This window comes from Dendropsophus ebraccatus, chromosome 8, assembly GCF_027789765.1.
Source record: "Dendropsophus ebraccatus isolate aDenEbr1 chromosome 8, aDenEbr1.pat, whole genome shotgun sequence".
Classification (NCBI taxonomy): domain Eukaryota; kingdom Metazoa; phylum Chordata; class Amphibia; order Anura; family Hylidae; genus Dendropsophus; species Dendropsophus ebraccatus.
In genome coordinates this window covers 106,379,712-106,451,800 of record NC_091461.1, presented here as the reverse complement: position 1 = coordinate 106,451,800, position 72,089 = coordinate 106,379,712, and the positions used below count along the sequence as shown (strand labels likewise).

The 72,089-nt window shown below is 40.8% G+C and overlaps 1 long non-coding RNA gene across 1 annotated transcript; it reads left to right on the top strand.

Moving 5' to 3' along the window:
* Positions 1-31,126: 31,126 nt before the first annotated feature.
* Positions 31,127-46,022, top strand: LOC138798804 (uncharacterized). The gene is made up of 4 exons (XR_011364170.1): positions 31,127-31,204; positions 31,906-32,105; positions 44,028-44,101; positions 45,354-46,022. It is a non-coding gene; the product is annotated as an uncharacterized lncRNA (long non-coding RNA).
* The last annotated feature ends 26,067 nt before the right edge of the window (positions 46,023-72,089 follow it).

The following is a 72,089-nucleotide window of genomic DNA, read 5'->3' as shown; positions in this document are numbered from 1 at the left end:
TAGATAGATAGATAGATAGATAGGAGATAGGTAGATAGATAGATAGATAGATAGGAGATAGGTAGATAGATAGATAGATAGGAGATAGATAGGTAGATAGATAGATAAGAGATAGATATATAGATAATAGATAGGAGATAGATAGATAGGAGATAGATAGATAGATAGATAGATAGATAGATAGATAGATAGGAGATAGATAGGTAGATAAATAGATAGGAGATAGATATATAGATAATAGATAGATAGATAGATAGATAGATAGATAGATAGATAGATAGATAGAAGATAGATAGATAGATAGATAGATAGATAGATAGATAGGAGATAGGTAGATAGGTAGATAGATAGATAGGAGATAGATAGATAGATAGATAGATAGATAGGAGATAGATAGGTAGATAGATAGGAGATAGATAGATAGATAGATAGATAGATAGATAGATAGATAGGTAGATATATAGATAGATAGGAGATAGTTAGGAGATAGATAGATAGATGATAGATAGATGATAGCTAGCCCCTGATCTATAATCCTGATCTATACCATTATTACATTACTACAAGATGATACTACGTGACTGCAGAGTGCTTACATACAGAGAGCACAAGCCGATAGAGAGCTAGATAGATAGATGGATGGATGGATGGATGGGTAGATAGATAGATAGATAGATAGATAGATAGGAGATAGATTGATAGATAGATAGATAGATAGGAGATAGATAGATAGTGATAGATAGATAGATAGATAGATAGATAGATAGGAGATAGATTGATTGATAGATAGATAGATAGATAGATAGATAGATAGGAGATAGATAGTGATAGATAGATAGATAGATAGATAGATAGATAGATAGATAGTAGATAGATAGATAGATAGATAGATAGATAGGAGATAGATAGATAGATAGGAGATAGATAGATAGATAGATAGATAGATAGATAGATAGATAGGAGATAGATAGATAGATAGATAGATAGATAGATAGGAGATAGGTAGATAGATAGATAGATAGATAGGAGATAGGTAGATAGATAGATAGATAGATAGGTAGATAGATAGATAGGAGATAGATATATAGATAATAGATAGATAGATAGAAGATAGATAGATAGATAGATAGGAGATAGATAGGTAGATAGATAGATAGGAGATAGATATATAGATAATAGATAGATAGATAGATAGATAGATAGATAGATAGATAGATAGATAGATAGAAGATAGATAGATAGATAGATAGATAGATAGGAGATAGGTAGATAGGAGATAGATAGATAGATAGATAGGTAGATAGGAGATAGATAGATAGATAATAGATAGGAGATAGATAATAGGTAGATAGATAGGAGATAGATAGATAGATAGATAGATAGGTAGATAGATAGATAGATAGATAGATAGATAGGAGATAGTTAGGAGATAGATAGATAGATGATAGATAGATGATAGCTAGCCCCTTATGTGCCTATCTATATGTGACTGTGCCAAAGCTTGAATCCTTTTCTTTCAAATCAACTGGTTTCAGAAAGTGATATAGATTTATAATTTACTTCTATTTAAAAATATCAAGTCTTTCAGCAGTGCTCTCTGCTGCCACCTGTCTACAGCAGGAAAGGTTTTCTCTGGGGATTTACTACAGCTCTGGACAGTTCATGACATGGATAGAGGTGGCAGAAGAGAGCGCTGTGTCAGACTGAAAAGGAAACAACATTTCCTACAGGACATCCAGCAGCTGATAAGTATGGGAAGACTTGAGATTTTTAAATAGAAGTAAATTTCAGATCCATATAACTTTCTGAAACCAGTTGATTTGAAAGAAAAAGATTTTGGCTGGATAACCCCTTTAACGTCTGAAACACTAGTGGGAAGTGTTGTCATAGTGACACTGTAGCATGGAACTGATGGCTTACTTGTAGGTAGTGTTGTCATAGGGGCAATGAAGCAGGGGTCTGATGGAGTACCAGTAAGAAGTATTGTCATGGAGGCACTGAAGTATGGTACTGCTGGAGCACTATTAGGAAGTGTTGTCATAGGGCAATGAAGCAGGGATCTGACGAAAACTAAACAGGAGGTGTTGTCATAGGGACACTGAAGCAGGGTTACTGCAGACATTGGCTCACACTGTTATATAGCTGTAATGTTCTCAGTAATGGGGTTCCCGCTGTTCACACGTTTGCATCCCATGTATCCCCCCCCCTTGCTATGTTGGCCCCTTGGACGCCACGTCTCTTGTGAGATTCCACGCTTGGCTTTCATTAGTGACATCATCACTTTACATGTTTGGCTCTTAGATCCTCAGTTGCTGATGTCCTGATCTGTACATAACATTCGATTCCATCCTCCGCTTTTCCCGCTTCGGTGGAGATGTCAAATCCTCAATAACACGCTGTGAAAATATTTTGACGAACCTCCATTGCTGACCTCAACACAATCCACGAGGAGCCGCATCTCCTGGGGCGGGAAAGCTGTCTAAGACTTGGCTCAGCTAAAAACCAGGACTGAGAAACATACACGGGGTGGAGAGAGTCCCTGAGGTTATAGGAACAAGGGGGGAGATTTATCAAACATGGTGGAAAGTGAAACTGGCCCAGTTGCCCCTAGCAACCAATCAGATTCCACCTTTCATTTTCCAAAGAGTCTGTGTGGAATGAAAGGTGGAATCTGTTTGGTTGCTAGGGGCAACTGAGCCAGTGTCACTTTACACCATAGGGGAAATTTATTAAACATGGTGTAAAGTGAAACTGGCTCAGTCGCCCCTAGCAACCAATCAGATTCCACCTTTCATTTTCCAAAGAGTCTGTGAGGAATGAAAGGGGGAATCTGATTGGTTGCTAGGGGCAACTGAGCCAGTTTCACTTTACACCATGTTTGATAAATCTCCCCCAAGAATCCTATCTAGATGATGATGTCTACTATGGATTACATAAGTAACATCCAAAAATATATCCCCCATTGTGATAAGTATATGATCGTGGAGGTCTCTAGTCTCCTATCAGGATGGAGTGGTGGTCAGCGGGTGGCGGCAGGCTGCTGGATGCGGCAGGGGATGGGGGGATGCGCCGGGGATGGGCTGATGCGGCTGGGGGATGCGACGGGCGGTGCTGCGGAGAGCGTGGGGGTTGAAGCACATATTCACAGCGGGATGTCAATCGCGCTGCAAGTATGTGCTATCATAGGGGTTAATGGTACCGGATCCGCAGCGGTTTTGCTACGAATCCGCAGAAGTGAGACCCGCTGCGGATCCGGTAGGTGTGAAGGCACCCGATTAGTAAGAAAAAGATTTTGTTTGCAGTGTTGCAGAATGTAAGTAAACATTGGGTCACTTACACACTGCAGTACATAAGGGGTTAAGCAGAAGGACACACACTCTTACCTTCTCCCCTAGGCCCCCCTCCTGTATGGGCCCCATAGCAACTGCTTACCCTGCCTCTATGTTAGCTATGCCACTGGATGTGGTCATCAGATTAGATCAGATCCTCTTTCCGCACCCTAGATTTTCAGCTCCTGCATAAATTGTTTGTGCTGCAAATTGTTCCTCCACATGGCGGTATGATAGATGGTGGTAACCTTATTCCATATGCAGCCATGGAAACCTGATTTAATAAGTAAATATACCAAATCAAAAATTCCCCAATAGCCAAGAGCGGCCGTGATGCAGAGCTCACATCCAGTTCCCTTCCTTTGTTTAAAGCGCTGATGACTCATAAATTCTTCCTAAAAAAAAGACGGCGCAAAAAACGATTCCCCGATTCCTAAAAGAAGAAGACGTAGAAGCCTTGGCTCAGCGAGACGTGACCTGATCCGAATATTTGACGTTCATTCAACCAATTTTGTCTATTTGTTTAGCTAAGAGTGTTTGCCACCATACAAACAGATGCCAGTTATAAGACGGCTAAAGGTACGAAACGCCGGGTACACGGGCTGAGCCTTTCATCCACGAACAAACATTGAATTTGAGTCAACATCAGTTATTGGCGTTTTGGATGACGAACTGAACAATCATCCCCTTTGGCGCTCTCCTTTTTTTTCTTCCCCAGGATCTCAAGAACTTTTAAACTCTTGAGCGCTGACACAAGTTCTGAGACTTGTCTCTATTTGTTCCGCAGCTGGGCTGTTACTTGTCCAAGAGCAAGGGCCAACTCCAGCTTCATACTGACACAGGAATCCAGAAATAAGATGACACAATCTATCTTATTGTAGCTCCTCACAGACGAGTCTTGCTAGTCAAGCAGCGCCAGAGCTCCATACTTCCATGCCAATGGTTTATCTTCCAATTTCCCATGACACTTTGCCCACTTTTAACTTTGCGAGAAAAGTGAATTGCTGCAAAACTCAAAATAGAAGGCTCCAAAGCAAGATGGCGTGCATGCCTCCAGACAATGAAACCGGAATAGGTGGAAGCCAAGACCCAAGTTACTTTTGTGCAAATAGTTTAACTTATAAATACCCATGATGCTTTGCCCTCTTAATGCTTATTGTTGTAATGGTATTGTATTGCTGCAAAGCTAAAGAAGGAAAAATGGGGTCGGAGGTATATGCCACATATTCCAAGAACTAAGATACATTCTAGTTCAAATAGTTTCCCATGATGCTTTAGTCTCCTAATTTATAACTTTGCAACTGTGATATATTGCTGTAATCCTTATCGGTCTGAGACAAGATGGTGTCTGTAACCATTGTAAGACCAAGGCAATGCAGGTGGAAATTAAGGCCCAATTTATACTCCATAGACTCCCATGATGCTAATTGCATAACTTTGCAATGATAGGCTATGTTCATATGACGTATGTGTTGTAGAAATCACGGCAAATTGCAACAGCGGCCGTGATCTATACAGCACACGCGTTGTATGTGAAAGCATAGGATCCCGGCTGGAGTGTATACACATAGTCAGTTCTCAGTGAATAGCGGCCGCAGAAAACCCTGTCAGTTCACACAATAGAGCGTGCGGCACCAGATCTTCTCTGACACTGGCCGTTCTGTGACCCAGCCGGGTCATGCAACGGCTGGTCTCTTACTACGTGTGAACATAGCCATAGCATGATGTGAAAACCTCAAAATAGCAAGCTGTCATCTGTGATTGTGATGTTGTATATGTTCCACACAATGACACTAGTCCTACCAATAGATCCACTTCTAAGTTTCTATGACACATTGTAAAAGTATTTGACTAGTTTAGAAACTGGAGGTTCACCCGCTTATGATCCTCACACAAAGAGTGTCTCTTGCTCTGGAGGTTCTGTGCTGTCCTGCATTACCCAGACAACCCATTGATATATACTAAAGCACCATGTAATACTCAATTTTTCCTGTGGTGGTGCTGTAGGTAAACCTAAAACTTGCTAGCAAGTTTCTCTACCAATTAGAGCTGTGGATCCTAGCCGAAGGACCTAAAGGCCCCTCTAACAAGTACAGATTGCCCAAAGCAAAGATCCCCTTTAATACTTAGTGGCTGACCCCCACTTCATCCAATGAAATGTCACATTTCATTAGTATTGTGCACTTTGCAGTAACCCATCTATACAGCTGCCATCATGTCTCCTATCAGGCCTCTATACAGATATACATGGCCAGTGTGGCGCACCCGCTGAGATTATTCACTAAGTGAAATATGTTTTCTTAAATCTGAAATAATAACATTGATATTAATGAATTTTATTGCAGTGTGAATTATACATTGTATTCCCTCCTCGGCAGACATTATATTTTTAATTATGTAGAATCACTTAATACAGGAATTGGCAGGAAAGGCAAACCATCTATCTTACAAATCTGTCCGCTATTCTAATAAAAAGGCTGGAGGTTTCCATCAATGCATTTAATAAGGTAAGTAAAATTTGTTTGCTTGGCTAAAATCTATCTATCTATCTATCTATCTATCTATCTATCTATCTATCTCCTATCTATCTATCTATCTATCTATCTATCTATCTATCTATCTATCTCTCTCCTATCTATCTATCTATCTATCTATCTATCTATCTATCTATCTCCTATCTATCTATCTATCTATCTATCTATCTATCTCCTATCTATCTATCTATCTGTCTATCTATCTATCTATCTATCTATCTATCTTTCTATCTATCCATCTATCTATCCATTATCTATCTATGCCCTGGATTGAATCCAATAAACCCACACTCCAATGCCCCACTGGTGCCAGAGTCAGACCATGTATCTGATATTTTCTTTATATGCTTGTAGATCTCTTATTTACTGGCCTAACCACAGGATTGCAGCCCTTTTGGTCATTTTGTATAGGAAGCTACGTCTGCGGGGATCATGGGTAAACTGTAGTTAGTTAAAGTAAATCTCTGCTACAGCATCATCTCTTCTTAGTGACCAGAGAAAACAAAATACCCTAAAATAAACTCTTTTTGTCTTGGCCGACTGTCCATCACAGTTTTATTTATTGTTCTATATTAATCAAAGACGGGAAACGTCATCACCATAGAGACAGTAGCGCTGTATGTTATTTTGGTATCCGTCATGTGCCTGGCAGCTCAACCTCCAGATAAAAAACAAGGAAAGCAACATGGATGCAATGTATGCACTAATACATGAAGATCTATAGACCATTGGTTTCTAATCTGACAGACATGATGGACGTTGTAGTTTTGGAACAGTGCAAGCACTCCATTGTCTCCATGGACGTCAACTACCTCTCTCTATATACCCTATTTATATCCTCTCCTGGCTGACCTCTATCCACCAAGAGCTGTATACCAATAGAGGCACAACAGGCATTTATGTAGAGGTGCAAAACGCCATTCACCCAAGCAACGAAGATACGGTCATCACTGGGCTTCTTAGGGCCCTATTACACGGGATGATTATCGTGCGAAAAATCGTTATATCGTTCAAATTTAAACAATAATCGTTCTGTGTAATTGCAGGCGACGATCGAAAAATCGTTCACGTAGTAGATCGTTGATTTAGATCTGAACCTAAAATTATCGTTAATCGTTCGCTGTAATTCCACATTTGTTCGCCCAAGTTCCGCATTTGTTCACTGATCCTTCAGTGTAATTGCACATTGATCATTGTTTTGCTGGGATCAGAAGGAATAAACGATCATAGTAACGATCGCAATAACGATCGTAGTAACTATCTAACTAACGACTATGGATCTTTGTAATTTGGTGAACGATTTCAGGTTAACAATAAACAGTTTTCAATAAACAATCTAATTTGCGATGGCTTATCGTTAGTCGTTAATCGTTAAAAATCGCTCCGTGTAATAGTACCCTTACCGTCTAGGTCCATAGCATGTAGTTGACTCTGCATCCAGTGGCCGACTGAGGTATCTGGGACCTACCAGAGGAAATGATCCTGAGGGCCCACCAATGAAGAACCAGTGAGAAAAGACATGCCAGTCAGTGTTAGTGCAGGCTCTAAAGCTGGGGGCCCACCAGAGGATTCTCTCGTCCTCCGGTGGGCCAGTGCGACACTGGTAACCTCTGCAACCTCAAGTTCTACATTGAAGTGAACACCCACATCCAAATTTCTGTGCAAAATTATTTTCTAATATATCTTTACAGCAGTCAGATCTCAGTTTTCCCAATGAAGACCCAGCTGTATATATTGCAATATCGTTGCAGTACCTAGCATAGATGGTAGATCAAATTGCCCGCATCCTCCACCGAAACTGCTGGCAGAATTTTCTCATTCCTTTTAATGTCTGCACAGCGGGACTGATATAAAGATTTGTAAAGAAGTGAATTGCTGTACAACACTGGACCTACAACAACAGTATTAAAAGGTGGAGATTCCCTTTAAGGCTTCCAGGGCTTCTCTTCACTTACAGAAATACTGCTGTGAAATATCGATTTCTCCGTTTGCAGGGAACCAGTAAAGTGCTGAACACTTTCATGGACAAAAGATGCAGAGTGATGTTTTATTTGAAATATGAATTATCCGGCACAATTTACACTTGACCTTCTTTGCCTCGATTTTTCGCATTTCTTAAGTCCCATTGGAAGATTTCAGTAATATTTCTAGGCACGAAGCTCTCAGCCATAGACGCTGCTGAACCCGGGGTCTCTGTCTCCCTGCCAGGAGTATCACTGACAAAAAGATAATATTGGATGTGAATAGCGCAGAGGTTAGACGTTCCTATGATCATTTGCTTTGTAAAGTCCTCCATCATGTTCAGGGCTGAATATTTATTGTAAGGGATCGGCTCCAGACTGCTGAGAAATCATTTCTCCTGCGTATTGGACTTTGGGGCTGAGATTTACGGGTTGATAATTGTTTGATTAAAATATTAAAAATGGGAACGGATAGGGTTTAACCTTGTGTGGAACCTGCAGTGAATGTTCTGTGCACTAATACAATGTGTCCTCGAGGCTGGAATCATGTGGTGCAGAAAATCTGCATAGTGTGAACATAGCCTTACTCTGGAAAGGGAAGAAAGCAGCTTCCAGACAGTTTTAGAGGCGGACTACCTCTTTGAGACTAAAAGGATCAGTTTAACATATGCGATCCTTCTCTCCCCTCATATCTGTTGTCGGGGTAGAACCAGGAAGTCCCATACACATTAGATGGGTGGCTGGTCCAGCCGATATTAGAGGTTTCGCCAAATCCTGTTTAAAGGGGTTATCCAGCGAAAATCTTTTTCTTTCAAAACAACTGGTTTCAGAAAGTTATATAGATTTGTAATTTAATTCTATTAACAAATGTCAAGTCTTCCCATACTTTTCAGCTGCTGTATGTCCTGCAGGAAATGTTTTCTTTCCTGTCTGTCACGGTGCTCTCTGCTGCCACCTCTGTCCATGTCAGGAACTGTCCAGAGCTGGAAAAGGTTTTCTATGGGGATCTGGTCCTGCTCTGGACAGTTCCTGTCTTGGACAGAGATGTCAGCAGAGAGCACTGTGTCAGACTTGAGAGAATACACCACTTCCTGCAGGACATACAGCAGTTGATAAGTACTGGAAGACTGTAGATTTTTAAATAGAAGTAAATTACAAATCTATATAACTTTCTGAAATCAGTTGAATTGAAAGAAAAATATTTTTTTTTCTTTAATAACCCCTTTAATTTGTATGTCCAGCTTTTCATTGAGAGAAACTTTTGCCATGTCACAGGGACAACCACAAAGAAGTGATCTGACAGCATCTGATAATGAAGATATGGTGAAATTTATTCAAGCACCATACACAGTGGCAACATTTCGACCCCCATTGAGTATTTCTCAAGCCTGTGAGAAAGACTCAAGGGGGTTGAAATGTTGTCACTGTTTATCGTGCTTGAATAAATTTCACCATATCTTTATTTTTGTATCTCCATTTAGGATTGGAGACTCTTGTGCATGTGTCCCACCTCTCCGACAGCAAAGGCTTCTCTTGCCGTATCTGTGACCGGTGCTGTTGGACTTGATATGTCGCAGGGAGATGTCAAAAGTTTTAATGGGTTGCGGCCTCCCTGCTGAGATATTCACAGATCTAGAAGAAGCAGGTGCTAACGCTCATCACTCCACAGCTTGTAGTGATCTCCATCCTAAGGGTCCTATTCCACGGGGCAATGGGGGCCCGATCAATAATGTAAACGAGCGCGGATCTGCTAGATCCTATTCCATGGCCCGATAATCATTTGGCGAGGGCTGCAGGGACATTGTTACAGATGTCCTTGCAGCCCTTGTTTTAAAACACCATACTTTACCTAGCATGTTGCAGGGTTTCTCCTGCGCTCCTTCTTCCTCCCGGTCCCGCGCGAAGCAGCAGCTTCGGTGCCAGTGATTGGCTGAGCGGTCTGTCAGCTCAGACAGGCCGCACTGAAGCTGCTGCTGCGTGCAAGATCGGGGGGAAGAAGGAGCTCAGGAGAAGCCCTACAACATGCTAGGTAATGTATGGTGCTTCTGAAATCATTGGTCGCGCATCGCTATTTTACGCAACATTGCGTGGCCAGTGCCTGATGATTTTGGGTTGGAACCTAAATAAATGATAAGCCTCTATTCCACGGAGTGATAATCGGCCGATTTTCGCTCCGTGGAGTAGGCCCCTAAGTCTATGATCATTTCAGTGTGCGGCCTCAATCTGTGGCCTACTGTAGGCCCATTGCACCATCAGTCTATGCTCCTAATACAAGACCAGTATACTGTGGGATGGATATAAGGGTTTCAGTGGTAACTATTGGAACAGGGCCCCCAACACACAAAGGAGACCAATAGTCCAGCCCTTAAAAAATTGCCTTTGCCCCAGAACCCATAGTATCCGAACTCCATGGGGGAGATTTAGCAAACATGGTGTAAAGTAGAACTGGCCCAGTTGCCCCTAGCAACCAATCAGATTCCACCGTTCATTTTCCAAAGAGTCTGTGAGGAATGAAAAGTGGAATCTGATTGGTTGCTAGGGGCAACAGAGCCAGTTTCACTTTACACCATGTTTGATAAATTTCCCCCCATGTTTGCAGCCCGGTTTTCTATTCTCTTATAAGGGTTAAGGTTTTGCACCTCGTTCACCTAGAAGCCCAATTCTCCCCCTTTTTTTCTGTCGAAAATTCTTCTGGCAGCAAATCCCAATAGTGCAATGATCCATTTGCCATTTATCACACATGGAAAGTCCCGGCAGATTGCAGCGAGCTTATAGCATATAATATGGGACTATTTACTCAGCTGCATCTTGTAAATATTAGGTGAGCCGCCATCCTGGGAGATTAGCGCACCGAACAATATCGCTATTCAACCTTCTTTAATGTTCTATCACCGCTGCAGGCCGCGTCCCCCGTCCATCTGCCATTAATATACGACGACTATCAGAGGCCACTGACCGGCAACCGGTAGCCGATAGTTATAGCGTGTTCTATTCCTCCAGAAGGTGAATAGACTGTAAATATATTCTGTAATGCAGGATTAAGCAGCACAGGGCTCGTGAATAGAATACTAAACTACAGTAAGGACTGACACACAGATCGGCATATGCATGTACCTTTCACGGCCACTGGAAAAGCCAAGTTACAACTATACAGGGATGGGCATATGTTGGAGTCAAAATGTATTAGATAGTTAACGGTTACACCATGCAATTGAAAAACATAGCTGCCTCTTTTTTAAACAGCGCCACCCCTGGTTATGTGTTGTACTGCAGCTCAGTTCCATTGAATGGAAAGAAGCTACACTGCAATACCATACACAACCGGTGGACAGGAGTGGCGCTGTTATGGAAGAAAACAGCTATGTTTTTCTCACCCTGGACAGCCCCATTAATAAAGGAGATCTATTAACTGTTTGCTGCTCACACCCAAGCTTATCCTCGGTGGCAGTGATGAAATGTTTGGTTTTGGCTCTTGGATGGGTCCTGCGTCATCTCACTTTCTAATGACTAACATAACATCAGTAATAAATGTCACTGAGAGCAAGGGCTGAAAATATCCAGATATATCACCTAAAGGGAACTGAACGCAGCAAAGGGACAGAGCGCAACAAAAATCCAGCGCAACCTCTCTACAGAATGATAGATAGAAAGGGAGAGTAGGTCATGTAACTACATATTATTCCAATGGTTCCAATGTACAAGGAGTAAAGACAAAGCAAATCTGCAAATAGTCTTCATCTCTTATGTATCATCTTCCAATCTCCTATCTACTCATCTACTATCTACTATCTTTCTCATATCTAATCTATCTATCTATCTATCTATCTATCTATCTATCTATCTATCTATCTATGTAATGGTGCGTTTACACAGGCAGATTTATCTGACAGATTTTGGAAGCCAAAACCAGGAATGGATTTGAAAAAAGGAGAAATCTCAGTCTTTCCTTTATGACCCGTTTCCCGTTTATGGTCTGTTCCTGGCTTTGGCTTCAAAAATCTGTAAGATAAATCTGCCTGTGTAAACGCACCATAATATCTATCTATCTATCTATCTATCTATCTATCTATCTATCTATCTATCATCTATCTATTATCTATCTCCTATCTATCTATCTATCTATCTATCTATCTATCTATCTATCTATCTCCTATCTATTGCTCTATCAAGAATAGACTTCAGCAGTTCAATGCCAGTGAAGAAAGGGTGTTTATTCACCCCTAAACATATGGTTGCACAAGTGGACATACCCTTCTTGCTGGCATGCATGTACACATACCCACCGCGTCTGTGTTATGCACAGGGAAAAGCCTGGCCCTATACTTGCTGGGGCCACAACACAGGTGGCCTATACAACACAGGTGGCCTCAGGTGACTCTGGCCTGGTGACTGATCACACACTGTGGTTTCACGCTGTAGGATCGCATAGATCTTACAGCTTGTCTGATATACCTCTTGCTGTGTACACATCCGGCTCCTCAGCTTGGATGAGGCTGAAGTTCTTTCTACTTTAATATAGTTTAGGATTGGAGAGGAGTGGAAGCTCCCATGTTGTCAGCCATATGTCTGCCCCCAGGGCTCTGAGGATATAAGTGAAGAGCAGCGGAATGTCAGCTCCTAAATAACTATATGGCTGGAATGTGACCTGGTGAGAACTCAGGGCCAAGCGCAATTTCCATAAGATCTATCTATTTATCTATCTATCTATCTATCTATCTATCTATCTATCTATCTATCTATCAATCATCTATCTATCTATCTATCTATCTATTATCTATCTATCTATCTATCTATCTATCTATCTATCATCTATCTATCTATCTATCTATCTATCTATCTATTATCTATCTATCTATCTATCTCCTATCTATCTATCTATCTATCTATCTATCTATCTATCTATCTATCTATCTATCATCTATCTATCTATCTATCTATCTATCTCCTATCTATCTATCTATCTATCTATCTATCTATCTATCTATCTATCTATCTATCTATCTCCTATATATCTATATATTATCTATCTATCTATCTATCTATCTATCTACTATCTATCACCTCAAAAAAGCACATTTAGGTGCGTTTATTATTCCACTACGTGTGAACAGACACCATTTCTCAGGCAATAAGTGGCATGTGGCAAGTTTACATACACTCCTCATTCCTCTGACATCAGTGCATAATGACAAACCATGTTTGTTATTTTTACAATTCATTAAATATAAAATTCCCATAAAGTGCATACAGAAATACATATGTGCAATGCAATAATATATTGTGACAGTGCATATATTTGTATATATTAACAACATATAAAGTGTAAAAAAAAGTGCCAGTGCTGCATAAAACATGTATTTCATTACTGAATTAAAGAAAATTCTGCAGCACACCAGCGTCATGTGAAAAGGAGTGGTATTTATTGCATGTAGCAAGAAACACAAAAGGGATGCAACGTTTCTGTCTACTCCAAAACCATTGTCAAGCATGGTCTTGGAGTAGACAGAAACGTTGCATCCCTTTTGTGTTTCTTGCTACATGCAATAAATACCACTCCTTTTCACATGACGCTGGTGTGCTGCAGAATTTTCTTTTGTATTTGTTGGGATCCCGAGCCAAGGGACATACTCCGTACAGCACCCGCCACTTGGAATCGGAAGTGCGGCTTTCTCCCTTTTCTATCTATCTATCTATCTATCTATCTATCTATCTCCTATCTATCTATCTCCTATCTATCTATCTATCTATCTATCTATCTATCTATCTCCTATCTATCTATCTATCTATCTATCTATCTATCTATCTATCTCCTACCTATCTATCTATCTATCTATCTATCTATCTATCTATCTATCTATCTATCTCCTATCTATCTATCTCCTATCTATCTATCCAAAAATTGTATAAAACACGCAGTACTTAGGTGATAGGTAATTTGCTGTCCAGAAAGCTCTCAGTGTGAGAGCGAAACGTCGCTTTTCTTCCGTGTGTTTTTGATGGAATAAACACTTTTTCACTGGAGTCTGGAGTGCCGCAACCATTTTTTTGCATTATCTATCTATCTATCTATCTATCCATCCATCCATCCATCCATCCATCTATCCATCCATCCATCCATCCATCCATCCAACTATCTATCTCCTATCTATCTATCTATCTATCTATCTATCTATCTATCTATCTATCTCTCTCCTATCTATCTATCTATCTATCTATCTATCTATCTATCTATCTATCTCCTATCTATCTATCTATCTATCTATCTATCTATCTATCTATCTCCTATCTATCTCCTATCTATCTATCTATCTATCTATCTCCTATCTATCTATCTATCTATCTATCTATGCTTGATAATGATCTCGTGAGGAGGTCGAAACGTCGCATCTTTTGTACTTCTTTGTATTTTTTGGAATAAATCACCTTTCACACGCATGCTGGTGTGCTGCGGAACATCTTTACATACTTTTGGGGATCCCCGAGCCAGGGGACTGACTCTGTACAGCACCTGCTCCATGAACCTTTGGATGTGCGGCTTCTTCCTGTTTCTATCTATCTATCTATCTATCTATCTATCTATCTATCTATCTATCTATCTATCTATCTCCTATCTATCTATCTCCTATCTATCTATCTATCTATCTATCTATCTATCTCCTATCTATCTATCTATCTATCTATCTATCTATCTATCTATCTCCTACCTATCTATCTATCTATCTATCTATCTATCTATCTATCTATCTCCTATCTATCTATCTATCTATCTATCTATCTATCTATCTATCTCCTATCTATCTATCTATCTATCTCCTACCTATCTATCTATCTATCTATCTCCTACCTATCTATCTATCTATCTATCTATCTATCTATCTATCTATCTATCTATCTATCTATCCACCCTCTGCATCTCACTGTTTTCAGTCCCTGTCTCTATAGTTGGATAGTTGGGGGTCACTTTAGCGCATCCTGTGCTGACTCTTCCCTGACTGGTGAGCGGCTTCCAGTGGTGTCAGAACAGCGCCGGCCATAACCATTGAGTGGATAGGAAGGATGTTAAGTCAGATCATCATAAAAGGTAAACAGGCGCTCGCTTTTTAACGATGTGTAGAAAACGTTCCCTCTGCCGCGGGATTTATTACCTCCTGTACCCGACAACAAAAACTGACCCCAGTTCCGTCTTTCCCAACCTCTTTTTTAATGCTCGCAGATGATATCTTTCATTTTTATTAACTGGTTTTTATGCTTGCTTAGGTAATACCGGCATTTAAAATATTGTGTTTTTACGAGGATTGCTGCGGAACATTAAACTTTAAAATGTTTTAAGTGTTGAAAATAACGCTGCGCTCCTGGAATTGTTAATTAGCCTCGTGTGCATGAAAATGAGACAAGATCACCACCTACTGTAAGAGAGAACGATCTACAGCTCCGAGGAGCCGGCAGCCATCAGGAGGGGATGGGAGGCATCTTATGTACATTCACTCAGCAGAGAAAAGCTGTCTATTGTTCTCTGTTATCAGCCATTACACCTCGACATATGGAATTATATACAGAATATAACTTAGGTTATACCAGCATGCATACCACTATATATAGGACATGTATAACTTAGACCAGCTGTACATATATACCGAGATTCCCAGGTTGTTCCAGCTGTACATATTTAACTATATACAGGAGATACCCAGGTTATATCAGCTGTACATATATAATTATATACAGGAGATACCCAGGTTATACCAGCTGTACATATTTTATTATGTACAGGAAATACCCAGGTTATACCAGTTGTACATATATAATTAATGTACAGGAGATACCCAGGTTATACCAGCTGTACATATATAATTGTATACAGGTGATACCCAGGTTATACCAGCTGTACATATATATAATTATATATGGGAGATAACCAGGTTATACCACCTGTACATATATAATTATAAACAGGTGATACCCAGGTTATACCAGCTGTACCTATATTATTATATACAGGAGGTACCCAGGTTATACCAGCTGTACATATATAATTATAAACAGGAGATACCCAGGTTATACCAGCTGTACATATATAATTATATACAGGAGATACCCAGGTTATACCAGCTGTACATATATAATTATATACAGGAGATACCCAGGTTATACCAGTTGTACATATATAATTATATACAGTATATAACCAGGTTATACCAGCTGTACATATATAATTATATACAGAAGATACCCAGGTTATACCAGCTGTACATATATAATTATATACAGGAGATACCCAGGTTATACCAGTTGTACATATATAATTATATACGGGTGATACCCAGGTTATACCAGCTGTACATTTATAATTATATACAGGAGATACCCAGGTTATACCAGCTATACATATATAATTATATACAGGAGATACCCAGGTTATAGCAGCTGTACATATTTAATTATATACAGGAGATACCCAGGTTATACCAGCTGTACATATATAATTATATACAGGAGATACCCAGGTTATACCAGCTGTATATATATAGTTATGTACTGGAGATACCCAGGTTATACCAGCTGTACATATATAATTATATACAGTATATAACCAGGTTATACCAGCTGTACATATATAATTATATACAGGAGATACCCAGGTTATACCAGCTGTACATATATAATTATATACAGGAGATACCCAGGTTATACCAGCTGTATATATATAGTTATGTACTGGAGATACAGTGTTTCTCCTTTAATCCTGACAATGATAATAGATATGCTGACAGTATAACCCGCTCGCTGTTGTGTCTCAGTATACGGTATAATTCAGCATTGGTGACTGGATGGGACGCTCCTTGTCAGATCAATTATGTACAGGACTCGTCTTCCCTGTGAGTCCCCTGACTGTTCACCCTTCTGTTGTAGCTGAGAGGAGACTGGCGCACATCACTGAGGTCTGCAAGGTCTCCGCAAGATACTGCAGTCATTAACTCTTCCCTGTCTGCTGCCCACAGCTTACCTTCTCTCTTTGTCAGATGGATGTCTGAGCAAAGTCTATTAGGAATGCTTTAATGGGTCCACCACCATTACAGAGCACAGAAGGATCCCCGTCATGGGCAGGGTTATAGCTATAGGGATGGCAGGGGTAGCAGTGGCACCTGAGCCCTGGCCTCTGAGGGAGCCCAGATGCCCCTCTGCTTCATAGTAGACACCAGTATTATAAATTACACATAGGAAATTGAGGGCAGAGTTGAGGCCTAGGAGCCTAATCCTGTGATCATGGACTCTTAATAATAGTAATAATTATCATAGAAAAAAAAAATCTGATTTATAATGTCACATGAGATGAGGAATGTTCTGGTGTGACTCCTACTAGACTCATCTGTCTGACAGTCTGGCTGCCGGAGTACAGACAGTCTAACAACCAGTCTGTTTAATCACGTTGTCAAGCAACAAGTTCCTAGCAACCAATCTAAGATTCCAATCAAATCAGCTCTGACCTGATGTATGTAATGGAGACTGGTATCAGTGACCAAATGACGATGGACAGTCATCTATAGTCTCCAAAATGGCCGACAATGGTTCGGACGCCCTGCTCCCGCTTATAGTAGGAAGAACTGCTCTAGAGCACAAAGTGCTGCTCTGACAGGTGAAACACTGTGCAGACTTAAAGTGTACCTGTCATTTTTCCAGAAATCAATAGTACAGGCGATTTTAAGAAACTTTGTAATTGGGTTTAATAGCCGAAAAATGCTTTTTTATCATGAGAAAGCAGTTTGAAGCTCTCCCCTTTGTCTTCATTGTTCTCTATGGAGAGGGGAGGGAGACGAGGCACCAAAACAGGACAACAAAGAGTTAATTTACAGCTACATCACTCGGCTATCTCCTCTTAAGTCAGCACTGACCTCTCTGACCTCTGAATACCGGCTTTCCCACAGGTCCCACTGTGTAATCCTTTGTTTTCTGCTCTCTGCTGCTGACTAATTTCCCTCCTACCCCCTTCCCATCTCCATAGAACAGACAGGGCATGTCTGATGCAACAAGACACAATTTCCTGATAATAAGCAGTGAATGAGAGAGTGTGTGTGTGTGTGTGGGGGTGTCTTTTGAATGCAGATAATGGCATATTTGCCTATAAACCCAATTACAAAGTTTCTTAAAATCGCCTGGACTATTGATTTCTGCAAAAACAAACAAACTAAAAACGACACTTCAAGGCCCTATTACACGAGACGATTATGGGCTGTATTTGGCCGATATCGGCCGTTAAGGTCGATAATCGTCTTGTGTAATAGAAGGCAACAATCAGCCGACATGAACGGTGTCGGCTGATCGTTGTTGCCGTTTGTCTTTTAACATGTTGAAAGACAAACAACTAATATAGCAGCGATATACGGCCGTCACTCCGTGGAATCTATACCTTCAATCTGTTACGATTTTTAGTTCCAAAAGAGATTTTGGGTTGCAGGTAGAAATAATTGAATCTCCTAAAAATCGATTGCTCAAACTTTGATTAAAAAGTGCATAGATTTGCCCTAAAAAGCCATGTGTGACGTTCTAAATTCTCCTAAGACTGCTGTATCTAACTGTATCCAAGCAATTTTTTTTAACCAGGAGTGCATAAACCTAACCCACCCCTAATCTTTCTTCTGATCACTAAAATGGCAAAATAAATTCCCAAATTTTGGGTTTTCCAAAATCCAAAATTTTAAATAAATCTAATTATTTCCACATTGATTTGCTCAAGTCGTTTAAAGTGTATGTCCAAAGTGTTTAAAGTGTATGTTGCCTGTGATCGTTCTGCGCCTCCATTTATTCTCAGAATTGGTGTGGACCACCACAGATTATGGTAGATCCTAAAGTCTGTGACATTAGAATACCCCTTTAATCTACACCTCTGGAATTTCTAATTGATGCCATTTTAAGAAAATTGGGGGCGGGGGGAGGGGGGTGAGTTATGGCTCTCGGAGCAGGCACCATGCGGAATCACTTAGAGGGATGAGGCTGTTAATGGCAGATTTACCCGGTGTTAATCCTAATAGTAAATGCCACAATGTTGTAAAAGTCAGGGAAGATTTTACGTGGCGGCCGTCCAGAGTGATTTGTTTTCATTTCCTGACTCCTGCTGGGTAACAGGTTGTCACACCATCACTCCAAGAAGCGCGGCGGGGGATGCTGGAGACGAGATTTTCCCCTCCTTCTGTATAAATCACCTGTTTGCTCGGAGCCGATTTCATTGTCATTGTAATTAATTGTTGAACTTCGAGGAATCTTTCACAGCCAGATGTTACATTGTAGTCAAGCAAAAAAATAATTTAAAAAATCTGAATCAGACAACGTAGTTATTCATTGTATATGTTTGTGCTTCAATTCCTTAAGGTTTTTAAGATCTCTGTAAAATTTTAGCTTGTCACATGATGAATACAAAGATGCCATGTAAGCATCACATGACTAGAACAGATGTTCAGCCTGGAAGCAGTACAGACCAGGGGCGTTACTTCCACTGTAGCAGCCATGGCGGCTGCTATGGGGCCCGTTGCATCTGGAGGCCCTGTTGCCCCCTCCTGCAATACACTGGGCCCCCTGAGCTGTCATCATTTGCAGAGCCTACCGGTTTCTCCAAATTCTGAGCGCTTGCAGTTATGGCTAGAATTTAAGGCTTAGTAGTCAGTCTGGAAGGGCGGCCCAATCATAAGTTTGCTATGGGACCCCTCCATTTCTAGTTACACCTCTGGTACAGACTCTCATTCACTGACAGCAAGCAGAGATCTTAGTAACAAACTGAAACACATAAAAGTTTGAAAAAGTTTCTTATTCAATAAGTTAGCTCCATATAGAAAAAGGGGCCCTATAGACAGACCCAAATTGTCCCCTGCCCCAGCATAATTCAGGATTTGGCGTCCATATTTGATGAGCCATCATGAGTTAAGTCATGAACTAGCTGTTTCCATCCTGTAACAAGGTGACAAGACCAGTCCCAACTCTCTTTCCAAGTGCCCTAAAGTTTCTTCATAGTTTGCCTTTATGGCACGTACATATGGCCTAGTCTTGAAATGAAATCTTTTCCATGGTTATGGGAATTAAATGAAACAGTAACTTACGTAATGCTAATAGCAGCTTAATACATTAATAATACATCCTTATCATGGCTGAAATCCAAATACCCTGTATAGTGATAAATTGTATTATATCAATATAAATCCTTGCTGCCTGCAGCCACCTCTAGGTGGAGCTAAAGATCTGGCTGCATACAGGAATCTTCCTTCATTGCACCTATTCCTCCAAACCCACAGAGGGTGCTGGTGAGTTGCTCATACTGACTGTGCAGAGAGAAAAAGAACAGCAAGAAACCTTTTTGAACTGGGGATTGGTAACAGCAGTACTGTATGGCCATTATACCTCTATATGTATCCTTCTGTTTGTGTTTGGTATAAAGAAAACTATCAAAAATAAAAGGAATAAAAAAAAAAAGATTTTTTTGCAGCTAAAATTAACCATTTAACTCTCTGGTGCCTCGGAGTAATGGTTAGTCACTTCCTCGTTCTCGACAGTCATCGGAGGGTGAGACGCAGCCCCGTCTGACTCATTGGGTCAGCGTTCTTTATTTCCTCTCCGCTTTGTTAAATGAAAAGCATATGTGGCCACTAAATCTTCACTTCTCCTTATTAAGCCGGGACATGTTCCTTATTAAGGTTGAGAGTTAGGAGGGTGGGAATCAATAAGATGATTTGTTTTCTTAATCAACATTCTGTCCCTAACCGAGCAAGAACAACTGTGATTGGAAGATTACTCAGCGCCCCTCTTCCTTGGGAACTTTCATTCCTCCTAAGACGGCAGTATATAAAGCCAAATTCCAATTCAAGACTAAAAAATACTTTAGCCACTGATTCCTTGGGTGATACCTGCTCTTCCTTTTTTTCATTGTTGGCTGTTTTTTTTTTCTTTAATCTAGGACACGCTACTGACTAAAGCTGAGCAACTAATGGAAACTACTTCTCCCCATGCTTTACACTGAAGGTCATTTCTATAGACTAGCTGCTGTACATTAAGTCAATACAGCAATTGCAATCTAAAGGCCCTATTACATGAAACAATTATGGGCCGATATCGGCCGTTACGGTCGATAATTGTCTTGTGTAATAGAAGGCAACGATCAGCCGACATGAATGATGTCAACTACAGCAACAATCTGTTGCCAATGCTCCGTGGAATAGGAGCACTGATATCTGCTATGAGCTGCCCGGACGATCTAGCGATCACCCGGGCACCCCCCCTGCAGCTCCCCGTGGCCCCCCCTGTACTCACCTGCTCGCTGCCGCCATGTGTAATAGCGATGACAGCGAGCGGGGAACGAGGAGCAAACAAGTGGTGACAGTGTTCATTTGCTCCTCAATATCACCCTGTGTAATAGGGGCTTAAATAACTACCTGCTGCAACCAAGGGTGAAGGTGAAGCTGAAAATATACTAACCCCCCCCCTCCCCCCAAAAAAGAAAAAAACTCTCCCTACATCCCAATATATGGCAATCTGACCAAAAACAATGTCCAGTCTACAACCAGGATGCTGGACTAAAGAAAGACAGTATAATTTTGGCATCAGACTACACAGGGATTGTTTGTAGTCTGGTACCATGGAGATTACACAGCAGCTGTAGCTACAAAATGATAGGAAATTTCTAATGTAGACTATTTGGAAAGGTGCATATTCCTTCATTTCAGATGCTAAGACAATGTTCCCAAACCAGTGACTCTCTAGTTGTTGCAAAACTACAACTCTCATCATGCCATGAGAGTTTTTAATTGACATGACTTGATGAGAGTTGTAGAGTTGTAGAGTTTCAGAACAGCTGGAGAGTCACAGGCCATAGAATATTACATTATCCCAATACAAATTTTTCATTGCAAAAGTAGTCATAGGGACATAGGGGGCCATTTATCAAGGGATTTGCACCTATTTTTAGGTGAATAATTTGATTTTGTGCCCATTTTCAGTCAAATTTCTATTCTTGAACCAGTATTTAACGAGTTATTTTTTAGATGCAACTTTTTTTTTATTCGTCTGTTTTGAGTATTCACCCCAAAATTTGCGTAATCTTGCTTTTTGCCAAATTTATTATTTGCGATTTTTTTTTTTTAAAGTCGCACAAACTGGAGAAGGCCTACATCTGGTCAGTACCAGGTGAATGTGTTTGTGCACTTTTTTTGCGAATATTCAGAGAAATTTATCAAACATGGTGTAAAATGAAATTGGCTCAGTTGCCCCTAGCAACCAATCAGATTCCATATTTCATTTTCCAAAGAGTCTGTAAGGAATGAAAGGTGGAATCTGATTGGTTGCTAGGGGCAACTGAGCCAGTTTCACTTTACACCATGTTTGATAAATCTCCCCCTATTCTGTGATTATTCTGCAAATATTCTATTCACAAATTTATGAAAAGTTTGTTGAATTGGCTATTTGGCTGGGTAAAAAAACCCAGAAGAATACTCCGTAGAAAAATTGCACGTTTTAGACTGAATAGTAAATGTCCTCCTATGTGTTTTCTGACTCAACAGCTGATCTAACAGCGTCAGCACTTTGAAAGGTGCATTGCAGCTGATAGATTCCCTTTAAGACTTTGTATTCTTCCCATGAGATGAAGAGATGTTCTCAGTTTCAGGCAATCCCTTGTTGTTAAAGCAGATCACAGAATGTAAATGTGATCAGCTGCAGCCTGTGGCAAAATGTGTAAATGTGTTCACTATACCTACAGCACCCCCACAGGCCAAACAGAGTATTACACAGTTCTCAATTCAATTCAAATATTCACTGATCTTTAGGTTGGGTACATGATGGGATAAGTTTAAAAATAATCAATTCTTTTGTGCAGACCAGACCTTTCCGGAGTTATTGGCTAACCCTATACTACGCAAATTGGCAGGTAAAATCCACAGCGAATCAGCCATGTCTGAATACAGCCTTATCTATGAGCAAATAAAATCTCTTCCATCTACTGTATTCCTAGGCTTAGTTTTGCAGTGCAAGGCTATGGTCACATGTAGTATGAGACTGGCCGTTCCGATGATCTTTAGAGCTGCTGAGTTCTGATGCGGCCGGAGCTGCTCGCTCCATTGTGTCTGCGGCTGCTATTCACTGAATAGTGGCCGCAGAAAACTGACATGTCAGTTTACTATGTGTATACACTCCGGCCCGGGATTCCCCCAGCCTGCAGCACTACGCAAGTACCGCAGCCGTTGTAACAACGGCCGTGATTTCTGCGGAATTTATGTAGTGTGAACATACCCCGAATCTGTATAAAAAAAACTGCAGCATCATACTACTTGATTGACATAACGGCGATCACTAATCCAGAATTAATATCCGTTTATCTCGGGACATTACACCCTTTATTAACGCAGGCTCTTTTCTCTGCAATTTACACCTACCACGCGCAAACCGTGATTGTGTTTCCCTGAAGAACGTCAGATATAATGAGCAATAAACAAAATATAAACAGGATTTTTTTGTCTTTCGGCGCACACACACGGGCCGGGGCTGCGCGGATCTGTGGGGAGCAGCGTTTGAGGAAAGTTGTTTAGTGTTAAAACATGTTGTTATGTGTAGAATGGATAAGGTCCAAGAAAAGGCTAGCCCTGGGTACAGAGACACGTCTCCTACTTAGACAACAGAATTTTTGATTTCTATAACTGCAGCATATGCTTTCAGAAAGATGATACCTCTGATGCCCCACAAGATATAGTTGTACAGCACATGTAAAATGAGGAGATGTATATAAGGGACGCAGGGATAACAGCTGCAGGTGCCTGAGGGACCCAAAGAAGCCAATATTATGCATGGGTCATGGCATTGCATTGGGGCATAGTGGTTTTAAAGGGAAATCATCAGCAGTTTAGACAAATCCCTTAGAGGGTATGGAATGCTGAGGATGAAGGTATGTCTTTTACCCTTATCCTCGGCACCATTTCCATGGAGTAAAGTAACCCTGTGTCCAGTAAGGCCAGCCCTCAGTGCTCCAAATGGCCTTAGCGGACACAGGATTACACTACTGTGGTGACCACCCCCGGTGTGGAGATGGTATGGCCTCTCACTTGCCAGATGGTTAAGCGTGACACAAGTCCTGTGGTGGTTGGCTGAGATATAGCCTTGCCCGGTGGTATTGTGTCTTCTGTCCTGCCGGGTTGTTGCGGGGTTCCTTGGGTATTTATCACGGTGGTCCGGAGTGGAGTAGTGACCCACCTATCTATTGGTACTGCCACCCACAGAAATGGGAGATGAACCATGGAGTGTGTGTGTGCTGTGTTGGTGCTTGGTGAGAAATCACAGAGTCTCTTTGGCACAAATATAATCTTGTTTACTCTGAAGATACTTGAGGTAGGCAGTAGATAATACAACTTTGCCTTGATACAATACTTAAAGGACAAGTGCCATGAAAAACTTTTTCCCAGTAATTGAAGCACATTACAAAGTTATATAACTCTGTAATATGCTTCAATCACCTATCTGCCCCCCTTCCCTGTCTTTTCCCCCCTCCACCTCCCACCAGGAAGTGTCCTAACTCAAACAGACAGCTCCTTCTTGTGAGGATGAGTCATCAGCAGGAGGGCTGCTCTAGGTCCTGTTACACCAGCCTCCCCCTCCCCAGTCCAAGTGATGGCTTGCAGTTGTTCAGCCAATGGGAGCTGAGCAAGCTGAGTCACCTGACAAGGCAGGGGAGGGGGGAGGCTAGTGTAACAGGAGAAGGAGCTGAGAGAAGAGCTTGGTGACGGTGAGGACAGGGGGGGGGGGGTGGAGGGGGGAAAAGACAGGAAAGGGAGGCAAATAGGTGATTGAAGCACATTACAGAGTTATATAACTTTTTAATGTGCTTCAATTACTGGGAAAAAGTTTTTCATGGCACTTTTCCTTTAACACTTGATAAGATACTTAATACTTTAGGAGAGTAGAGAGTGATACAGTTGTGTTGACTGAGTTGCGTGATGAGAAGTAGAAGAGAGGAGGATGTCGAGAGAGTCCCAACCCAAGTAGTACTGTGCTCTGCCGGAACTTGGGAGGTAGAAATAGAAGAATACTTGAGAAGAGAGAGATAATACTTGAGCCTGTGTTTTGACTCTTTGGTCTTTGCACCACATATTGCCCACCAGTGTTGAGTGACCCATCCTAGAGGGTGACACAAGCCCCAGACCTTCTTACCTGGGATGAGTGGAATGCTGAGGGTTCCCTGCTGACACCCGAGCTGCGAGATAGCTTTCATAGGCTTCTAGCAACTTTGCTCTGTCCGGATCAGTTCCTTTACTTTCTATGGATACTGTCCTGCACTGTGTCCCTACTGGTGCACAGCGTGGGTTGAGATGATCCCTGACCTGTCCTCTCTAGTGGAAGCTTAACACTGCATAGTGTTAAGTGGAATTACTGGAGAAGAAACTGTGTCTAGACACATGTGCTGTCCGTCTAGACCACAACTTAGACTGGGGACCTGGCAGGGGCCAGGGCCCAACTGGACCGCTGTAGAGAGCTCTCTCGCTTGTGTCCTTCCTCTAGACAAAAGACCCTACACTTCCTCTACCCATGTGACTTCCTTCCTACAGCGCCTGTAAGTTGTGCTGTGAGTGGGTGAGGAGTGCGTATGTGAGAAGTAAAGAGAGATGATAGGTGAGAGGAAGAAAGAACTCTCATTGGCATGCAGATCCATGTGATACACAAACAAAAAATAACCCTTCGAGTACTACAGCCGTGCAATAACCGAGTATACATACTTACAATAACAACATCTTGTGGCGAAACTTTGGTACTACTACATCACCACTTAAAAATACAGGCATTTATGAAGGGTGTAACCAATAGCAACACCCATGGTGGGACCCCACACTACAAACAGGAGTACAGGAGTACAGGAGCGGAGCAGAGGATGACGGTAAGAGATATACCTTAATTCTAAGCGCCCCTTGCACAGTAGGGAGCCATCAGCTGGTTAGTTTTAGTTAACTTGCTGATAGTTCCCCTTTAATATAAGTTTCAGTTCCACAGCATTGTTATAATACCTCATTGACATCACATTTTCTGGCTCATGTTCTTCCCCAATTCTCTGAACTAGGAATGGGGACCCTGCAGCCATACAGCTGTTGCAAAACTACAAATCCCATCATGCCTGGACAGCAAGGATTGGCTTTGGCTATCCAGACATGATGAGGAAGGATTGTAGTTTTGTAACAACTGGAGGGACAAAAGTTTCCTATCCTTGCTTTAGGCCAGGAGGCACAGGGAGCCCCAAATTCTTTCTGTACCCTTTCTATTGTCAAAAAAAGAATCTTTGCAGAAAAGGGCTACTGGCACTATATTACTGCCTTGGCATCTATACTGCCCAAAGTGTGATCTCAAACCATGATGCAGGCCCAGGCAGTGAGTGTTATTTTTAATGACATAATGACAAATCAAGTGGTGTCAGAAAGTTAATAGATTTGTACTTTGCTTACACTTAAAATTCTCAAGTCTTCCAGCACTTATCAGCAGCTGTATGCCCTGCAGGAAGTAGTGTATTCTGTCCCGTTCGAGACAGTGTTCTCTGCTGCCACCTCTGTCCATGACACAAACTGTTCAGGGCAGGAGAGGTTTTTCTATGGAGATTCGCTCCTTCTCTGGACAGTTCCTGACATGGACAGAGGTGGCAGCAGAGAGCACTGTGTCAGACTGAAAAGAATACACTACTTCCTGCAGGACATACAGCAGCTGATAAGTACAGGAAGACTTAAGATTTTTTAAAAAGAAGTCATTTACAAATCTGTAGAACTTTCTGACGCCAATTAATTTAGAAGAAAAGAAATTTCACCGGAGTACCCATATAAAATGAGTAAACTGAAAATTTTCTCTGATTTTGTACTTACTGGATGTGAAAAATGTGCTTAAAAGACAGAAAGCTGGTGAGAAGCAACATCAAGATGAATGAAAGCAGTCATCACAACTATCTGTTTGGGAGCCAGAAGGGACAGTACAGAATGAAAAACCAAGGTCTGCTATCATGTCTATAAGAGGTGTCACTCCTGTCCATAGTTGTGTCTAGTATTGCATTTAATTAAATAAGGATGAGTTGCATTACCAGACACAACCATGGCCAGGGGTGGTACAGTTTACAGATTCTGTTTTTGCAATCATGGACGACCTGCTCTTTTCATCATTTATGGGTCATAAAAGTCATTGATATCTAGAAGGAAGGAGTTAAATTCTTGGGATATTTTCGGTTCTTGGCTCCGGGTACAGTGGATCAGGTTACACTCTGGTTCTTCCACTTGCTAAAACGGGATCATTTCATTATTAACATGGGAGCAGGAATGTCTCCGCCGCTGCAGGATAAAGGTGCATCTGTTCAGTTCACAAGTTAATACTTATCTTGGCGACGAACACATCCCCTGTAGTATAATAACCCATAATTGCATTTTTTTTTTATATTTCTCTAATTAATTTTTGAATTAATTTTTTTTTTTTTACAGAGGAAACTATTTTTCCACAAATAATTCAATCAGTTGTGGTCCAATAACGTTCCGCAACACAAATGTACTGAATAATAAGCCTAAAGGGGTAGTCCCATCTCACAATGTTATATGATATATCACCAGGATATCCTGTACATTATGATTAGTGGGAGCTGGCATCCCAAAAAATTAGGGACTGGGACCCATTCAATTTTTTCCCTGCACATCAAAACTTAAATCCGTCAATGAATAATAATGCATTCATGATTAACAATGATCTGTGATCACAGAGGATCCTGTCATCAAGTCTTCATTCTCCCTGCAGTGCCTCCGCAGGTGAAATAAGGAATTACACAGGTCTGATTAAAGTCAATGGACTGCCCATGTAATGCATGTTAGTTTTTTTTTTCTTCTCTTCACATCCAAATGTTTAAACCAGCATTATGATAAAACTTTTCACAGCTGAAGGTTTGCTACAATTGTATCTAATGGCAATTCTCAATAAGCTAAACTTAAAGTGAATGTACCAGCGGTACATCGTTTTTCTGTTTTTACCATTATTAGACTGGAGCTGGCTCAGGGATGCTGGTGCTGCGGTCCTTTTTTTGAACTGCGGCCTGGTTCCCGCGCACAGTGCCGGTCTTTTGCCGAGCACCGGCCCTGGCTGAAGAACTGGAGGCGGGCCAGCCCGCCTCCAGTGGGAGGAACCCCCTCCCGTCAATGATGTGGCTCCATTGATTCTAATGGAGTCTCCCCCTGGAGGTAAAAACAGAAAATCAATGTACCGCTGGTACGTTCACTTTAAGCCAGCTGCACAAATCTATTTCCTGTCCTGGTACAATGTATCTGTGCAGATGAACGGTATCAGTCTTGCCTGTTTAGCTCACCAGGGACTGGATACAGCTGTCATAAACTCTCAGCTGTGAAAATTTATAGGGTAGGTCCACATGCAGTAAAACTTACATATGGATTTTGCAGAGGATATGCTGTAGATTTTATCCCTGTTGCACTGCAAATGCTGAAATCTCACTTCTGTAATAATAGATGAATACTATACAAGGAGGTAAGAGAATTGATTTTAGATTTTCATGAATTTGAAAGTTAAAGGTTACCAGGTTTGTGACCTAAAGAAGAGTTAGGAATAAGGTTAGGATAATGGACCATAGCCCTACTAACTCAAATCCTCATATGATTCTCAATCCCAACCCTCACTCCACTAACCCTAACCCTACGACCCTAACCAAACAAACCCCAATCATACTATGCCCAATCCTAACCCCACTAACAACAACCCTCACTCCACTAACACTACTAACCATAACCAAACAAACCCCAATCATACTATGCCCAATCCTAACCCTACTAACAACAACCCTCACTCCACTAACCCTACTAACCCTAACCAAACAAACCCCAATCATACTATGTCCAATCCTAACCCTACTATCCTCAAACCTCACCCTACTAAACCTAATCCTTCTAATCCTTAAAGGGGAACTATCAGCAGGTTAGACTGATCTAGTTCCCCACTTGATAGTTCCCCTTTACCTAATAATCCTTAAAGTGTCATTGTTGTTAAAATTTTTATTGCAGAAATCAATAGTCCAGGCGATTTTAAGAAACTGTGTAATTGGGTTTATTAGCCGAAAAATGAATTTTTATCATGAAAAAGCAGTTTGAAGCTCTCCCCCCTGTCTTCATGGTTTTCCTATGGAGAGAGAAAGTAAAGGCAGCAAAAACAGGACAACAAAGAGTTAATTTACATTCACATTGCGGGCTCTCTCCTGTGACAGTCAGCCCCCACCTCTCTGACCACTAATTAGGGCTTTGAATAGCTCCCCTGCTGTGTTATCCTTTGTTCTGGCCTCTCTGCTGCCCACTAATCTCACTCCTTCCCCCTCCCCCCTCCCCTCTTCATAGACCAGACAGATCCGACTGATGAAAAAACAGTCGAGATTTCCTGATTCTGAGCAGTGGACGGCAGAAAGCAGAGGAGGGGGGGGGGGGGGAGCTGGGAAAAGGCTTTTTACATGCAGATAATGGCAGATTTGGCTAATAAACCCAATTAGAAAGTTTCTTAAAATCGCCTGGACTATTGATTTCTGCAAAAAAAATTTTTAACGACAGTGACACTTTAAGGGTTAAGCTACCCTTATGATCGAGTTTGGATACAGTTGGATACAACCCTAGGAGACCCTAGTGCTGTGTTCCCTAATGTGCGGGTCTTCAACTCTTATGCAACAGCTAGAGAGCGATCAGACAAAAAATGTGCACTCATCCATCAGCTAATCAAATCTCTTGTCCGACCACTTAAATTTTTATTAATTTTTATAAATTTTTTAGGGCACATTCAATTTGACTCTTTACCAAACTCCATAAAATCTGCTCATCTCTACTAAGATAATAATGAATCCATGCCACCTTGTGCCAATGGTTACATCGGTTCAGCGCCATCTACAGGAAAATGACCTGTAATCCCACAGACACGAGGGGCCTACAAAAAAGCCGACCCTTTACTCTAATCCAGGGCCACCCCTTTAATTATTATATTCCTATTATATTCCTGTGAAATGTTTCCCGTCTTTCTGAAGCTTTCAGCTCTTTTAAAAAAAAAAAAAAAAAAAAAAAAAAGCACTTTCCATAAATGTTTGATGCCAGTCCTCAGCGGTGCCCAGGTCTCGAATCTTCAGCTGTGAGGGTGTTTATATTTGAGGAAATCTCCTGAACATTTGCTGTGGTGCTCAGACAGCTGCTTCTCTGTAGCTGAGGGAATACTAAGAGCATGAATATTCAGGTGTGGGCACGGCAATGAGCAGCCGCCGCACAACAAACGCCTCGACTGCGGTTCAAGGCTTATTAAATCCAATCGGGGGCGCTGATAATAAATTCCCCACTATGACACGTCGCGGCGACTGTAGTCTAAACGTATCGGGCCGCCTTTCATAACAGAGGGAAAATGTGATACCACAATGAAACACCTGGCAGGTTTGGCACCCGGAGGAGACTTGGCAGCGGCGTTTTTCATATGTTAACGCAGTGAAATTATAGCGTCGTTTATTGTGATTGTTGTCAAAGTTAGTAAAACTGCTTACAATCTGGAAGCCGGCGCCGGGGCTCCATTATGGGAAAACCTGCAAAATCCCTTATGGATACAAGGGGCTGGAAAATTGAAAAGGGACGCAGGCCAGAAAAAGGAACAATAAAAAAAACACAACAACACGTAGGTATAATGGATGACATGGATTACCATGGCGGCCCGCTTAACCCCTTCCCTGCTGGAGAGAAACCCTATCTGCAAGGCGTGGAACTTTTCCAATACTTGTTCCCTATTGAGTTGGAACCACATGTAAATATTCCCGTATGTTTTTTTACCTATAATTTTTCCCTGTTGTGCCGTTTGTGCCATGGATGACAGCGGTGGGAGAAGCCGTCAGAGCTAAAGGCTATGGATGGAAAAATGGAGGCAAATAGCGTTTTTTAAACATTTTTAAAGTTAAATATGTAGAAAAGCATTATCAAGCTATTTTCTAATAAGATTTTCTCTGTTGCCCCTAGCAACCAATCACATCCTGGCTTTTATTTCTCATATTGCTTTGGTAAAATGAAAGCTGAGCTGTGATTGGTTTAAAGAACTTCTTCCTAAGTATAGGCTTAGCTAGGCTTGGGGGAGATTTATCAGGCCGTCTTATAGTAATCTAATAAATCCCGCTGTTGCCAATAGCAACCAATAGCAGCTCAGCTTTCATTTTACCAGAGTCATGTGAGAACTGAAAGCTGAGTTATGATAGGTTGCTATGAGCAACAGAGAGACTCTTACTATAGGACTGTGCCATAAAGTAACGCACCTTTAACAGCACATTTCACAGCACAAGTGTAGCCATAGACCCTCATAGACCTGATGGAGGTCAAAAAGTGTAATTCTAACCTCTATTCAGGTGTTTTATATTGGATTTTTGTTTATTTGATGGATGGAATGGCATAGATCTTAGTATTATTTTATAGACAGGATTAAGTAAAAAACATATACAGTATAAGTTTGTAACTTGGGCATTTATAAAGGATGGATGCCATGCTATATAATGCAGGTATATGTTAGGCGCACTTAAAAAAAAAAAGTAAAAAAAATATATAAATCACTTAAATTAAAAAAATATAAAAGCACAAACATATATATTGCAAATAAAAGAAGTAAATATGTGAGAGGTAATATATATATAAATATATATATATATATATATATATATATATATATATATATATATATTAATAGGGGTGAGAAAATATATATCAAAATTAATTATATATACAATTTATATGTTTTTCTATTTATTTATATATATATTTTTTTAAATATTAAAATGGGAAGGTAGCTATTTATATTAAATGTATATGTTTATATTATCTATTTTATATGTATTTTTTGTTAACTTTTATTCTTTAAAAATCTATGTTTTATTTACATATATAATGGCAAATATTTAATGATTTATTTATAAAATTTTTTTTTAAATCTTATTCCTATATTCTTTAAAAAATACTTATATATAATAGTTATTTCATTATGTCTGTTTTCCATGTATGAACAGGACAGCTTAGAGAGTCGGTGACAGAACGTTGTACAAATTGGCTTTTGCAGGATCCAAATGGCGGGTTCCCTCCAGATGTTTCCAGCCATAAGAATCAGCATATTGCGCTCGGCCTCGGAGGCCTGGTGGATAAGGACTTGTAGCAATAATACAGATAATTAATCTTTGGCCTATCCGCAAAATCTAATCAGGTTAGACGGGACCCAAATGGCGATTATTCCATTTATTGCACCTGGAGCGGCCGTATCTGGTGAGGGAATCTCATATTTACTGTTAATCCCTTAGTGATACAATATTGTGACTGAGGATTAATTCTGCTGTAGGCAAACATCTATATTATTACATGTAATGTAAGAGATGGAACCGCCGCACTCCTCTTGCCTCCATACCTCTTTACTGGTATATAGGATACTTAGGAGGATGCTAAAATTGTCATTTTAAGGGCAATACCCAACACATTTCACATTTGTGATACAGCAAACACTCCTAGAGTATACAGTGATGGTATTATATACACTAAAGTTTGCTAAGTATTTTTTTTTTGCGTGTATATCCCACCAAACTTTAGGAAACAGCAGTTTTCTGCCATGCTTAGTGCTGCCCCCTGTTGGGTAATGCACTCACTAAATTGCCTAGTGGTATGGGGGAAGCAAAGTGACAACGGCACTGAGCATGTTTCTACTTTACAGATAACGGTTGTCACTTTAAAAATCTGTTTCGCACAATAACGGTCGAATTTGAACGATAATCGTACGTGTAAACGCAGCAAACGATCAAACGACAAGCGAGAAATCGTTCATTTTGATCTTTCAACAAGTTCTCAAATCGTCGTTGATCGTTCACAAAAAATTCGCAGATCACAGTCGTTCACCGATTTAACCAATGTGTGAGATAGGCTTTAAGCGATCGCGAAACAATCGCAAAAGAATTTCCGTACGATATATCGTACTGTCTAAACGCTGATTGTTATGAAAAAATAATCGTTACTCCGACATCTTTAATCGTACGATCGGGCGAATTATCGTTCCGTGTAAACGTAGCATTAGATACATTGATTCAGCAGAGAGGATCTGCACCTCGGCAAGCAGTATTACTAACTCTAGAAAGACTGAGATACACTAGATTGGCAGATAGTATCACATATAACAGGCACAGATACGTGGGCCCTGCAGACAGTATCATAGGAGAAGCTAAAACACATTGGTCCAGTAGACAGTATTACACATGATAGTCTCATAGGCACAAATACATGGGCTCTGCAGATGGTATCACACATTATTAGCTTAGATACACTGGCTCTGCAGACAGGATCACTTATTATAGGCTTAGATACACCAACATGGGCGATATCATAATTCAGACTAGGGCTAGAGACATTGGTTCAGCAGACAGTATCCCATATGATGGGCTTAGATACAGCAGATGAGAAGATATTTTTGCACATATTAGGCCTAGATAAACCAGCTCTGCAGATAGTATTTCACAGAAGGGATTACACATGATAAGTTTAGATACTGCAGTTTCACAGAGAGTATCTCACCTTATAAACCTAGATGCATGGCAGATAGAAATCAAACATAATGGGCTTTTAGTTATAGAAGCTCAACAGAAAGTATCAAACGTTATAAGCTTAGACACAAAGCTCTGTACAATGGGGCTTTGGATTACGAGCATAATTTTTTCCGGTACCGTGCTTGTTATCCAAATCACTCTTAAACCAAAGAAAATTTTCTTATAAGAAATCAATGAAATGCCAACAATTGGTTCCACATCCTAAAAATAATGATTTTTTATTCTGAATAACATGTAAAACAAATGAAATGAACATTTCAAAAGAGCTGAATATGTTATTTTATAAGCTACTGTACAGTATAGCAATAGTGCTATATAGCTGAGCCTGAGTGCAGGCACATTATAGCAGCTGCAGTGTGTGTAGCTGAGTGTGAGTGCAGGCATATTATAGCAGCAGTGTGTATAGCTGAGTGTGAGTGCGGGCACATTATAGCAGCAGTGTGTATAGCTGAGTGTAAGTGCAGGCACATTATAGCAGCAGTGTGTATAGCTGAGTGTGAGTGCGGGCACAATATAGCAGCAGTGTGTATAGCTGAGTGTAAGTGCAGGCACATTATAGCAGCAGTGTGTATAGCTGAGTGTGAGTGCGGGCACATTACAGCAGTAATGGAGAGGACGGGAAACACAAGAGCTGACAGATACTGCAGGGAGCATGAAGGAATGCTCTTAAACCAAAGCAATGCTCTAAAACCGAGTTATAATTTTGAAAAACTGTGAGCTCTTCTTGCAAAACGCTCTCAATCCAAGTTACTCTTAAACCAAGGTATCACTGTATTTCTAAGTCTATCATAGATATAGAATATACAGCACAGGAGGTCAGTATCACACAAATCTTAGATACTGTTAATACAAGGTTCAGCAAATAGTAATACACATAGTTGAATTATATACATCTCAGAAAACAGTATCTAACATAGTAGGATTAGATACAAAGCTCTGCACACAGTATGATTCTTAATAGGCTACGTTACAGAAGCTAAGCAGAAAGTATTACATAGATTAATCTTAGATACACCAGTTCATACTAGGTTTAAATACACCATCATGTATCACACATGATAGACAAAGATACACCACTGGGTTCAGTACCCCATATGATAGTTTTAGATACTGTAAGTACAAGGTTCAGCAAATAATCAAATGCATGGTAGGATTAGATACGACAGAGGACAGCATCTCAAATATTAATATTAGATACATAGTTTAGCACACAGTATCACAGATGGCACATTAAAGAGTATCACACATGATAGGCTTAGATATGCCAGCTGATTGACACCTTGTCAATATGTGGGTATAACATAATGACTGAAGGGGGTTAAACAGTGTAATCCTTGGCATTAGTGATTTAAGGAAGTGATTTAAGGTCAAGGTTTTTTTTTTTTAAATCTTTTTTGTGTCATGAGATAAAATTACAGCCGCAGAGTGAAGGTATGTTCTTGTTCTATTATGTCCATGTGTTCAGCACAGAATCACATATCAACACATCTGCTTAATCTGATCTGAAAAAACACGTAAAAATAAAAAAAGACTAAAGCTCCCGATTCCTCGTCCATCCCCAGTTGCAGAAATCACTTCCTGTCTGATTCAATGCAGCCTGTTGTACCCCGGCTTAGTCTGACTTCAGGTACAACAATGGGAACAATGTTTTGTCCTCCAATGCCACTTGTACCTTATCATTAACTGAATACAGAAAACTGATACTAGTTTCTGTTTTAGAGTTTCACTCACTTTTTTTCTTCTCGACTTTCTCGCTGACAGAAGTTTAGTCATTTGTTTTTTATTTGAACCAATAAAATGTGTTCCTCTCTGTAGCCGATAACTTTTTCCAATTATACAAAATCCAGCAATTGTTATTAGAACAAACTAAAGTTAAAACAAATATGCCTGTATAATCTGATCACAGATTACATAATAATGCTGCTATGTTATGCTAGTGCTACTATACAAACTACAATGTTGCCCCTATGTACAAGAATATAACTACTATAATACTGCCTCTTATATACGAGAATATAACTACTATAATACTGCCCCTATATACAAGAATATAACTACTATAATTCGAGGAGAGAAACACGTAGTAGCACTCACCCTTTTCTTCAGCTAAGCGGCTTTATTACATTCACAAGTTGCGGGGAGGGGAAGGATTCAGGTGTGTACGCGTCCTGGGACGGCCGTTTCGGGGATACGCCCCCTTTGTCACCTGGTCGACAAAGGGGGCGTATCCCCGAAACGGCCGTCCCAGGACACGCACGCACCTGAATCCTTCACCTCCCCGCAACTTGTGAATGTAATAAAGCCGCTTAGCTGAAGAAAAGGGTGAGTGCTACTACGTGTTTCTCTCCTCGAACTTTGGTATACCTTGCCTCTGTAGTTTGCACCCCCACCCAGCAGCCACATTCACATTTATTGTCCGGCTCAAGACCGATCCACAGATCCAATCCACATAGTGCACATTTGGAGCGGTGCAGGTCTCTAAATCTCACCACCCACAATAATAACTACTATAATACTGCTCCTATATACAAGAATATAACTACTATAATACTGCTCCTATATACAAGAATATAACTACTATAATACTGCTCCTATATACAGGAATATAACTACTATAATACTGCTCCTATATACAAGAATATAACTACTATAATACTGCTCCTATATACAAGAATATAACTACTATAATACTGCACCCTATATACAATAATATAACTACTATAATACTGCCCCTATATACAAGAATATAACTACTATAATACGGCCCCCTATATACAAGAATATAACTACTATAATACTACTCCCTATATACAAGAATATAACTACTATAATACTGCCTCCTATATACAAGAATATAACTACTATAATACTGCCTCCTATATACAAGAATATAACTACTATAATACGGTCTCCTATATACAAGAATATAACTACTGTAGTACGGCCCCGTATATACAAGAATATAACTACTATAATACTGCTCCTATATACAAGAATATAACTACTATAATACTGCTCCTATATACAAGAATATAACTACTATAATACTGCTCCTATATACAAGAATATAACTACTATAATACTGCTCCTATATACAAGAATATAACTACTATAATACTGCTCCTATATACAAGAATATAACTACTATAATACTGCTCCTATACAAGAATATAACTACTATAATACGGACCCCTATATACAAAAATATAACTACTATAATACTACTCCCTATATACAAGAATATAACTACTATAATACTGCCCCCTATATACAAGAATATAACTACTATAATACTGCTCCTATATACAAGAATATAACTACTATAATACTGCCCCTATGTACAAGAATATAACTACTATAATACGGCCTCCTATATACAAGAATATAACTACTATAATACTGCTCCTATGTACAAGAATATAACTACTATAATACTGCCCCCTATTTACAAGAATATAACTACTATAATACTGCTCCTATATACAGGAATATAACTACTATAATACTGCCTCCTATATACAAGAATATAACTACTATAATACTGCCCCTATATATTGTACAAGAATATAACTACTATAATGCTGCTCCCTATATACAAGAATATAACTACTATAATATTGCTCCTATATACAAGAATATAACTACTATAATACTGCCCCCTATGTACAAGAATATAACTACTATAATACTGCTCCTATATACAATAATATAACTACTATAATACTGCCCCCTATGTACAAGAATATAACTACTATAATACTGCTCCTATATACAAGAATATAACTACTATAATACTGCTCCTATGTACAAGAATATAACTACTATAATACTGCCTCCTATATACAAGAATATAACTACTATAATACTGCTCCTATGTATAAGAATATAATTACAATATGGGAAAGTTCTTTTTTGGCAGAATGTCCATACACATATGCAGTGATATAATTTTGTGGTTTTTCGTAACTTAAAGTTTCCTCTTTTTAACATTTGTACCTTATGAAATTTTCTCTTTTGTGGAAAGGTACAATTAGATTCTACATTCTAGTTATTATATATGTTATCTACTCCTCAGTATAAGTTATATTTTTGGTTACCGTGTTTCATACTTGCTCTTCGGCATCTGCGCCTTCTGATTTCTTTGCTCAATTATTTCATCCAAGTCACCTGCGAGCACTTTGGTGAAGTACCATCAGTCCTAATGACAAAATGAGGCTGCTCACTCCTTGAACACACAGCTGAGATCTGCAAGCACTCTCACCCGCCAAAGTAAACACTTTCCCAGCTCTTTGGATCGCTCTTAGAGAACCTTTAACTCATCGGCATGCTGAACTACGAGGACCAGCACTGCCTTCATGTAAACAGAATTAAAGGGGAACTTAAAGGAGAAGTCTGGCGATTTTTTTTTTAAGTATTGTATTGCCCCCAAAAAGTTATACAAATCACCAATATACACCTATTACGGGAAATGCTTATAAAGTGCTTTTTTTCCCTGCACTTATTACTGCATTAAGGCTTCACTTTCTGAATAACATGGTGATGTCACTTCCTGGATAAAATGGTGATGTCACGACCCGACTCCCAGAGCTGTGCGGGCTGTGGCTGCTGGAGAGGATGATGACAGGGGGACACTGAGGGACACAGGGCGCTGGAGGGACACTGAGCATTCCCCTGCCATCATCCTCTCCAGCAGCCACAGCCCACACAGCTCTGGGAAACGGGTCGTGACATCACCATTTTATCCAGGAAGTGACATCACCATGTAAACCAGGAAGTGACATCACCATGTTATCCAGGAAGTGACATCACCATGTTATCCAGGAAGTGACATCACCACGTTATCCAGGAAGTGACATCCCCATGTTATCCAGGAAGTGACATTACCATGTTATCCAGGAAGTGAAGCCTTGATGCAGTAGTAAGTGCAGGGAAAAAAGCACTTTATAAGAATTTCCTGTAATAAGTGTATATTGGGGATTTGTATAACTTTTGGGGGGCAATACAAAACGTTAATAAAAAAATTTGCCGGATTTCTCCTTTAAGTGAACACATGAAATCATTCCCTCCATTGTCTACATTAATCTCTTTTTCACTTTAGAAGAGAACAGTTACCGTTTCTCCACATCTTCATGAAGAAAATCTGTTCACAATGTCCCATGATGCCTTGCTAAGACATCACATCAGATCAGATCTATATCAGGACCAAATCATAGGTATAGCTATATAGCTCACTGAAGGTTAGGAGCTGAGGGCTGGAGAGACACATATACAGGTGTAAGGCACAGGAGAGGCTGGAGGCTGTCACCTGAGCAGCAGCATGCAGCATGTCACAGGCATTGTTCAAACTGCAGCTCAGTGCAGTGAAAATCAGAGATACGTGGTTGCTAATGTGTCACTGTCATTTGGAAAACTTCGTGGAGACATTTCAAAAGTTTTGATTGGTTCAGACCTGTACCAGTCGGGAGAAGATGCTGTGTAAAAAGGGAGTCGGGCTCCATAGACTTACATTATAAGCTTGACACTTTTTTATGACACAGAGCGAGGAGAGGACGCACTGCAGTGTGGTGCTGTCCCTGCTTGTTCTCCTGATCGGTACAGGTCTGAACACTCAGACCCGGACCGATCAAAACTTTTGACAAGTCTCTAGGTCATTTCAAGAGTTTTCCCTAAGGACAGTGACACTTAGTATCACTGTCGTATTTTTTGTTTGCAGAAATCAATAGTACAGGCGATTTTAAGAAACTTTATAATTGGGTTTATTAGGCAAATATGCCATTATCTGCATTCAAAAAGACTTTCCCCGGGTCCCTCACCTCCTCCCGCCTCTCTCTGAAAAACTGCTCATTATCAGGAAATCGTGACTCGTTTACATCAGTCGGGCCCTGTGTAACCTATGGAGAGGGGAGGAGGAAGGAGGGAGATTAGTCGGCAGCAGAGAGCAGAGAAGAAAGGATTACACAGCAGGAACAGTGTGAAAGCTGTATTCAGAGGTCAGTGCTGACTTCAGAGGAGATAGCTTGGTGATGTAGCTGTAAATTAATTCTTTGTTGTCCTGTTTTGGTGCCTCATCTCCCTCAACCCCTCCCATCTCCGTAAGAGAACCATAAGGACAGGGGGGAGAGCTTCAAACGGCTTTTTCATTATAAAAATGCATTTTCCGACTAATAAACCCAATTACAAAGTTTCTTAAAATCGCCTGTACTATTGATTTGTGCAAAAAAATTTAAACGACAGTGACACTTTAATAGCTTCAGATCATCTATGGCAAAACTCCAATTCCCATCATGCCGGGGCAGCCAGAGATCTCCAGTCTTGATGGGCATTGTAGTTTTGCAATAGATGGAGGGCTGCGAGTTTGACACACTGATCTATAGGAAACAGCAGATTGTATCGGGCTAAACAGATTTGTGTCCCCTTTTATTGGATATCCTTGAGCCCCTTGTTCTGTAGCAACAGAACCTAATGGAACAGACCCATCAGCTCAAAGTATAATACTACTTCAAAAGTGTTTTCTCACTAATAACACTTATTTCTTATCCTCTTGTTATGGAAAGGGGGTCTGGTTACTGGCAAATCTCATGTTCTCTAAAACAGGGATCCCAACTCTCCTATCAAAATGGAGTCGTTTAATTCATTGGCCATTCCATTCTAACTGTTCCCGGGGGATCTTAGCAGAAGGACTTTCCCCATTATCAAATACTTACACCCTGTCCTGTGGATAGGAGATAAGTGTTAATGGTGCGACAACCTTTTTAACTTCGTAGGATTTTTACAATACTCAGGGGAGGGTCTAAAGCATGTCCCGCCCCTGAGAACTGATCTTTTAGCCGATTTGCGGAAATTCCTGTTTAAGTAAATTTTCTTAATAATCTAGTAGATGCTACATGACAAACATGTACTGTAGATCTCAACGATAACATTTTTTGATGAACAGAGGATTCCCTGTGCCACACAAATGCCCCACACAGAGGTGTCCAGGAAGCTGAGATTTGGGTCCAGTTTGTAGGGGCTATAGGAGCTGTTTGTTGAGCCCTCACACTGTACAGCTGCCTGGGACACACAGTATACCCAGCCGTGTAATTATGACACTGTAAAGGGGGTATTTGCAGTCACACCTGAATTTTTATGGTCTTCTTCCCTTCCTGCACTGCTCACAGTATAGGGACATTGACAGTACTGAGATAATGCAGGCTTTGATTGTGTTTAATAAAGCTTATCCTCAAGTGATCCTTATAAGAAGAGTGAAGAATCAGCAATTTCCAATCACTTCAGCAGCCACAAGTGATGGAAACGCTTCCACTCCAGCATCCTCAAGTGGCTTCTGCTCAACAAATTTGCCTTTGGATCTGCAGAATAGGAGACATTTATGGGGTCGATGCATGTCTCTTGCTAAGAAAGTTACCATTTCACTTGGCATCTTAGCGGATTGTTCGGAGTCATCTTAATGGCTTTCCAGATTTATAATAGAACATATGGACATTGAACACTACGTCAGCTTTAGGGTCACCTCTCTGTTCAAGAACAAATTACTTTACTTAGAATATGCAACAATATCAGATGCAAACAGGGAAGACATTGATCCATAGTGTGAAATATAATGGGGCTTGTCTGGTATATAAAACCCAATTTTCAAATATCCTATGAAGTAGTTCTAAGGTCAGGACCATCATGTAATAGCTCAAACGAGCCTCTCTTGCTGTGGAGGACTTGGTTTGTCTATAGAGTATTACACAGACATCACTTTAGAGTCCAATAAGAGATGTGTAATTCTTCATTTTGCCAGAGGTGTCGCTGTAGAGAATTCAAACACCTGCTGCATCATAGATTACAGCCAATCTCTGGAGATCAAAGCAGCAGAATACTCTGTGACCTTTTTTTTTTTTTTTGGAGAATCCTTCAAACAGAAAAAGTCAGATCTTTAGAAAATTTTGTATTGTTAGTTGCTGTCTTAAAGGAGTACTGTGGACTTTTTTTTGCTTACAAATGGTAGCAGAAAGTAAAAAATCTTAAGCCTCCCAGTACTTATCAGCTGCTGTGTGTCCTGCAGAAAGTGGTGAATTCTGTCCACTGTGACACAGTGCTGCCACCTCTGTCCATGTCAGGAACTGTCCAAAGCAGGAGAAGTTTTTTTTATGGGGATTTCCTACTGCTCTGGACAGTTCCTGTCATGGACAGAGGTGGCAGCAGAGAGCACTGCGTCAATCTGGAAAGAATACACCACTTCATGCAGGACATACAGCAGCTGATATTTACTGAAAGACTTGAGATTTTTTAATAGAAGTAAATTACAAACCTATATAACTTTTTGCACCAGTTAATTTGAAACATTTTGCGTTCCCCTTTAAATTTAATTATAATTTTTTTTTAATGTACGATTCATTAAGCATTTTCTCAACATTAGTAAATTTTCCCCCAATTCATTAGAATGGCAATGCCCATCCATGAGCTGTGAAAAAGTCAAAACATTAAAAAGAGAGATTCCCATTGGGAGCGTCAAGGCAGGAGCACTATAGAATGATTAGAAGTGAATGATCTTCTATATGACAACACACAACAGGGTGTTCTCATGTTCGCAGTTAGTTGACATTGACATCGATCATATATAAAAGGCGTCATTGCTGGTTTTGCCCGGGGCTGAATAACTTATCTGCTGCCTGCGGTGTCCATCAGCCGAGCCTCGAATAACACACCAAACGCCACGCTGGGTCTTCACTGCTACACAAATAGATCTGCACATGACAATTGCGGCCACATTGTGACATTATAAATGTCCCATCAGCATTGTCGACGCCTTTTATCCGTCAATAAAAAAAAATAATAATCATTTTAGATCCCTTCCCTTATTCAGAATAAAATCAAGCCTTTTGATACGCTGTAATTACGAGGCAATCATCGTCAATACCCTCTAACAAATAATTGGCAGCCTCCATTCATCAGATGACGGAGAGAGCACCGACTTAATTTACGGAGTCAACTGCGGCGGGCGATCGTTTCCTGGAGAACGGAAAATATAGATACAGAATAATTGCAATGTATGGTTGATTTCTACGTCTTCATTTGTTGGATTTCGAGGGGGGGGGTCAATAACCTCGATAAGTTTCATTGTAATAGAATTCTTAGAGCCACATGCATGGGTCCAGCACCCCACCTACCGGGCTGGAGATAGTAAGCCTCCATCTATAGAACATGTTGGCAGTGTTGGACTGGAGTATCTGGGGAAAACCAAAGGAAATGATCCTGGGCATCCACCAATGAAGAACCAGTGAGAAATGACATGTCAGTCATTGTTATTGCAGGTTGTAAAGCTGGGGGCCCACCGGAGGATTCTCCAGTACTCCGGTGGGCCAGTCCGACATTAGGCTGCTCAGCATTGCCTTATTTAATGACTATTCACCATTATAGCTCACTATGTGCCCCAAATTCTCAATCTTCTTGTTGCCTGGACCCACTACTGTGTTAACAACCATGCAAAAAGAGGGAGGTGTGGAGTATATTATGTGATGAATTCTTTAGATTGCACAGTGCCCCCATAGCAGTGCCACATTGACGCCAGTGCAAGCCACAATGCCCTAGAGTTAGGGTCCTCTTACATGGAGAGATTATTAACGATTAACGACTAATGATAAACGATAGCAAACAAGATCTAAATCAACGATCAACAACATACGAACGATTTTTCGATCGATGCCTGCAATTACAGAGCGATTATCGTTTAAATTTGAACAACATAACGATTTTTTGCATGATAATTGTCCCATGTAATAGGGCCCTTAGCCACAATGTCCCTAGTCAAAACAACATATCCCTGTCCATGCTTCTGACTTTCTTGCCGTAAGATGGAAGTAATACATATGTTTTTTTTTGTGCTGATTCCCAAAGGAGGTTTTTTTCCTAAGCCACCATAGTGCCAAGATAATGCTGCTACAATAGTGCTCATTTATACCCCTGTGGCCAAATAATGCACAGTATTCAAATAATACAGCCCTATGGTTCACACTACCATATACTGCTAAATAAAGCCTCTGCATGATGGAAAAATCACTTTAGGGTAAATTATCTACCTTGGGCTGATGATATTGCGCAAGATGAAAAGGCCTTATAGTAATGTTACTGTGCTAGCACATACGACTTGTACCCCAAGACTGGCATTGAAATTATGTCCGATCTATATGGCGGTATTATTTGAGCGCTATATGGTGGAATCATTGGATTCTATATAGCAGAATTATCATAGCACTATAGGTTGGTATTAGGTAGGAGGCATATAGCATCATTATATTGCCCTTATATCCTGTGGGCTGTATATAGCAGTATTATCTTGGCACTATATGGTGGTATTCTGTGGGCTAAAATTAAAACAGGTAAAAAAAATACCAGACAGGGGTGAAGGGTGCTTTTCTATTAACCCTATATGTGGCCATAAAGACATTTTCCCTCCGGTAAGCCTAAATCTCCCAGGGTGCATTGCATTCAAACCCCCTTAGTGTGCGGTATGGACTGGTTATACTGAATACAGGTTATAATAGTATTTGCTTCCTTCCGTCTGACAAACGTTCACATCATGTTACTGCTCATAGTTCTGCTTGGTAATGTGTTACAGGCACCGAGAAGATTGCTGCATATCCTGTATAACAAACTGCGGACTGGTGGAGGAGTCTGGACTGCCGCCAATAGGTAATGATTTTTTTTCTTATGATGAAATGCGACAAGAACTAAACTGCCCTCGATGTTCTCAGGTCAACAAAATGTAAAATATCCTCTAATCTGAGTACAAGTATTGTAGAGATTTCTGTTATAAATCTATATCCTTTACATGAAAGAGAAACTGGAGAAGAGAACGAAGAAGAAATTATGTATAAGAATGCAAGACATGCCTTCTAGTCCTGTCCACAGGGGGTAGTATTATAGTAGTTTTAGTCTTGTATATAGGAGCAGTATTATAGTAGTTATATTCTTGTATACAGGAGCAGTATTATAGTAGTTATATTCTTGTACATAGGAGCTATATTATAGTAGTTATATTCTTGTATATAGGGAGCAGTATTATAGTGGTTATATTTGTGTATATAGGAGCAGTATTATAGTAGTTATAGTCTTGTATATAGGAGCAGTATTATAGTAGTTATATTCTTGTATATAGGAGCAGTATTATAGTAGTTATATTCTTGTATATAGGAGCAGTATTATAGTAGTTATATTCTTGTATATAGGAGCAGTATTATAGTAGTTATATTCTTGTACATAGGAGCAGTATTATAGTAGTTATATTCTTGTATACAGGAGCAGTATTATAGTAGTTATATTCTTGTACATAGGAGCTATATTATAGTAGTTATATTCTTGTATATAGGGAGCAGTATTATAGTGGTTATATTTGTGTATATAGGAGCAGTATTATAGTAGTTATAGTCTTGTATATAGGAGCAGTATTATAGTAGTTATATTCTTGTATATAGGAGCAGTATTATAGTAGTTATATTCTTGTATATAGGAGCAGTATTATAGTAGTTATATTCTTGTATATAGGAGCAGTATTATAGTAGTTATATTCTTGTACATAGGAGCAGTATTATAGTACAATATAGTATATTCTTGAACATATTGAACAGTATTATATTAGTTCTTCGTACTTCTTGTGTATAGAAGTATTAAAGTAGTTATAAATGTACAACAAGCTATCCTTATTAGATAATGCTTTCTCTAAATAGTCTATAGTGCAGCTTCTTTATAAATAATGTCTTTCTATTAGAATATACTAGTTCTGGCTTATTACTGCTATACAATGTCCTGAAAACGCTTCTTCGTTCCTTCTGCAATGTAGGGTGAAGGTGACTAAATGAATGTGCACACATGCAGTATGTGTAATAAGACTGATGTGTGTTCTGGCCTATAAGGTATTGACCTCTTTCAATTATATTGATTGCAGTACGATTCATTCATTCTGCTAACATGGCAAGAAAGAAAAATTGCCCAGATCAGTTGTTAATGTGACCGGAAATCCCTTTAATCTGGATGCTGTAAGCAAGAAATCCACAAGATGAAGGAACAAATACGTCTTTGCCTGCGCAGTGTTGTCATATCAGCTTAGAATCCAGTTCTGACCACACAGGCAGATAGATTCAAAACAGATTTCATTCCCTATGTGAACTGGAAAGGTACGGAATAAATCTCGGAAACCACCAACGTGCTGTGTTTCCTACACGTTATCTCAAATCAGCACTGAACTGCACAAATGCCAAGAGCTATACACGTATGGGAACTTTGCATAAGATCTTAAATTGCTTCTGTCACTTTAAGGACTCTCTTGGTTGCCTTGAGAATTCAAGGGGTTGTCTTCTCTTGTCTGGACTCTCTTTTAGGGAATATGTAAAAGAACTGTGGTGTGAAATACATCCTAACATCCAACCTCGCTGAGGTTGGCACTGTCCCTTTTCCACATTGGTGGTGCATAGGGGACCTTTCCATATAAAATATATTCAAGCAATGGAGTAAAAGACCAACCGAAGGGTAATGGCTTTCCTCTTAGTTTTCTAAGTGTTTATTCCTTATAACCTGTGGCTCTGTCTTCCCTTGTCTCCTGGTGGAGATATTCAGTAGACAAATTATTTTAATTCCAGCAATGTAGTGTCAAAGAGGCGGGTCCTAGCCTAGAGTATCCGTGCCCTAGGCTTGCAGCGCCTCTCTCAGAGCCTTTCTTCTTTGTAGGAAAGCCCATGGGCTGGACCTTCATCTTTGGCAGGCCAAGGGCACAGTTCCTCTAGGCCTCGCTCTTTGACATAAGAATAAAAGTTTTTACCCGAATACCAGCACTAGGAGACAAGGGAAGCCCAGGACCAGGCATAGATTGAGAAGAACTTCCAAACTGTATCGGAGGTTTGGGGGTGGTGTCAGGCGATACAGATTCGCTTTAACCACTTATCCTTATAACCTGCATTTCTCTAATTGTTTCACAACTGCAATTTGGCTGAAGGTTGTCAGGCAATGATGGTAATTGTAGTTTTGCAACAGCTTAAGAGCCACAAGTTGTGGAACGCTGCCCTATGTCTTCAGACAGGGCATATGATGGCCTAAGATAGGGACGAGGAGCCTTCATCCCTCCAGCTGCTGCAAAACTACAATTCCCATCATGCCTGGGCAGCCAAAGCCAAAGTCATCGAATGGTGACCCATTTTGTCATTTCCAGTGCCCCCTTTGCTTGTTCCTTTCCATCTTCTATCTGAGAGGGAGTTTATGTGACCCTCAGATGAGCTTCCATTCATAGCTATTTGTATTTGTTAAGTTCTAGCCCTGGACAGTTTGACCCCACCCACGCGGAACAGCTATGGATTGAACATGAACAGATCTCTTCTTTCTTGACTTCATAACAGATGTTTCCAGTCTTAACTTTGGTAGAATTTTGTAAATGACTCAAGTTTCTCAAAATACTAAATCAACACATTCTAGCCCCATCTAATATACATTTTTTTTCTTACATGGGAGCCAATGGTTGACAGATGGCTGATGGGTGGTATCTGTCTCAGAATACAAAACTGATATATTTTTGTGCTAATGTATATATATATTTTTTAGTAGATGAATGACAGATGGCACCTGTCACAGCCACCCAGTAAATGGATATGTTAAACATAAGTTTTCTAAGTCTAGGGCTACATGGTGACTTTGGTTATGTGACAGTCACATGAACATAACTCTGTCATAACTCTGTCAGTAGGTTTATGTTGTCCTATCTCAAGGTAGCATAAACTAGTGACAGAGAAGCTGAACAGAATGATGTATCACTTACATTATTCTGAGCAGCTAATTCAGAAATATTCCCCTGAATAACATGGACAATAAGTAGTCTTCTCCATTATGTGCATAAGCCCAGTAGTCCTCAATATTCATGAGAAGCAGAAAACTGCGCCCACCAGCTACTTATTGGCAATTATCTATCCATGCTGTTTATAGTCAGTAACTGTCAATCAGCAGCTTGAAGGCGGGGGAAGGGGTGTGGCAAGAATCCTTTTCTCCTGCATATTAGGAGAACAGCTGAACAGAATAATGTAAGTAATACACCCATCTGTTCAGCATTTCTGTCAGATTCTCTTTAATGATTATCAATGTGGTTGCACTTCTACAGGGACACACTAGTCACCCAAAATACAGGTTGCATATTGCACGCAACTTTGTCAGCATTGATCTCAATACATGTTGTTCACAATCGGGACCTGCTTGTGGCATCTCTAAAATTTTTAAATAAAGTTATGTGATAGTAAGACAAATTGCACAAATACTTTCTTTGCATGATGCAATTTGTCATCAAAAATCCCTAGCCTTACATGGGAGCCAATGGGTGTTGGGGGGGGGGGGGGGGGGGGGTGTCAGAGAATTCATCACATTTTTTTTTAACATGGGAGCCTGTGTCATCTTGCGACACTTATTTTGGGATATATTGTGCAAAGTGAAAAGTTATGGATGGATGGGAAAACTGTAAGGCAGGGGTGTCAAATTTGCAGCCGACTGAAAACTACAATTCTCATCATGCTCGGACAGCCACAGCTAGGCATGATAAGAATTGTAGTTTTGTGACACCTGAGCATCACAGGTTTGACACCTGTTCTCTATGACACTCACTTAGATGGTGCCATAAAAGTCAAGGTGACGCCGAGGCACCTTCATAAATACAATGTGCCCCCTCTAACAAGATGCTGGAAAAGCGACGCTCAGTCTTGTCTCAGTGAAATATTCACTGCTAAATGAACTAAACAGAAGAAATTCTTGTTATATAAAGCTTATTTAAGCATGCTGGGTTTTAATTAGATTTGTCTTAGCCACAAGTAATCCCAGCAGTGCCAGGACTGGAGGTTCTGCCGAACGCCATGCTGTGAGCCCACCTGTTTCTGTCAGCCGCTCCACTCTGACGGCCCTTAAAAGGTTCATGTTAGTCTGGAGGATCCAGCAGGTCATGAGGAAACGTGGCACTAATGCCAGAGCGGCCTGGATTGCTTTGATATTTTCCTGGGCTATGTCAGGACACATCTAATGACCGAAGTTTTGCGTGTGAATGTGTGCAGGATAGAATGCAAAAATCGCCTTTATGACTGGACAGTTTCACTTGTGGGAACAAGAATCAGGCATTTGGGGGCCATTCTCTGTACGTTCTTTATTCTCACTCAGTGCACTTTGTTTGCAAGTCGAAAGAAATGGGAAAAAGAGCTGTACAGAGTATTTTAGGATGGGAAAGAGCTGATCTTTTCAAAGTCGGAGACTAATGGTTCTTTTACATGGGACAATTATCGGCCTGGAGCGTCGCTAGAAACCCTCCTGCAGCCGATAATCTGCCTGTGTAAAGGTGGCAGAGATCAGCCCCCCCCCCCTTGGCTAAAAATGTATCTTTATTGGCTGCACATTTCCTTTTGAGAACAAGGGTTTGTACAGCCGAGAAAGATAAAGGAAAACAAACGCACCACTAATAAATATATATATATATATATATATATATACATATAGGATGTGTATATATCTGTGCTGTCCGTTTCCAAATCACAAGCAGCAGTGTATACTTACCATCCGTGCTGTTTGTGATCCTACATTTGCTTCTCTGGTTCTCTAGCTATAACTTCAGGCCCTGCCTCCTCTAGGATGATTGACAGCTGGAGGAGGCGGGGCCCCCTCACCACCTCCAGTGAGTGACTGAAAGGGCAAATATTTGTGGAGCGATTGGGCAAAAATTATGTTTGCTGTCTGTCATGAACTGCATATTTATCACGCATGCTAATATATACCAGTCTAATGGGTGGAAAAAGCAAACCCTATCAACTACAATCAGGTCACTGGAGCCCTATATAGATGTTTGACATGCACAACAAACACAGAGTTCTGATGTGAACAGAGCCTTAGCAGAAATAGTAGTTATATGTCCACCCATGTGCATGACTAATAACGGGATCCTATAATATATAATGGGGTCTGTCAAGTTTTTGCAAGTTTGCACCAAAGGCGACAAGCAATAGGGCAGGATATGGGATTGGAGGCATTGACAAATATTACATGCATCCATGTCCTAAACAAATAATATTTACGATAAAATGTGTCGGATCCGATGAAACATTGTATCCTTTTGGTAAATATTGTTTTATTGGCAGGGTTGGGAGGTATCAGAGAAATTGGCTCGGTGGAGAATAGACACCGACAGCTGCAAGATGGCTGGAAGGAAAATAGTCTAAAGTAGTTCTGCTATAAAAAAAAAAATATTATTGTGACAAAATTCAATGAGCAGAGGCGATGGGTGACGTGACGGAAAAAGAGTTTCCTATGTGCGCGAGTGCAACAAATGTCTTATTACAGCTAATGACTTGATGGCGACTTCGCTGAAATGTTTACTCGGGTGATAATGTTTATTTGTCTCCTACAATCAGACTAAGTTGTTATTGTGCTGATAACTCATTAAGGCTCATTGATACAGGCAAAACAGCAACATATTGATATTCTGGGGGGAGGGGCACAAAGCTGCTGTTGCAATAGGGTTTGCAGGACATGATGGTGGTGTAGACGCCATGAAAAATCGTCAGCAACCAATGGCCAGAGTATTGTCAAGTATCAACTTTCCTTGGTTATGGCCAAACACCATTTATTTATTTATAGTAGAGGACAAACTGAGGCAAGGCATCTATCTATTCTAGCTCATTTTTGAAGAGGTGCAACAATTCAGAAACAATCTCTTTTAATTGAAATCATTAGGATATCCATATAATGCATACACATTTTAGGTTCTTAAATAGTCACTATTGTTTCATATACCTTCCCCCTATGTAATAGCCTATATGATCAGTTTTAAACATGTTTGGAAATCACTTCATTTATAACGCCTTACCCCAGAAAAGGGCTCTAAAGTGCTGGCCAAGAGGTGCCTCACTTCTCTGCCTGTTGTTAGGGGAATTCCATCTCTAGTAACAGATAGACAAATACAGAACACAGGAAGTGGTGGCAAAGGGAAGTACACTAAAGGAACATAGGAAGAGGGGGCTGGATTTAAATACTGCTATGGGCAGGAGGGAGAAAGAGCCAGTGCTGTGTATCTGCAATTTGGGAGCCTGTTTGCCTCCTAAACAGGGATTCACACCATTACCCGAAAGGTAAATCAAGGCTTCTTGTCCATCTCAGTAGAAGAATTTTCAGTTTAGTTCTCACTGTAATCCTTTTGTTTCTATGCTGTTTCTTTCCTTTCTGTTCACATAGCACCTTGCAAAGCCAGTACATTAGTAACCCCTTCTCTTGTTCTATACCATCCATAGTGCTATTCTGTAACTAAATCCTTAAATCAAGTCCAGTGCACTTTGTCCAGCAATATGTAGTTACATAGCAGTAGTGAGTATTTACTGTCTTATGATTGGCCAGACAAGTAAGGAAAAGGAAGGCATATGTATGTACTACTGAAAAACAGCCAAGGTCTGATCCTGCCAACTGAAATGGAGAAAAGAGCACTATAGAGGGGCTCAATAACAGCAGTGAGTGTGCTAACATCACCTTGTCACCCCAAACCTAACAAAACTAGGCAAGATATTAAAAAAGCTATTGAAACAACATTAAACATTCTTTGTAACTTCTCTCTGTTCTGGCCAATTTGCATGGAAATCTGTGCATAGTATGGACAATTTGTATGATATAGGGTGAAATCTGTGCTGAATCTGTAGCAAAATCCACCGAAAGCTCCATATATATTTACCTTTATGCAAGGGCTATGGATATAGTGTCACTATACATGATCAGTAGACTTCTGCTACTTTTTATTAGGACAATCCATGGCACCCATTCAGCCAAAAGGTACAATTCAGTCCATCCGTTTACAGGACACAACATGTCATTCATTGGATGCGGAAAAGTCACACGCCTTACAAAGCAATGATCATTATGCCACGTTTCAAATTGAAATTTAATTTGAAACTTCATTTATATAGGAATTTAGCACCTTCCACTAGTTTGATTTATTTATCTTGTACTGATCCTGAGTTACAGGATCTTTTCTTCCCCATCCATATCTAAAGCTAAATTGAGAATCCTGCTGGTTTCCTGTTATCAGAGAGCAGTATTTCTCTTTCCCTTTGCCTGACCCTTGGGTCACTTCCTCACCACTTTGACCATTAGCTGTTCCTGTGAAGAGAAGTCCTGCACAGTAGCAAGTGGGATGGGACCAGAAGAGGAGACCCCCTCTAAACCTGAGCCATACAGGCCTCCTTTTCAGGATCATACTTGACCCTTTCCCTTTAAAACCTTCATGTTTCCTATTAACCAATGAAATTGCCCTGACCCTCCTTTCTGAAGCACAACACCGGCAACTGTGCATTACAGTCGCAATCATATACTTAGAGCGATTCCTCCAAATTGCCAAAGTGTTTTCAAGTGTTCATTTCCTGTTTGTGGATTAGAGATCACTTAAAGTAAACAGTCTTAACCAAAGGCAGATCCGTCTCCTCCATACGGAGGAGCAATTTAGGGCGCATTAATAAGAGCTTTGTAAATGAGTTCTTGGATAAAGCTAAGGATAGCATAATCGTCCCAAATCCTCTTGTGAGAATCGTTCTCAAAATATCCTGATTGATTTTCACCCAATAAGCTTATTTTTTGGTCTTTTTTTAATTGCAAATTTTTTTCTCCATCTTTGATTGATGTCAGGATTGTAATATTTCCGCCCACTGTCCGGGACCTCCATCGTATGGACATACTTTGCCTTGGAGCTTGAATGCTCTCACCTTCTTTTTTTTTCTTCTTGGCAATGAAAGTTGCGAGCGGTAAAGTCCCAGGCAGAGTGGTAAAGAATATCTCGTCTCACGTTCCCTACCCTGCGCGTTCCCAAATGCCAGATGGTGTTTTTGGAGTCCGTTTCACGATGTGTGATATGACAATACTTTTGTATATTGGTAAATAATGCATAGCCATTTTAAAAGCCTGAGACAAGACTAAGCCATGGAAAATAAAATCTTATAGGAGGGGAGGGGGGAACAAGCCAGAACAAACACAAAGATTACAAAGGCGCCATTGTGGGAGTAGTGAGATAGGAAAATAGATGAGAAACAGGCAGCAAGTAAGGGGTTAACTGCTTTAACGGACATGGATACAATGTTACACTGGCAGTGGATGGGTTTGGATTTATAGAAATGTTGCTAATTTATTAAGTTTGCATGGGTCTGGAACTTTTTGGGATAGGGCGCAGATAATAAAAGTTAGTATTCGTGTAATAAAAAGCTACTTCCTGTATAATTTCTTTGCAAGATCTCTGCTTGCTGTCATTCAATATGAAACTTCTTTGTTATCTATCCTGGTCATATGATGGACACACAGGTGCTTGGCTCGATAGGTAACCTGGCTTGGATACCTGTAGGGGTTCTGATATGTGCAGCTGTGTATTTATCTTTATTTATTGTATGTTGTGTAAATCTTTTGTATCACTTTCATTGATAAACATCAATTGTATCAATGGTGGTTGTAGAGAAATTTAAAGGGGTATCCAATATTTAGAATTTATTTTCTTCACTAAGACATGGGACCTACTCCACTACCTCTAATTTTGGATCATGAGGGGGTCCCGGGGGTCATTAGCACTGTTACCAGAAACCTTAGTAAGACTCTAAGGGTCCTATTCTACAAAGCGATTTCCGACAATTAACAATAAACAACCGCTATGGCGAACAACCTGAAATCGTTCACCCAACACGGAAGAATAGTTGTTACTTATGACCATTTTTGCGGTCATCATCTCGTCACTACTGCTTTCGCCGATGCTGCGAACGACCGAATTACGTCTTATTACACAAACGATGTGCGAACCATTTGAAAATGATCAATGATAAAAATAGGTCCAAATTCTATCAAATGACCAACAATTTCTCATTGCCCGTTTAATCGTTGTCTGCTATTACACAAAACGGTTATCGTTCAGTTACGAACGATCTAACGATTTTTCAAGCGGCAATCGTCCCGTGGATTAGGGCCCTTACTCTCTAGTTGCATGCGAGTTCCAAAATATTGGTGATTGTTTTCCTTGGTATTCACAGCTATAACCCTACACATATAATACAGGTAGTGTAGGTCTATCAGAGCCAAGTTTAGACTGGTACCTGATGCCCCAAACACACCCCGCCACACACACACACACACACACACACACATACACACTATACGTAGGCTGATAAAATACTGGACCCTGAAGATCCTGCAGAAAGCTACTAGGTTAAATTTCTTAAATAATTCAAGGATTAAAGGATTCAATAATAACCAGATGTTATTGATGATCTGTCCTGTGTGTACAGCGATAGCAACAATGATTACAATGAGATGCTAAGTGGCTGTCACATGTTCCCGGAATAATCTCTGCTCCACATTATCTCTACAGTCAGGGCTATGGGAAAGCTCAGTAGCAATCCCTATCTGACTATAATAACCTGACCATCTAATATGTATAGGGATGTTCCAACTCTTCGCAAATAACAGATGTTAAAGAAAAGAAGGATTGGGCACAATGCATTTCAGCATGCCTGATCCTTAGTTCCTGCAGGGGACATGTAAAGTGCTGCTAGAGGAAGCTTGTGCATCTTATACTACTCTTACCATTGAAAATACATGCATGCTCAGCTGAGGTGACTGTGCATGTGTATGGGGAAGTCAGTGACAGCTGGTGATGGTGTATGGGTGCCTTTACAGTATGATATTATTTGTTACTGCCATATTCCCCCCCCCCCCCTCTAAACATTCTCTACAATATGAGTTCTATGTTCTTTTCAATTACTCTAATAATACCAGATCTCATGGATGCTAGATTACAGGAATTTTACTGTACTAGAGCAGAATGCTGTTGTTTTTCTAACTGTAAAAAATAAAATGAAAATAATATAAAAAAATGATAAATTATTTTAAATAGATAAACATTACCATATAATAAAAATTAGAGTAAAACAAAGTATTTACTAAAAGTATATCCTATAAATGGCACTGAAAAATATGAAATAATATTCCAAGTGCATAAAATAAATTATAGTAAAAATAAATAACGTGACAAAAATATAATAGAAGAATAATATATATAGAAAAGTATAAAATACATAAAATAACAATAAAATAAAAAAATGAAAATGTATGATTTAAATTAGAAAACAAAATATAAATTAAAAGTCTTACGTAAATTACATATGAAAGTGCATAAAAAAATTATAAAATTAAATATATATATAAAAAGTAGTTTATGAAATATATAACATCAGACTAATAAACATAATGATAAAAAATAATGTACATTTTTTTTTTAAATAAATAATAGTAAATAGATAATGTATAAAATAATGTAAAAATAATAATAATACAAAGTCTTATAGTCTTGAGAAGGTTAAGTAACATCAAAGTCAGAGCTTATCCTCCATATTGACCAGCCTTGACCGGATCACTCTGTTTGATGGATTTTTACCCCCCCCCCTCCTCCTGCTTATTGGACTTAATGTACCCCCCCACCCCATGACATTCTCATCCTATTATTATCTGGAGCACGTATCAAAGACAGACAATCCTTAGATCATACCGATCAAATGACTGATACATTATTAACACCAACATGGACCCAATGCAATTGTAGAGCCTTAAACGGGTGAGGGATGGGGTAAACTTATGGGAGATCTCCCCTTTGTCATTTTAGAAAGAAGCCCCCATGCAGAGACGCTGGTTGCTGAGTGACGCTTTGTAGTCTATAGCAGACACTTCTACAGGACCAGCTGCTTTGGCAGGTAGCCTACGAGCAAGGAGATAGCTGCCAAACTATACTATACAAAGGATGTGGTGCTGGAGTGAATGGCAGATTTGCAGGGAAAGACCTCTGGACCCTGAGCCAGCATGCATCCCATATTCATGTCTCCCAGACAATCGCATCTTTCATTGCAGCACATACAATGATTAGACAGAGGACAGTGCTCCAAGTGTTTGTTGGTTTACGCCTCTAAGCTAAATTATGGCATCCCCAACCTTATATCCCGGACACTTTTATAGATTTAAAAAAAAAAAAAATCTATTTTTTTGTTGTTGTTGTTTTGTATTCTCTTGCCCATACAAGACCTACAAATTAAACAGAGAGACAAGAGCCTTCAATGAATTCATCAAGACTTGGGATCAAAGAAGGAGGAGAGGGGGGAGGGGGTAGAAGATTTGCCAAGTTTAACTAACTGTCTAAAACCTGTTATAGACCATATGTCCAATTATATTTGTTTAAAAATGCACGAAAAAAAAGAAAAAAAAAACCCTCTTGTTGTTTATGGAGATGGGTGAAGATGAAAGGATTTTATAAGTCAGATTTTCCTTTATTCGGCTTGATTGTTACAGAATGAATTGGAGTTTATTGCAGGATTATATGGTGAAGAGGGAAAAAAAAAAGATTTTTTATTACACATTGATTTGGTATTGCATTGTCCTTTACATCTTGACTTGGACCATTTTATTAAGGTGCATTGTGATGACAATGGTCCCTGATTTCATGTCTCCTCGGGGGCGTGGCTATAGAGGGTGCAGAGCTGAACAGCTGAACCCCCATAGGAAAATGGGTTTCAGGATCAATAGGGACTGGATGCTTTTGGGTATGGGGTAAGTTATGGGATTTGCACCAGCTTTGGGACAGCAACTCCATGGCTAAGTCAAAATTGGGCTTTACTTCTTTGGTAATTCAGGGGTGACAGATAGGGGCTATTATCCATCTTCATTACATTTTAGAAAAAAAATCTGCCTATGATCAGGGATAATGAAATTAAACTTCCCCAGTGTAGAAGAATCTGAAGGATGATCTGCTTCCCCAATTGAGATAATAAGTGGACACTTCACATGATGTGAAATAGTTAACACCGTAAAGTTGACTTTAGGTGGCACTTTAGCTTTGCAAATCACACCACAAATGTTCAATATGTCCCCCTTGGTTTTCAACAACAGTTTCTATTTGCATGTTTTCCACCACTGAAGGCAGTCATCGTTATTGGTATTGCTGATGAATGCAATCCTTCACTGAACTTGGTCTGTCATGGTAGATTAGGAGAACAAGTAGGCCATACTGCAGGGAAATAATGGCACTGGACTGCCATGGCCATTGATTGGCTGAGCGGCCTCTCACTTTGGAGACCAGCTCGGAAATTGCAGTGGTGGCTGCATGGACATCGCTAACAATATTTATACAGCCCTCGCTGCACAATTATCGATAATAGGCTCAGTGAATGCCTATCTAGCAGATGTCATAAACGATCTGATGAAGCCTGGTATTGCTGGTCACATAATGAAGCCTGGTAATGCTGGTCACATAATGAAGCCTGGTAATGCTGATCACATGATGAAGCCTGGTAATGCTGATCACATGATGAAGCCTGGTAATGCTGATCACATGATAAAGCCTGGTAATGCTGATAACATGATGAAGCCTGGTAATACTGATCACATGATGAGGTCTGGTAATAATGATCGCATAATGAAGCCTGGTAATGCTGATCAAATGATGAAACCCAGTAGTGCTGAGCACATGATGAAGCCTGGTAATGCTGATCACAAGATGAAGTCTGGTAATGCTGATCACATGATGAAGTCTGGTAATGCTGATCACATGATGAAGCCTGGTAATGCTGATCACATGATGAAGCCTAGTAATGCTGATCACATGATGAAGCCTGGTAATGCTGATCACATGATTAGGCCTGGTCCTATATTGCATCTACTCTTCAGCCATGTGTCCACATACCTAGTGTCCGAAAATGCAGCATTTTGGACTGTGACCCAATTCAGTGATTCTAATCCACTTCCTAGATTTGCTTATCCTACTTAACTTATCGCAGTGTATTGGTGCTGGGAAAAAATTGCACCACAATCAGCAGTGTAGGTTTTGGTGCATATTGATATTGAAAACAATGGTCCACATTTTCTGGTGCACATTTTACCAGGAAATCTGCTCTAAAAAACTCAGCGTCCACCAGGCCTGACTATTTTACTAGATATCCAAACTTCAGAATGCTAGAAAAGCTGAGTGACGACCCGTTCCTGACCGAAAATGTCCCCACATTGTTTTTTTCCCACAAACAAAATAACTAAAAAGCGGCTAAGTGAAGCGTCCAATAACTACGCGGGGCAGGAGGACTCGGATGATTTCTATTCATCTGTGGTTATTTTATATTTATTTTTGTAACATGTTCTATTTGTTGGTTTGTTACAACGTATAACATGAAAAACAGTAACTGGGGCCAAGAGCCTTCAGTCTGTTAATAAACACAGAAATTTTAGGCAAATTGGGGAGGAAACGGATACTTCCGAGCGCTGCCGGAGGATTAGTAATATAAGAATGTAATGATACAAGAAGTCATTTATCAATCTGCATGCTTCTCGGAGACTAGTGAAAGCCAGGCAGCCCGGCACTGAAGGGGTTACAAAGGCTTTTGTGCACTTGCTGAATGTAAGCCGTATCGGCTGGGGCTCCTTGACAAAGCAGATCTTTATAGAGATCCTCCTTGATCTTTGCAATGGTCCCTGAGAGACATGAACACCTGAAGGGCTGCACCTGACTGCTGCCGGCCCCCCGAACGCCTGTTCTCTACTTTCACTCTGTAGGAAGTTAATGGAATTTGCAGTTGATTAACCTCAGAAGTAGAGTAATGACACAACCAGGGATTACAGCTGCCTCCTCTCTGCTAATACAGGAGGAGGCAAAAGGGCGAGGAACAGCAAGACAAAAAAAAATCAAGAGAACCATTCAGGCACGTCCATGGGCACCTTAAAGGGGTTTTCAAAAAAATAAAGTTTTATTGAATAAACTTTTACGTTTTTTGACAGATTTTATGTATCAATTCCCTGCTGTCTGTGAACCTTTCTTCACCTAATACTTCTCACAGCTGAAAGGTTGTTACAGTGTTTGGTATATATCCTAAATGCATACATGGGGAGAGATTTATCAAACATGGTGTAAAGTGAAACTGGCTCAGTTGCCCCTAGCAACCAATAAGATTCCACCTTTCATTCCTCACAGACTCTTTTGAAAATGAAAGGTGGAATCTGATTGGTTGCTAGGGGCAACTGAGCCAGTTTCACTTTACAACATGTTTGATAAATTTCCCCTATGGTGTAAAGTGAAACTGGCTCAGTTGCCCCTAGCAACCAATCAGATTCCACCTTTCATTCCTCACAGACTCTTTGGAAAATGAAAGATGGAATCTGATTGGTTGCTTAGGGGTATCACAGCCAGTTTCACTTTACACCATGTTTGATAAATCTCCCCCATAGACTTTATTATAATTTTGGCCTCTATTTGGGCATTTGTATCAGAATTTACATTTCTTTGCTGAATGGAACGGTAAAGGTTGCATGGTACATGACTATGTTCACACTATGTAAAACAATGGCCATTGTTTGACACGCCCGTTGTTCGCAGTGACAAACAAAGGCCACTGTTTTACATGTTCCTGCGGCCGATACTGCCATATGAAACATTATTTTATTTCTATTTGGATTATGGGCACCTTTGGGTGCAAGGCCATACATTGTGTGAACAGAGGGTTAACTACGGCCACTGTTTGCTGAACTGCGGCCGTAGAAAATCGACAAGTTTCTACGGCCACAGTGAAAAATGTCCGTAGTGCACGCTGTTTGTAGCATTGTTCCATTGCCTTCTATGTTCTCTCCAGCGATGGAAAACTACAGCCGTTGTTTTAAACGAAAACTATGGCCGTAGTTTTCCGTATTTTTTACGCTGTATGGACAGAGCCTATGTATGATGAATCTTCCTAGATGTATATTTCTAAACTGTGATATGGTGATACAGCGCAGCGATCAGGAAAGAAACGGGATGTCAGTGCAGCCTATATCGGATACAATTATTGTACCAAACCCTCAGCTGTAAGAAGAATTAAGTCAAGGATTGTAGATGCTCTATGTGAACAATGATGTCTTCATATAGTGACTTTTTTTTTTAATTTACCCTGTTACATGTTCTGAAAGGGTAAGTTCACACAGTATAGATTTTATGAGGATCATACTGCTCCAGATTGCTCGTAGATGAAATGTTACACCATATTTTTTTTTAGTATTTATTCTCATAAGAATTGGATTACATCATTTTGTATTGCGGATTGTTTATGGGTTTGTTGCAGATTTTCTCCATTGACTTTAAGGCTATGTTCACACCTAGTAAAATAAAAGTAAAATATGGCCCTAATTTTGAGTGAAAATAGTGGCGTCACAACTTGCAATAAAATCTCCAAGCCATAGGTCCAGAGCAAAATCTGCAACTTCACATTTCATAACTATTAATTATTTTTTTTGTCTTGCAGATTGATTGTAGATTTGCTGCAGAGATTTCTGCAGAAACTCTTTGTCTTCCCCATTTTACTTACTGCTTTCTACCCTGAGGCTATGTTCACATTTGGTAAGAGACCGAACGTTCCGTGACCTGTCCGGGTCACGGGATGGCTGGTCTCAAAAAAGATCATCCCGGCCGGATGATCTTTAGCGCCACAAAGTTCTGATGCGGGCGCATTCGTGTGCGCCCACATCAGAACTCCCCACTGCACACAATAGAGTGCGCGGCCGGAGCCGCACGCTCCATTGTGTGAACTGACAGGGTTTTCTGCGGCTGCTATTCAGTGAAAAATGACATGTACGTTTCTTTTGGCGCTGCTAGGGATCCAGGCCGGATTGTATACCATGTGTATACACTCGGGCCGGGATTCCCTCAGCCTGCAGCACCACGTAGGTACAGCATAAACGGCTGTGATTTCTGCGGAACATACGTAGTGTGAACATAGCCTGAAACTGCATTACTTGTTAATGACAGGAAACATAAACAGTCTTGTGCATCCTAGTAGGGTAATCTATAGAGATGAGCGCAACTTGTCCATGCTCGAGTCTGATACAAATGCGGAACAATCAGATTTGAGCTCATTTCTAGTAATCTACTCTATGCATATCGCTGCCTGTCACCATATCAGTATATGTAGCTGCACATAACTGGTCATTATCCGGGACATGAGTACAAATGCTTGCTAGTCAAACAGAAGGCATGCATCTTGTAAAGAAGACATAGAAGGGGGAGGGTGAAAAAGTAAAAAATCATACTGATACATGTAAATACTGTAGTAAAACAGAACTTATCATAATATAACCTACAAATTAAATCATGCTAAACATTTTTTAAAGATTTTTTTTTTCATTTTACTGACTATATTATAATTCAGATATCCTGCAGTTTCCATTCTGACCACTAGGCCTATAACAAACAAAGACTTCCTGCTTTGTGTATGATGATAAGGAGGAGACCGCTGTAAAGTGATCTGTACAGCATTACAGCGGCAAGTGACACCAGTAGATAGAGGAAGGCTGAGCTCTTACTGACTCCTCTATCTGTGGAATGACCTCTTTATAAGTCACAAAGCATGCATTGTTTCCTATTCATGTCAATAGGATGACTCCTGTCTATCGCATCTATGTCCATGGGTCTTGCTGTAATGCATATCACTGAAGGAAAATGGCTTCCCCCACTTAATCATTTGCAAAAAAAAAATAAAATGGAAGGCCTGACGTGGAGTCCGCCACCTCCCCTGCATGGCATCATCTGTCAACATGCTGCTTCATTACAGTGTCACCAATATTCATAGACGGAATGTGTGAACAAGGCCTTAGTGTTAAAGGGAACATTGTAGGTGTAGTGTATGAACACAGACCAGACTTCAAGGCTATTAGTATAGTTGCAGGGTCTGAGGGGCGGGACATGACACAATAATTCTCTCATTGGTGTCATGCTCCACCCCAGCCACCCATCAGCCACTCTTCTGGCTACCTGGAGAAGTAGAACACCTAGCAGAACTCCCTTAGGGTCCATGGTTTTTAGGGTCCATGCATAAAATAAGGATTGGGATGAAACTAAGCATATGACTGGACCTAGGGCTGGGCGGTATACCGCAAAAATACCGATACCGTCTCTGGCGTCGGTTAACCGACCTCAACTTGGCCAGGACGGTATCTGCGGTATTTTTATCTCCTCCCGCCTCCTCCCCGCTCCAGTCCCGGCTTGTCAGTACCTTCCCCCTGTCAGAGCGTCCCCCAACACACACACACACGTGCGGCCCGGAGTGAGCGCTGCACGTTATGTGCAGGGACACCGGTATCAGAGCGGGAGGTGGAGGAGGAGCAGCAGTGGTGAGAGTGTCTGAGTGCCCCATCCTCCTGCACCCGGCCCGTACAAGCGCCCCCCGTCTGTTACCAATGCGCCTGCACCCGTCCCAGTATCCCCTCCCGAATCAGTACCGTACGAACGCCCCCGCCCCAGTCCCGTCCGAGCGCCCCCCCCCCCCCATCAGTCCTGTCCCGTACGAGCGATCTCACACCACACACACATGACCGGGAAGCGCTGCACCTGTTGTCCTGTGTGTGCAGGGAGGACACGGGCAGGATATGGTGGAGCAGCATTTGGGAGGCTGCCGTACTGTAGTTCCATCAGCATCATTAACAGTACAGTGCTGCAGCTTAGGAGGAATGAATGGGCTGCAGCACACAGCAATGTCTCCTATAAGTTATGTGTGTGGCATCCTGCCTGCTGCAGCCCATTCATTCCTCCTAAGCTGCAGCACTGTACTTCCCATACCTTCATCCCTATGTGCCCCTTATATAGTAATAAAGCCCTAATCGTCCCCCCTATAGTCATACACCCCTATCCACCATCTATCCCTATGTGCCCCCTATATAGTCATACACCCCTATCCACCCCTATGTGCCCCCTATATAGTCATACACCTCTATCCACCCCTATGTGCCCCCTATATAGTCATACACCTCTATCAGCCCCCGTATAGTCATACACCCCTATCCGCCCCCCGTATAGTAATACACCCCTATCCGCCCCCCGTATAGTAATACACCCCTATCAGCCCCCTTTTAGTCATATACTGCTATCAGCCCCCCCTGTATAGACTTACACTGCTATCAGCCCCCCGTATAGACATACACTGCTATCAGCCCCCCTGTAGTCATACACCCCTATCCGTCCTCCCTGTATAGTCATACACCCCTGTCCGTCCTCCCTGTATAGTCATACACTATCAGCCCCCCTGTAGTCATACACCCCTATCCGTCCTCCCTGTATAGTCATACACCCCTATCCGTCCTCCCTGTATAGTCATACACTATCAGCCCCCCTGTAGTCATACACCCATCCGTCCCCCCTGTATAGTCATACACTGCTATCAGCCCCCGTATACACATACACCCCTATCTGCCCCCCGTATATCATACACCCGTCCATCCCCCCTGTATAGTCATACACTGCTATCATCCCCCCTGTAGTCATACACCCCTATCCACCCCCCTGTATATCATACACCCCTGTCCGTGCCCCCTGTATAGTCATACACTATCAGCCCCCCATATAGACATACACTGCTATCAGCCCCCCTGTATAGTAATACACCCCATATCTGCTCCTCCCTTTACAGTCATACACCCCTTTCCCTATGTAACCCCCTGTAGATACACGTCCAGGTCTCTGCTGAGACCCCCTAATAATGACGACATTACTTTTATTTTTTTTTTACTTTTTTTAATCAAAATATTGCTCGTTTGGCATAGCAAGTGGGTGTGGTTTGCAAAAAAAGGGGCGTGTCATAATGATCGTTCAATTATCGTTACCGCAGCTACAACCGCGATAAACCGCGATATTGATTTAGGCCAATATCGCCCAGCCCTAACTGGACCCATACGGCATTATGGTGAGTGATACCACATTCATTCCTTGTGGTAGTTTAGGCCGACAGTCACATACTATAAATCCCTTTCAATTCTATGGTCCTAGATGAAGACATGATAATAGATTTCTCTATAGAACATATGTCACGTACAAACACATTTATTACAACAAAAGATGCTGCCTGTGTTTTGCTTGTCGCTTTGCACGGCGCATACATTGCTGACAGCGTTTTCTGCATTCGATTCTTCCCATATGGTACGTTTAGACCATGAAATCTGGCGTCGCATTCTTCCTTCTTTCTTGAATCATAATATATTATTAACGGATAATTGAAAACATACTTCCCCAAGATGGATATGTTTATGTACGTGTCAGGCGGTAGACGCGGGACATGAGAGGATGAAATCAGATGAACATACGGGAGCTATAGGAAGGGTCAAAAGGAAGCTAATGTCTCCGGGATGTTATGACAAGTTACATGCATTTATTGCGGCCTCCAATACGGTCAATACCTTTATTTCTATGTGAGTAAGTGCCTCTATTTCTTCTTAAGGTCCATACACATAGCAGAGCGGAATAGATGGGCTCTATATGGTGGCATAGAGATTCCATATTATGGCATGTACCTTTCCTAGAAGCAATATTGTGTTGCAGTATTGGAAATCTATGGGAAAATAGCTATGTATTCTTCTGTATATAGCTGTATATAGCTATGGTGCCTCACTATAATTGAAGGTATAATGTGGCACCATAGCAGTTGATGGGCATTGTGTTACAGATATGTTAAACATATGGCCGTGCAATGGAGTCACAGCAGGTTCAAGTCAGGATCTAACTGGATACAAGAAGCTGGATCCATTTCCTCTGGTTTCCCATGTGGTGTCTTATTGGCTGAAATGGGGGATGGAGTCACTCCTATGGATGATCCAGCATAGTCCTCCTCAAGTGTGGTTGTATGGGATTGGAAAATGTTGCTTGCAACAATTTTGGTCTGAGCAACTATGGGACAACTATGGGACCACTAGGAATGACCACAGGTGTGCCATCTGTATGGTCACAAAGGCACTTTTCTTGCCATCACTCAAGATGGCGCCATGGGACCTGATGGTCTGGAGTTTGCATTTCATGGTCCCCACTTGTAGTGCAATCCTATAGAAGGCAGAAGTACAGGATAAAGCTTCATTACATAGGGGATGGTAGTAGATGATATAATATAAGGCACCAATCTACACATTTACAGTCTGGGTATAGTCATGCAGCCCAACAACCTGGTAGTCTAACCTGCCGTGTAAGCGCAGAAGATATTAGCTAAATGTAAATGATTGTATTCTGGCATTGGTAGAAGGTGGGAGCATTAAAATAAGGGTATGGAAGCCTTTCCACCATGCATTCCAAGGTTTTTATACTTATGGTTAAGGTTGGGTTCGAAGTCATGTTAGAGACTGAGGATAATTTACAAGAATCCAAGAGCCAATGTATCAGGGGAGAAATAGCATACCTATACAGGAAGCCATACAAGTGACAGGGGGGAAAGACTGGATCATTGCTGGGCTACTCCATGTATGTGGATAAATGGGTGCTTGTCCACATAGGGGACTGTAGGTATTGACACATATGGTAATGTGGTTAGGTCCCTGAAGCAGAAGAGTTAGCCCAAAGATGGCCATCATAGCTGTCATGTTTTTCGGCTGACAGCTATCTCTCCTGAACCTCTCATACCCATGCACATCAGCTCTCTCGAAATCCAACATGTCTGAACCTTCACTTTGCTAGCATCTGTCATGAAGGGAGAATTAGGAGGCCACCATACACATTACATGGGCGATTGATACCACTAAAATTGATGGATTCATGTGACATATATCTAATATGTATGGCCAACTGACTTTCTAAACAATAGTTGATGTCAGTGGGCACCTTGCTAGCTCCATGCCAATCTATAGTTGAGAAGATTGACAGGAATATTAAGGAAGGCCCAATGGGATCGCGTGGCTGCACCATAACCCCATTACTATACGGTCCTTGGATGGGAAAGGGCTGGAAATGTGATGACACAAACTCAATTTGTCGCCTTATGAGGAGACACCAGTAATGGCTTCCATTAGACTGCAGGACCGTAAAAGTGAACACATCCAGTTTTCATTTCACACACATAAAATAAGTTGCATATTAAAACCTTCTTAACCACAAATTCAGTGTCTATTTCCTTTTCATCTCCCACTGTCTGAGGCAGCTGCAAATTGATGTCTCCTGTTCAATTATTAGAAATTCCCCGGACGGTTGTAGAGAGCGCTGCGTGAGACTGGTGTAATGTGTGTCATCATTACGGAGGAGACTCTTGGTGCAAGGAGAGGCCGGCTGGATTAGGAAAGCTTTATGAAGATATGTTAGAGAGATAGGGGTCCCAGCTTCAAAAGACCCCTGTTATATCCAGAGCAGAGGATTCAACCCCAGCTGCCCCAGCCTCCTATCTATCCCAGGCAAAGTGGCTTGTTGGCCAACCCTGGCGCCCAGCACCCGGGTTGTGCACCTTACCATGACTCTACATGATGGCTTACAGGGGTATACAGCCTAAGGTAGAAACTTCAGTAGTTCATAGAGGTTCTTCCATACTTTACAATGCAACTTAGGCTATGTTCACACCTTTTAAGAGTCTCAGAAAAGATCTTTAGCGCCGCTGAGTTCTGATGCGGGTGTATCTGTGTGCACTCGAATCAGAACTCCCCACTGGACACAATATAGCATGCAGCCAGAGCGTGTGAACTGACAGGATTTTCTGCGGCCGCTATTCATTGAATAGTGGCCGCAGAAAACTGACATGACTGACGCCGCTAGGAATCCCAGCCGGAGTGTATACTATGTTTACACACTCTGGCCGGGATTCCATAGACAGCAACGTAACATATATTTTCGTATTAATCACGGCCATTGTTGCCATCGGCAACAACGGCCGTACTTTTACGAAAATATACGTTGTGTGAACATGGCCTTATAGTACAGTGCTTTTTTATGTCACAAGAAGTCAGTGGAAATATAACCAATAGGCAATGAAGCTACCTGTAAGGCCGTCACAAGCATGTATTTTGCATCTATATTATATTATCTATATCCTCCGTTCTCTTGTGGGTCAAACCGACCCTTTCTGTATTTTGGGGACTATATTACAAACTAATGTTAGTCCATGCATCTGTCCATTATATGACTATGTGAATAACCCCTTAGATTAATATTAGCTTTGTGTAACGGTCTGCAAAAAACAGATATGGATGGAAAATAAGTTCATGTGAACGTGGCCGTAGGCTGATGATGCACCTAAGTGAGCGTCTAGCGATCTACTGTGATAAGATATTCCCAAGCTGCCACTCAATATACATAACCGATAAGAGAACATGCATCACTCATGTAATTCCATCACGTTATAATAGTTTCTGCTGTTTTACCGCAAGTGTAAATACAGCTGAATATGTATAATTCAATGAAATCACAAGTGTGCTCCTATGTAGAGCGCGCAGCATACAGCCGCGTCTTGCTTCTTCCCAGAAATGCTTTCATCAGGATTTGTCACATCAGTTGCAGCTAATTGAGCAATTACATTTAAAGTGCACGTCGGTCCCCGCTGAATAGACGCACGAATCAACCAATTACGGGACAATCTTGCAAGTCAAACTCAGAGCGCTGCCCGTTTTGATGACTTGCACAGTGAAATGAAGTGGTACGGGGAAATCTGGCGATGGCTGCGTGCAATGCGTTAATAAACTCTAAGCCTGGTTAGGTCATTACATTTAATGCATTCTAATCACAAGCACAGAAAGGAAAGATTGTCATTATAACACGCAACTTCTTTGTAGCCTTGCAATGGATAACATTTATTGCTTTTCTACAGGATATGCCATAAATGTCTCATTGGTAGAAGTCTGATTGCTAAGCCCTAGGCTCTCTGAAGAAAGGGGTGTCTGGTCCCCACGCATATTGATACTCTAGTGTGGTCACGAGGAAACGGTTGAGCACACTGACTCCCATGTGTCCCATGGACCTCAATGGAGAATGGTCACATGGCAACTCTAGGAACTGGGCAACCCTGTTCCTGGTATTAGCGAGAGATAGAGATGAGTTGATCAATTTGGAACAAATCAATGCTGAATTTATTCAGAAATTCAGAATCTTCCAAATCAAAAAGCAAAAAGGTATTTTGGTGCCATGGGGCCAAATGTGGATGGTCAAGTTGACCTATGGTAGTATGCAGATTTAAGTAGGGCTGGGACTGGAGGTTGGATAAGACTTGTTCGTTGAAGCCATTTTAGTGGTCTGAGGGGCTTTTCTATTCCAGAAGAGGTGGTGGGCCAAAGGCTGAAGTGTGTGGCAGGGGGCCTACATAAGGCGTGCACATAGTTTGTCTGGCACTGTCTTTTTAATGACAAGAGCTGCCATATTGAAGCCCCTGAGTGAGGCCAGGCAAATGGTGAGCTAACCTGATGGATATTGATGTCACTTTAAGGTGGAGGGCTGGAATAGTATAGCCATGTAGGTGAGATGCTGTTGTTCAGGTGGTGTGGCTGAGAACATTCAGCCTGGTGAGGGGGGTCACCTAGTGGGGAAGCCAAGGCAAGTTGGGTGGTGAAAGACTTGTACTCAGGGAAAGCTAAGACAGAGTTGAGATTATGTTAGGCCTGTTGTAGGGGGCTGCTTGGATCTGCCTAGAGGCATAGTAGTCTGTACCAGAGTGTGATAGGTGGCAAGGAAGGGCTTGTAGTGGTAGGGCCCAACAAGAATGACCCTTTCCTATGTACACAATACAATTTGCTATAAAATTCATGTTGAATTATTGGTTAGTTGTGCAAAGTGCCAAGGAGCTGTGTGAAGTCAACACTGTCCATAAGTTGCCTATGTCAAATCAACACCACCAAGTATATTATGCCTTTTTACTATGAAGAAGGAAGTACAGTGTGTGCCCAAACCCATTGTGGTCTGTGACCATCTCTTCATAAAGGAACCTCTTGAAAACCATGATCACATAACCACTTTGTACAGTATATGTATATATATATATATATATATATATATATATATATTTTTTTTCCGGGGGGTGGGATCCCCATAAAGACACTGATCAATTGGTTTTCCACTGCTAGGACCCCCAGTGATCACCTGTAGTCTGCACAGCAATCCAAAACTAAGTGCTCAATTTCCCTACAGCACCTCCGCAGGGAATTTTAAGTATTACTATTGAAATCAATGGGCTAGCTGTATAACACATGTATGTGCTAAGTCCTCCAGAGTGGGAGCCCCTTTTATAGGTGCCCTACTTGGTGGAAGTAATAAAACAAGGATCAACTACAAGCCCATGCATGCTTTTAATATTGATTGACTTCTATAGTTCTTCTGTAGGGTAGTACAGATCTATTTAAAGGGTTTGTATCCTTCTCCTAGAGTTGTATTATAAAAGTTGATTATCTGTATTACATATCAAAAGGTTGACCATTCACCCCCAGTCTATGTCTTGGCTTGTCGTGCACTCACATAATCAGTGATACCCACACATGTACACGTTACATTGCGCTGCTATGTCTAATGTACTCTTCACTTGACTGAAGCTTTTGTTCTGTCTGCACCAACAAGTGAGTCCCATCAAGCCCCCAAAGGGTTAAGCTCATTCCAGATGGATCTGCTCATTGACATAATTGGGAGAGACATTTCCATTTCATGCGCACGTTATTGCTGAATTTACCAAATGTCACAGCGGTTTTGTACTGCGGACACCTCCACGCCGGGCACGGCCATGAGCCCATTAAGTAATTTCACAGAGACCCCGCAACGGTTTTCAGATGGTGCGTCTCAATTAAGTGCACCCACCAACCATGTGATCATGTGACTACGGATGTGCTGTGGTTTACGGTGTAAAGACCAAGACGGCCTGTGGTTGTTAGATCTTTATGTTGTACAATTAACAACATATGATCTGTACCTCAAATCCGCATTGTGGCTCCTGGTCATATCATGCCAGTGTGGGATGTGGAAGGGAACAAAGCCTGGGGCACAAATGAAAGAACAAATTCCAAGTCACATTGATTCAAGTTGTCTGCTTTTCCCCTTCCTTGCTTTATACTGAAGCTCTTTCCATTCAGATTGGCTGCTGTGTATAAGCACAAGCTCAGCAGGAAGCCAATGCACTGAGGGCTACAATAATCTATTTTTCAGTGTTGCTTTATTTTAGGAAGTGTGTTATTTGTATGTAGAGCTTGGACCCTACTTTAGGAGTTTGGGTTCTGACTTAGGGGTCTCAGCTAAGGGGGTTATGCTTGGGAAGCCCCAATAATTGGTTTCGCTTGAGGGCAAATCACTTCAGATACACTTGTGTACATCACTAAATTCAGCATAGTGGACACATTGGAAAGGTCGGGTCATATGTTAATTATATTGATATTATTTTAATATTATGTGAATAGGCATTTTTTTTATTCTTCAACGCAACCTACTTTTGCTTTGTGCAGAAGCAAGGTTGAAAACTATATAATAAGCTTAGACAGTCTGCCTGCTAAGATGGTGCACACTGAAAGGTAAATCAAGGCTTCCCTCTTTTCACCTATAGACCTTAGGGCAGCTGTCCCATGTGCAAATACCAGTGCTTTTACTGTTGTTTTACTGTTTTAACCCCTGGACGTAAATGTACTGACTGATGCGGGAGGGGGGTTCAGAGAGGGGTCGCGCAGCTCTGAACAGCCTCGATCCCGGGTGCTGTTTGTAGCCCGGGACCGCAGCTATTAGCGACCGCTAATTATACATTTAAATGCAGCTGTCAAAACTGACAGCTGCATTCAAATGTATTGTTTCCCCCTATCCCTGGTGTCTAGTGCGGGGATCTCTCGATGCGATCGCGGAGGTGAGATCCCTTCTCCTTACTGAGCCGGGACTCAGCGTCGCACTGATCCCGGCTCGGCAATTCATCTACCTGGTCTGCTGCAGACCAGAGTAATACAGCAATGATCTGATCGATCATTGCTGAATTAGGTATACTGCAGTGATCTTTATGGGAGATCACTGCAGTAATACTGAAAGTCCCCAAGGGTAAATCTAATCATACAGGCAGATATTCAATAATCTAATCATCAGGTAGAGCTGGATAGAGTCTGCCTGACATTGAGCTCTCTAGTCTGGAGGCTTGATCAGAAAAGTATCACCCTTTGCACTCTTGTGGGATGGTCCCATATAAAAACAATGTAATATTTTTTGCTACTTAATAATATTGTAAACTATGAAGACTAGTCCATCAGGAGCCTAAGATCAGTATATAAATATATATAGTAATCTCTCTCCCTTTGTTTCTGACAGATGCTCCACACAGCATAAAGGGCACGGCAGGAGGGAAAGTTTTGAGCAGTAGAATTGTTGAGTTCCTAATCCAGTGTAAGTTACAGACTTGTGATATCTGGAGGAAGTTTAACCAGACAGTTTAATCCTCTAATTTCCTGTCCTGTAATCAGTCCCTGACTGATGCCTCTAAATTAGAACCACACTCCCTCCATATTAGGGACAGGTGAGAGGACGCTTGCGGTGGAATATGAAGAATTGAACACACGACTTTCTCTTTGCTCGATCGAGACCAGAAAAAGATCTTGTTTCAGAGGTTAAAATTTATAGGGTCATTTGCAAAGAAAACTATTAGTGATGTATGGAAACGTATGGCAACTATGCTTGCTTGCAACTCTCCAATAAGGCTAAAAATAAGGGGGAAATCCCAGCGGAGTACTCTTTCTGTACTATGTAAAGGTCCCAAACACTTTATAGTTATGTCGGCCAAATTCACCAATCATGGGCTTCTACTGAGACGCCACAGACAGATAATGTAGGTGGAGATAGGGGTTGGGTTTGGCGGAAGTTTCACTGCTTGACCCCCTTGTTTTTGGAGAGTTAAGCCACCACCATAAGTGTCTGACTGCAGATCTTACCTATAGAGGTGAGGATGGCTATTGAAGGTGTATGGCCACCTTAAAAAAAAAAAAAAAATCAGCAGGATAGGTCATATACTACTTCATTGCAATTCACTATATCTTTTACTCCCATTATTTATATGAAATTAATATGTTATACATCCGGCCACTAGGTGGCTCAATGCCATTTTGTCTTAGTAACAGCAAAAAAAAGAGACCAAATACAGGAAGTGATGTCAGCTGGCCCAGGGAAGATGAATGCACTGCTTCTGATGAGTAAACTACATGATAACAAAGGTCCACCCACCGACTCAGTGAGAAATGCAAAAGCACAAGCAGCATAATGAGGCACTTAATAGGCCGCCGGAAGCGCAAAATTAAAATGGTCAGCATACATAATGCAAGCATTAACTATATATTTTCTTATTTTTTTTTTATATTTCATGACAGGTACACCTTGACTCAGGCTGGGTTCACACTACGTATATTTCAGTCAGTATTGTGGTCCTCATATTGCAACCAAAACCAGGAGTGGATTGAAAACACAGAAAGGCTCTGTCCACACAATGTTGAAATTGAGTGACTGGCGGCCATATAACAGTAAATAACGGCCATTATTTCAATATAACAGCCGTTGTTTTAAAATAACAGCAAATATTTGCCATTAAATGGCGGCCATCCACTCAATTTCAACATTGTGTGAACAGAGCCTTTCTGTGTTTTTAATCCACTCCTGGTTTTGGTTGCAATATGAGGACCACAATACTGACTGAAAGATACATAGTGTGAACCCAGTCTAAGAAAGACAGGTCCTCCACAGAAGGAGACACTGTTTGTAACCAGTCTCTAATATAGACATTACAGATCCTCTCTATTAATTTTATAATAGGATGAAAAAATAAGATTTCTAAACTAGAAAATACCTTTAAATCATAACTTGTGTAGACAAGTTGATGCCACATGTACATAGGCAATAAGTGAGTAAAGGAAAAAAGACCGAAGGACCAGACTACAAAGGGTTTATTTGTAG